The sequence below is a fragment of the Homarus americanus genome, unplaced genomic scaffold, assembly GCF_018991925.1.
Source record: "Homarus americanus isolate GMGI-L3 unplaced genomic scaffold, GMGI_Hamer_2.0 scaffold50924, whole genome shotgun sequence".
Taxonomy (NCBI): domain Eukaryota; kingdom Metazoa; phylum Arthropoda; class Malacostraca; order Decapoda; family Nephropidae; genus Homarus; species Homarus americanus.
The window spans coordinates 3918418-3990506 of NW_024718094.1; the positions used below are offsets into that span (position 1 = coordinate 3918418).

The window sequence follows — 72089 nt, forward strand, 5'->3', positions numbered from 1 at the left end:
TTGTTTTGAAGTGTAACTGTCAATCTAATAGAAAGTGTTCAATAAATAAAGAGCCATGAGTGTTATAAATTCCCCCCCCTCCCCCTTTGTATTTAGTGTTATGTAGTGATACGGTGAGCACTGAGTAACAACATAACTCACGTTTTTCCTGTTAAAGTTGTTTGTTCGCCCTATTCCCCAGTCTCCCCTCATATTGGTTACCCTCTGGTGGGGGGGGGGAGGGGGGGGCTGACCACAGGCAAACCCCCACCCCCCTCAACTACAAGCCTGCCTCTTCCCTCTCTCCCTCCTTCACTTGTTGAAAGAGTAAGAATAAGAAAAAAAAAAAAGAGAATAAAGAAAGAACAAAAGTAAGTAAATAAATAGAAATGAGGTAAAATAAAAAGGTTAAAAACTATTACACTCTAGCACCCGCCAGATGTTACATGGTGCGAAAAATTCTGCCACTCATCAATTAGAAATGAAATGTGACATCACCACAGCCACACCCCAATTAGAGGGACAGTTTACGGCATGTCTTAGACTTGGTCACTATGGATGCAACAATCATCCCTAACTTCTCAACTGAAGGAGTTTGATAGCTACTTGGCATGCCCAGGGGATGGAATGGAGCTACTGAAATCTTTCCCAACATTATGTGACTTATCTCTCAAGCTTAACACCCAACTTACCTGTATCTGCTGCTTGTAAGCATCTGTTTAGTCATGTTGGGCTTCTTTATTATACCCCAGGAGACAAGCCTAGTCACAAGACCATGCAGTCAGACACTAATACAGTAATGTACATTGGTAATCATGTCTTGCAGGACACCCTATGACTTGTGATGTCTTTTATGGCAGCCAAGGCAAGGCACTAAAACTGAATAATGTCAAAATATTTTGAACTCCGTTAATTTAGATTTTTCGGTAATTCAAGTGACCCAGAGCCTTTATGTTGAATTAACGAGGCTGTAGTGCATTTTTTACATTACAGTTGTCAAAGTGGATGATAGAGTAGAACAGGTCATTAAAGGAATTGGCAATTTTACATAACCTTAGTTTCCATATAATTTAACTGAAATTGCCACATATTTTAACTAAAATTGCCACAAGTAACTCATGCCAAATTAATATTGCACTGAAATAAACCTGACCACAACTAACACTCATCATTACTGTCAATCTGGGATACAAACTACAATACCATACAGTATATCCATACCTGACTAGTTGACTAATTCCCTCCAAGTGCATCAAAAGTGGCATTAACTCCTGATCATGAACAAGTGGTGGTGACTTAAATTGAGGAAAGACCATCATATGTATGCTCTGCATCTCCCTAACCTTGTGATCTGTTCAGTAAGAATTAAAATAAAACAAGCATCAAAATCTACATTAGGTTTATTAACATAAATCAATATGGTGTTGACATTTTCTTATACAAAGAGGCTTTATACAATGTGGGAAGAAGTGCAGATAATTTATACAACTGGATCAATCTTGGGTTCTGAAAAAAAAAAGGTATATTAGTTTCACACATTTTAATCATTTCTTACTTTAACCCTTTGGATGCACTGAACAAAATATAACAGTGTTTAAATTTCGTCCATGTTTTTTTAAAAAAAGGTGCCATTTGGCCAGCGCCGGATTTAGACCTATGGAGGCCCATGGGCAGCCTCTTTGTGGAGGCCCCCCTCATTATAACTACCCAAGAGGGTGGGGTGGCGAGTGAAGCGAGCCTAAACATCTGGGAGTTCCAGGGGGCGCTGTAAGCCCCCCGGGAAAATTTTGAAATTTGAACACTTCTTTGGAGAATTTTGAAGCCATATGCAGTTATATTAAAAATACTAAAATTATACGGTTCATAGGAAAACCAGGTATTCATGAATTTCAAGGAGTAGTTAGCCTAATTTCTATCACGCTTCATGCTGAACATAGTTTTACATGATGGAATAGATAAACATGAATTTTAAAGAATGAAAATAAAAATAATCCAAATGAATAAACAAATAAATAAAATATTGTAATATGTGAAGGCCCCTGGGCAGCTGCCCACTCCTGAATCCGGCCCTGTATCTTCATTATTACTTATTCAAATGACTTGCAAATGTAATTAAAATTTTCTAAAAGCCATTTGAACAAGTAATAATCCAGATATCAAATTTTGGTCAACAGATCCTTAATCAGCATGTTCAGGAGTACCTATACTGAGATTTTGAACAAAATCTATTTTTTGGAAAAAATCCTGTAAGGCATAAGACTTCCAATTTTGGTCATTTTCGGCCCAAAAAATTGATTTTGTTCAAAATCTGAATATAGGTACTCCTGAACATGCTGATTAAGGATCTGTTAACCAAAATTTGATATCTGCATTATTACTTACCGGGTATTCAAATGACTTGCAAACGTAATTACAATTTTCTAAAAGCCATTTGAACAAGTAATAATACAGATATCAAATTTTGGTCAACAGATCCTTAATCAGCATGTTCAGGAGTACCTATACTGAGATTTTGAACAAAATCTATTTTTTGGCCAAAAATCCTGTAAGGCATAAGACTTAAAATTTTTGTCATTTTCGGCCAAAAACATAGATTTTGTTCAAAATCTCAGTATAGGTACTGTACTCCTGAACATGCTGATTAAGGATCTGTTAACCAAAATTTGATATCTGCACAGTGCCGGATTTAGACCTGTGGAGGCCCATGGGCAGCCTCTTTGTGGAGGCCCCCCCCCCTCATTATAACTACCCAAGAGGGTGGGGTGGCGAGTGAAGCGAGCCTAAACATCTGGGAGTTCCGGGGGGCGCTGTATGGCCCCCGGGAAAATTTTGAAATTTGAACACTTCTTTGGAGAATTTTGAAGCCATATGCAGTTATATTAAAAATACTAAAATTATACGGTTCATAGGAAAACCAGGTATTCATGAATTTCAAGGAGTAGTTAGCCTAATTTCTATCACGCTTCTTGCTGAACATAGTTTTACATGATGGAATAGATAAACATGAATTTTAAAGAATGAAAATAAAAATAATCCAAATGAATAAACAAATAAATAAAATATTGTAATATGTGGAGGTCCCCAGATTGTGGAGGCCCCTGGGCAGCTGCCCACTTTGCCCACTCCTGAATCCGGCCCTGCACTTGGCTGAAGCACTCTTCTCCCGCCAACAGACAACATAGCCGGTTGCTTTTGCTATATTTTAGTTTTTTTTTACGGGAATTAGCCCACCTGGGCACAGGTCGAACGACCCACAACGGGGCCTAGGGGGCGAAAAAAAATAAGAACAGAAAGAAATTAAAAATAGAGAAGAAAATGATTATACTGTGTTAATCTACACCACAAAGATGCCGGAAAACCAGCTTTTTAAAGTGAGACAGATTGTATAAGTATGGAAACATGGAAGAAGGCAGAGCATTCCACAGTTTGGCTGTGTGAGGAAAGAAGGGTGAACTATAACGGGTTATTCTAGTGTGACCGACATCCACAGGGAAACGGTGGGCACTGGGGGCAAGACGTGTGTTACGAACCCACGGCCTTGCCGGTGGTACACAGGATGCCAAATCCACTGAACAGTGCCCGTTAAAGTACCTGTAAAGGAGAGAGAGTGAAGCAACATTGCGGTGAAGAGAAAGGGAAGAAAGATTATCAACTAAAGGAGGAGAATTAATAAGATGAAATGCCTTTCATTCCACCCTATCTAACAGTTGGACAGAAGAAGAGCCACCCTAGATATGAGAGCAGTACTCCAAGTTAGGACGAATGAATCCCTTATATACTTAAAGCAACTGCTCAGGAGTGAAGTAGCTACAGTATCTGTACAGTATTCCCAACTTTTGGGACTGCCACCACCCATAATGTGAGGCATTTATCTCTTCTCATTTTTGCTTTGTTCTATTATTTGGATACATTCAGTGGCGGCTCATCGGTAGGCACTGTGGAACTGCAGCACTCCCTATTTCACCCGATATACAGTGACCCCTCGTTTAACGAACGCCTCGGTTAACGAACTGCCTTCCATAAGGATCTTCAATTCGGTTAACGAATTTCTTACGAACAGACCTCAACATGTTTTCGCTTCCACTGACCCGGCAACCAGCTTTAGTATCAGTCCGCCAATACATTAATCGGTTCCAGGGCTTAAATTCCTTACTATTTTAGTAAATATCAAGAAGTTTATACTATTCAATAATTTTAAAAGTTTAATATTCAATTTTTTAATTTTAACAATTATTGAACATATTTGAAGGTAAAGAAACTAGTTTCTGGCGTGCCATCCAGCCTGTTAACACACCAGACAGGCGTTAGTCTCTCTCTCTTTTCACTGGAGGTAACATCTTGCTTGAGACTCTCTTCAATTAAACGCTTTTTTTCTGTGTTTCCAAGCAAATTATTGGTCATTTTGAAATTTAATTTACATATTGACAATATATAGCGCAGTGCAGTGTTATTTTAAAGAAAATATTCTATATTTACAGCTAGTTAAACTTTGAAAAACACGTGTTGACATTGTTTGAATCCAGCATGGGGCCTAAGAGATCAAGAAAATCTATTTCAATCCAAACCAAGCAGGAAATCATAAAAAAACATGAACAAGGCATTAAATCAAATGTGCTTAGCAAAGAATATGGCATGTCGGCATCAACTGTGTCGACAATTCTTGCACAGAAAGACAAATTTAAAGAAGTGAAAGTGAGAGACAAATCTACAAGAGTGTTTAAAAGTAGATCCCTAATCGTAGAAACTGAGAGGTTACTTATCATCTGGATTAGGGAAAAACAGATGAAAGGTGATTCAGTTTCTGGTGATTTCATTTGTGAAAGAGCCAGGGAGATTTATGAACATTTAAAGGCAGATCAACCTGGTTCTTCAGGCACAGAATTTGAAGATTTTCGGGCCAGCAAAGGCTGGTTCAAAAAATTTAAGAAAAGAAGTGACATTTTAAGTGTTGTTAGGCATGGTGAAGCTGCTAGTGCTGATAAAGCAGGGGCAGCAAAGTTTTTAGTTGAATTTAAAAAACTGATGGAAGAAGAAAATTATCTTCCACAGCAAGTGTTCAATGTGGACGAAACTGGGCTGTTCTGGAAAAAGATGCCCAAAAGAACATTCATCACCAAAGATGAAGCCTCTTTACCTGGGCATAAACCCATGAAAGACCGTCTCACTCTATTGCTTGGTGCCAATGCTTCAGGGGATTTCCGACTGAAGCCTATGCTTGTCTACCACTCTGAAAACCCCAGGGTGTTCAAGCAACAGAAAGTGGTAAGAACAAAACTTGGAGTTTATTGGAAGTCCAATGTAAGGCATGGGTGACAAGACAGCTCTTTAATGAATGGGCTGTTGATGTGTTTTGCCCTTCTGTCAAGAGCTACCAATAAACTCCCTTTAAAGGTTCTTCTCCTCATGGATAATGCTCCTGGTCATGACCCTGACCTTGCCAGCAATTTGGAGTATCAATTTGACTTTGTGAAAGTGTTGTTTTTGCATCCAAACACTACATCAATCATACAGCCAATGGACCAGAACGTGATCAGCAACTTCAAGAAGTTGTACATGAAGAAAATGTTTAGGTGGTGTCATCAGGCAACTTCAAATGATCCTGAACTAACACTGAAACAGTTCTGGAATACACAATTCAACATCCTGGAGGCTGTAAAATTGATTGTGTCATCATGGCACGAAGTCTCCACTAGATCCCTCAATTCTTAATGGAAAGCACTGTGGCCATCAGTAGTCCATGATTTTGAGGGATTTGAGGAAGAAACAGAGTTGGACAAGGAGATTGTGTCCATTGGTCAGTCATTGGGCCTTGAAGTGGAGGAGGAGGATGTGGAAGAGCTTGTGATGTCTCATGAAGAGGAACTTACTCCTGATGATTTGAAGCAACTGGATGAGATGTTACAGGTAGAGGCTGACAGTGGTGAGGAGGAAATTGAAAGTGATGACCATTTGTCAGCTAAACAGTTGAAAGATGTGATTTACTACTGGGAGAAGTTCAGGGAACTGGCTTCAAGGCACCCAGAAGTGGAAAAAACTGAACTAACTTTGTGTCATGTTGAGGACTCAGTGGTCTCCTTCTTTAAACATAAGTTAATGGTGAGGAGGACAGGTGCCCCACAGACCACAATTGACACTTTCTTCAGTAAAAGGCAGAGGGAACAAGATGCTATCCCTCAGCCTTCCACTTCAAGAAGGAGAGAGGATGTTAATGGTGGAGAATCTGTCAGTCCAGAGGTTCCTGACATTTTCATGGAAGGTGACTCACCTTCCAAGAGGCAGTAAAATGCTTCTCCTCCACCTCCACTTCCTTCTCTTCTCCCTTCTCCTCCTCCACCTCCCTCTTCAAATGCACATCATCATCATCATCCAGAAGCCTTCTACATACACACCTCAAAGTAAGTGAACTTTTCTTCCATTTTTGTTGAATTTAGGAAATTTTCGGTGAGCTGGAACCAATTACCCAAAAACCCATTGAAACAATGGTTTCGGTTAACGAACGACCTTCTGGAATGGATTGAGTTCGTTAACCGAGGGGTCACTGTATATGTATTATGTAATATAATACTGTATATCATATACAGTGGGGTATGCTATAACGAACGGATCCTACTACGAATATTCCTATAACGAACGGTTTTACCTATAAAATTGAGAATGCTATAACGAACGCAACTCCTACAACGAACGCGGATGAATACGGGACTATTTCGCCTGGCGCATGAATATTGTTGTCCCGCCACCCACAACAAGGGCGTCAGGCGCCACCTTTGTCTCATTGAGTAGCCAGTGCACCACTGTTATTGTTGAAATTTTGTCTTTTGATGTGGAAATAGAGTTATTTGTATAAATATTTTGTTATACAAGTGTACAATTTTGACAATGAATCGTCCAAAGCGAGTGAGAAAGCTCATAACTCTTGAAACTAAGAAAGAAATCATAAAGAAACGTGAGGATGGAACAAGCATTGCGAAACTTAGTGATGAGTATGGGATGGCTAAATCGACTACAGTTAACCCTCACTTTACGCGGTTAATGTAACCCGGAGGGTACCGCGGAAAGTGAGAAACGTGTAAAGTGAATAACATAACATATGGGATTAATTGAAATGGAGTCCGGGCCGATCCCCAAACTCCACTTTTTGACGACACACAACTATGTTGTAGTAAAAATATTATCTTAACTTTATGATGGTATGCACACACAATTAATAATTAAGAGAAATATCAATAATATTAGGTTTTTTAACACTTACATGAGTAGAAAAAATGGCTGGGCACACGGGGATGGGCGGTTGGTTCCGAGGCAGAGGGCAGATTATTGGCCCTCACCTGTGTCACTTGTATCAATTGTATCACTATCCACCACAGAGGCTTGCAGGGCCTCTTTGTCAAACTCCCCAAAGTCCATATAAGTCCATATCCTCACCATAATTATCACTATCACTGACTTGGGCCGGCTGTGGTGGGTGGCGGGTGAAGAACTGGAAATGTTTTGATGACTGGGCGACCTTGTGCGCACCATGTTCTCGCAGCTTACACAACATGGCGGATGGCGGGAGGTTTGGATCCAAAGATGGCGCGGCTCGCCAGCCGCTCTCCGCGTAAAGGGGTACACGCACCGCAGAATGTGAGCATCCTGGGTTCCGGCAGGGCACCGCGTAAACGTGGAAACGCGGAATGCGGGACCGCGTAAAGTGAGGGTTAACTGTATATGTACGATTTTAAAGAATAAAGAGGAGTTGAAAACTGTGCAAGTGGCTAAGGGAATCTCTAGACTTAGCAAAGCAAGGTGTAATGTGATTGAGGAGATGGAAAATTTACTCTTAGTGTGGATAAAGGAGAAAGAAATGGCAGGTGATAGCATTAGTGAAGCTATAATTTGTGAGAAGGCCAGACAATTGTTTGAGGACCTTAAAGCCAAGACTCCCAGTGCAAGTGATAGTGCTGTGCCAGTGTTTAGGGGTACCAAGGGGTGGTTTACTGGTTTCAGAAGGAGAAATAAAATACATAGTGTTGTGAGACATGGTGATGCTGCTAGTGCAGATAAGGAAGCAGCTAAGGAACACCATGACATTTTTTTGAATATTATTAAAGAGGGAGGCTTTGTTTCTCAGCAGGTATTCAACTGTGATGAAACTGGATTTTTTTGGAAAAAAAATGCCTTGCCATACATACATTACCAAAGAGGAAACTTCTGTCCCTGGCCATAAGCCAATGAAAGACAGGCTTACCCTCCTTCTTTGTGCTAATGCTTCTGGTGACTGCAAAATAAAGCCACTCCTTGTGTACCATGCAGAAAACCCCAGAGCTTTCAAAAAAATTAGGAAGACCCGTCTTGGTGTTATGTGGCGGTCAAACCCAAAGGCTTGGGTGACCAGGAATTTATTCTCGGAGTGGGTGATTGAGGTGTTTGGACCCAGTGTTCGGGAATACCTCAGGGAGAATAATCTTCCACTGAAAGCTTTGTTGGTGATGGACAATGCACCAGCCCACCCTCCTAATTTGATGGTTGAATTGCCAGAGGAGTTCAACTTCATCACTGTGCACTTCTTGCCACCCAACACAACACCTCTCATCCAGCCCATGGATCAACAGGTAATTTCTAACTTTAAGAAGCTGTACACAAAGGCACTGTTTAGAAAATGTTTTGCGTCCACTTCTTCCAGTGATGTTAGCTTGAAGGAATTTTGGAAGTCACTTCAATATAGCAGACGCTGTTTTTTTAATTACCTCAGCCTGGAAAGAGGTTACTGTGAGGTGTCTTTGTGCTGCTTGGAGGCCATTGTGGCCTGAATGTGTCCTTCAAAGAGACTTTGAAGGCTTCGAAGAGTTAGAAGAAGAGGCTGTTGTTCATGAAATTGTGTCTCTGGGCAATTCCATGGGCCTGGAAGTGGATGATGATGATGTTGAGGAGTTGGTGGAAGAGCACAGTAAGGAACTGTCCACTGAGGAGCTGCTTGAGCTTCACAAAGAGGAAAATGAGACACTGAAGCGGAGCTTAACTTCTGAGGAGTCAGGGGAGGAGGAGGACAAGGAGGAAAGCCGCATCATTCCAGCCAAAGATCTCAAGGATGCGTTCTTTTGCTGGAGCAAACTGTCCAAACTTGCTGAGGATTATCATCCTGATGTTGGTTCTGTGCAAAAGGCCATCAGTGTGTTTAATGACAATGTTATGAACTACTTTTGGAAGGTCCAGAAATCAAGGTTGAAGCAGCCAACCCTGGATTCCTTCTTTACAAAGGTAACAAAAGAACCTACAGACAAAGTGCCTATGAGACAGTCACCAAAGAGGGCTAGGAAGGATGACTCCTCTCCTTCCACCTCTTCTCCATAATGCTCTCCTCCCCCCCTCCTCTGCCTCCTGTCCTGCATGCTGAACAACACTAAGGTAAGATAAAGTACCGTATTTTTTACATTTTCCACAGAATTTTTTCAGTGTTAAGTGGTTGTATTTGGGGGCCTGGAATGGATTAATCCTATAACGAACGAATGCTATAACGAACGAGGTTCTGGAACCAATTAGATTCGTTATAGCATACCCCACTGTATGTTTATTTATTTATACTTGTGCAAGATATTTAAAACTATTATCAATAATCCTTAAACTTAGTGTCAATGGCCATCCTCTAATTCCGAGAAAACAACAAAAATCCCTGTATGTGGAACTGTCTTACTCAACAGTTCCAATAACGGGCGTTTGCTTTGTTGAGCGCATGTCCTGGAGGCAAGTAGCGTGGATTGTGTGCACATCAGTGCATCAGTGTGGGAGGTAGTGTTTACGCGCCGTCTGCTATATCATAGTATTTGAATGTGATAAATTGTAGATGATGTGATATCATACTGTATGATATCACATCATCTACAATTTATCACATTCAAATACTCTTGATATAGCAGACGGCGTGTAAGCACCACACAGGATGATGAGTATGATTCATACTCATAGAAACTACATTTTGTATTCATTGTTTTTTCCAGAAACTTTATTGCGTAGAAGAATTTGAATTAATTAAACATGGCCTCCTTGTTTTCCCAAGAAACAAGTTCTGTGACTGACAGTGAGTGAACTTCAACAACTTAAATTTTAACAGTTGTCTCTTCATGAGAAAGTTGCTATTAAGACAAGAGGCCGTCCCTCACCTGATATTCAAATATCTCAGCAGGAATAAGCAACAGTAAGAGGTATATTCGTCGCTTTCATTCAGAATGGTACCAAAGGAAAAATTGGCTCTGTGGTTGTGAAGTAAAAAATACATTATTTTGTTTTCCGTGTTTGCTGTTTGGAATTGGAAGTGATGTAACTTGGACAAAAGACGGCTTTAGAAATATGAACAAAATGAAAGAAAAAACTGAAAAACATGAAAAGTCAAAAAAACTGAAAAACATGAAAAGTCAAAGAAACATATTGAAAGCGTGGTTTCACTATCACTTTTAGGAAGCGTAAATATTAAAGAAAACTTAGTGAAGCCTATAGACTTATGATCAATGAGCATAACAGGAAGGTTACCAAGAACCGTGAAATTTTATCCAAGATAATAGACTGCATTTCATTTTGTGGAAACTTTGAAATTCCTTGACGTGGACATGATGAAAAAGATGATTCAGTAAGTCCAGGTGTATTTAAGGGATTAATAAATTTTGCATCTAAATTAGACCCAGATTTAAAGAACCATTTGAAAACAAGTAGTCTTCACAGGTGTTTCTAAGACTATTCAGAATGAGATACAGTCGGCCCTTCACATACGCGGGTTTAGCATTCACGGATTTGCAAATACGCGGAGTGCCCCGCCGGAGGAATATTCTGTACATTGAAGTAATTGAAGTACATTCAAATCGTGCGCCATTCAACTCGCGCGCAGCACCGAACACAGGACACCGCATGCTCCAGCAACCTCTCACACACACACACACACACGCATAGCTCTCCCTCACTCAGTCAGCCTCGCTGTAACCACGCTTGTGTTGACATCAGCATTGTAGTTGCAAAAATATTACATTTCCGTGAATGTAGTATATCAAGCACAGTATGAATATAATATCATTGTAATATAACAGTATTTTAACCGAAAACTATTAAAAAACGAGTAACATCTCTTGAACATTGGAAGGTTAGGTAAAGTCTTATTTTTGTCATGTATTTTATCCTATTTTACATTGAAATACATCACGTTTCAGCAAAACTACTATTTATTTCTGAGAATATATTCATTCAGGCACAGTTTAGGTAAAATATACATGTGCTGTAACATTTTTTTAATTGAAAACGATTCGAAAAACACGTACCCTCTAGCCCTGTTCAAGAAGAAGACTGGGAGGAGCTGTTTGGTGCTTAAGACGATGACAAGGAAAATGATTTTGATGGATTTTAATGAAAATATTCAGAAAGACCCTGGCACTGTCAAGGAAAGTGGCTGCTGAAGGCTTCCAGGACATGGCAGAGGACGAGATTAGGGAGCTAATTGAAGAGCACGACACTGAGCTGACCGAGGAGGATCTACAGGAGTTAGTAGACTCAGGCAAGGAAGAGGAAGCGAAAGGGAAAGAGGATGAGGAAGAGGAAGAGCACCAAGAAATAACGTTGGAGAAGTTGGGGGAGATGACCAGGAATATTGAGGCACTGAAAAACCTGGCCTATAGTATGGACCCCTCCATGGTGAGTGCCCTGAAATTCATGCGAGGGATGGATGACGTTTTCGCTCCACACAAAAACATCATGAAAGAAATGAATGAAAGAGACGACAACTCCCCATCACCATGTTCTTTGATCACCGAAGGAGAGATTTAACACCAATCACTAGCGGCAGTGAGGAAGCAGCTGAATCCACCGTTGCCCCCACTTCACCACCCGTTATGGAATTGAGTGACGATGAGCCCGATGACCCCCGTCCTGTCGCCGAGGATAGGAACTGTACAGTAAAGTGAAGTTTTTATCTCTTTTTTTTTAATAGCTTTTCTTGCCATGTTTATTGTTTGTAAAAATGTACAGCACAGTACAGTTCAGTACTGTACATAGGAAGTGGAGGTGCAGTTATTCACAAAACATTTGTGTTTGTTGTCGGCAGTAGTGACGGGGAGGAGGTAGAGGTGGAGGAGGGAGCGGAGGGAGCGAGTTGGGAGGAGTGGTGAGGTAACCTTGGACGCAGGAGCAGGGACGAGTGGAGATGCCAGCCAGTATATTTCGGGTGTATTAATTGTTTTGATAGCTATTTTTGCATTTTAATATTAAATACTGTACATTACGTTTCAACAAAACTACCATTTATTTCTGAGAACAAAGAAATGTAATATTTTTGCTGAAATGATGTACGTATTACAGTGGAAAGTGGGATAAAATTGTGACGCAAGCAATGACTCACTCTCTTTCGTTCAAAAGATGTTGCCGTAATCGCTTTTCGAAAGGTTTTCAGTTGTGGGATTATAAGGCTAATGATAGGATAGAATATTATTGTAATACAGTACGAGTACAGTACAACAGTTTTTTAACTGAAAACCATTTGAAAAGCGATTACGGTAAAATCTTTTGAACAACGAAAGAAAGCGAAAGTCATTGTTTTCATAATTTTATCCCACTTTCCACTGTACATTAATATGTACGTCATTTCAGCCAAAATATTACATTTCCATATTTATTTCTGAGAATATATTCATTCAGTCACAGTTAAGGTAAAATATACTTGTGATGTAATATTTTAATGAAAATACGGTTTCGTAGTTTTCTTTTGTATCAAATTTAATTAACAAAGATTGATGTTTCAAATGTAATGAACAAAAATTTATGTACAGTATCTATAAATAAATTTGAACAAATGAATACTTTGTTTTACATCGTCCTGTGTATACCATACCATGGATTTGGCTACTTTGGGCTCGCTATGATGACGCAAGAGACTGCCCTGGCGACTGTCCCGATACTCACAGCTAGTGGTGCGTTGGTGCGTCGTTTCCATTGTTTACTGGTAAATATTTTTCAACCTAACGAAACTATCACCCTTTTAGAGGTCGACCCCCAATTTTTTTGCAAAATAATTTGGTCTTAAAAACTCGAACTACGCACAGGTATATACGGTAAATAAGGACATGGGGGGCCAGGGTTTTTTTTTTGGGGGGGGGGGCAGCAAAAGTACACGGATTTTTAACATTCACGGGTATCTCTGTTACCTAACCCCCGCGTATGTTAAGGGCCGACTGTGCTTGACTGCCTGCTGCAGATATACCATGATGAGATAAAGAAAGAGATTAAAGAAGCTTCATTTGTAGCTGTCATGGCTGATGACACAACAGATGTTTCAGAACACACTCAAATGGTAATTGTTCTACGGTACGTGCTGAATGAAGAAATATATGAGTGTTTTGGGGGATTCTTTATTCCAGAAAATTAAACTGCAGATGGCATATCAAAATGTATTCTAGAGCAGTTAGATATAATCCTTCAAGGAAATAGACAAAAACTGATAGCTCGGACATTTGATGCTGCAAATGTCATGAAAGGCAAAAAGGGGGGCATTCAGGCAAAAATAAAAGCATTTATAATAATGCACATTTCATTCACTGTTATGCGCACCAACTGAATCTGATGAGAAATGCAGCAAGTATTACACGGGACTCAAGAATATTTTTCTCTAACGTTTTGGCTACACCAAAATTTTTCTCAAGATCACCACAACGTGTATCCATTCTCAATAAGCATATGAACATCAGCATTCCACGCTCATCCTCTACAAGGTGGAACTTTAACATATGAACCGTGAACAAAGTTCATGAAAATTTGCAACCTTTAAAAAGCTGCCTTGCTGAAATCCAGTCGACGGTAAATGCAGATCGAACCATTTCAGAAGCAACAGGAATTTTGCACTACCTGAATAATGAAAAATTCATGTTCTGGTTGGAGCTTTTTCATCAGATCATGCCTCATGTTGAAGTAATTTACAACCAAATGCAGTCTCGAGAAATTGATGTGTTTAAAGTTCATGAATATATAACAAATTTCAAAGTTGCTATTTTAGAAATAAGAAACTCGAAGTACTGAGAGAATCCTTCAAAGACACTCATGGCTGAAGCAAAAGAAGTATGTGACTGCATATGTGTTGATATAGTGGAGAGATATTCTTTCACTAAACAATTAGTAGCTGCTAAATTATTCAACAAGAAAAGTTTCAAAAGTTTTAAGAATAAACTGCCTACAGAAGAGATAGGATTGACCACTCAAGCATATCCCATGATTGACAAAGACAAATTTGTAACTGAACTCAAGAGTATTCTACAGTAGGTCCGATATGCATGAATATTGCAGGTTAATTAACCTGCTGAAATTTATCTTGGAAAATAATTTAGATGGTGTTCTTAGTGAGATTACGAAACTGATAAAAATCCTCTTGACAATTCCTATGGCTACATCAGAGCCTGAACGCTGCTTTTCAACATTAAAAAGAATAAAAACTTTTCTGAGGAGCACTATGAATCAGGAAAGGCTAAATGCACTTGCAATGATTTCAACGGAGAAAATTTTCTTTAACAGTCATCCAAACATCAATGAGAAAATTGTTGACCTTTTTGCTCAAAAGAAAACAAGAAGAATGGATTTTATTTTTAAATAAATTTGGATCAAGCTAGACTGGAGTATTTTATCTGTAAGTGTTAAATGTTTTTATTTTTTATTTTTACCATACTTTTAGTATTTTATTATTTTTATCATTATATATACAGTATATATACCTACTGTATTTCTGTGAGTGTGTGTCTTACACAATAGTAAAACAATTCTTAAAAATGTTTTGAAGCAGCACCCCCACGAATTAGTCACGAGCCGCCACTGGATACATTATGGATGTTATAATATCAAGGAATACTTTGTAAGTTGTGATATTTATCATAATGCATAAATAAGGTTACTTTATGATAATACACAATGTTTCTGACATTTGTTTGCAAGTTGGCAGGGTTGTGGCTGCAAAGCATACATTTAAACTGGTAATTTTTTTCTCACTAGTATTTTACTTCCCAATATTTTTCTTACATCATAGTAAAAATGTAATTGAGTATTTATACAGTTTAGTTTGCTTTACCCAAACTCAAAGAATATGGGATATGCCAGAGTATTTTATTTTCTATTTTACAACATTGTAGTGGACTTCTCCCCTACAACTGCGTATCCGCATTCCGATGCTACCGTATCCTAGCAACCAAACGAGCGGCGTCACCAGATGTTACCACCTTCCCTAGCAACGAACCAAAGACCGGTGACTTTCTCGGGTTTTCCCAACATGACTCATAGAGGACTCACGGCTGCTGGGTATATAAGCTCTGTCTCTCCATTGAGATTCATTCTGGTCTTTCTTCTTGAACAAGCAACACCTCCTCCAGCAAGCTCCACGCTGTCCAGCATTCATTCAACCAGGAGGCCAGCAACAGGCAACATCATCTCTAACGAAGCTCCTGCACATCTACCTCCTTCAACACGCTACTCACCGAACGTCTCTACTGAGCAGCCCCTCACCACACGGCAGCACCAGACTGTCTATCATATAACTTATATTATACAAGAAAACCACATTAGAGTTTCCATCCATCCTGAGTGCTAGACAACATTATATCTCGATACCCCTACAACTGGTGACTCCCGGAGATTAGCACTCACACAGGATGGAGGAGACACTGATCACGCTCCCAGTCTTCAAGCAGACACCGGCTCCTCTTCCTGCCCCAAGCACCACATCCTACCGACCCCAGAACACCCGTCCTGCCTCAGACGCCGACCCCGGCCCAGCAGTAACCCCTGCCGCCCCTGACGCGGCCTCTGTTCCTGAGTGCGGACCCACACACACACCCCTCTTTTCTCCCTCAGGTACTCCCTGCTAATGTCCTGCACCCTGCTGCTGTCGTGGACCCAGCTGCTGTCACGAGCCCTAATCCGCTTCTGCTGACGCAGCCCCTGCTCCTGACCCAGGCCCACACACACACCCCAGCAGGCGCATCTGACGACCCTGTACCTGTCGTGAGGGAAGCACAACATTCATCGCCTCCACACACCCTCTTTTCTCCCTCAGGTACTCCCTGCTAATGTCCTGCACCCTGCTGCTGTCGTGGACCCAGCTGCTGTCACGAGCCCTCATCCGCTTCTGCTGACGCAGTCCTTGCTCCTGACCCAGGCCCACACACACCCCAGCAGGCGCATCTGACTACCCTGTACCTGTCATGAGGGAAGCACAACATTCATTGCCTCCACACACCCTTTTTCTCCCTTCTCCCACAGATAGTGTGTATCTAGACAGTTGTATTTCAGCGATCGGCTCATTCACGCCATCGCCGTTGTCTCACATGAGGCATGCACCGCCCGGTCTGGCTCGCATGTGCTAAGCAACTCTACAGACAACAAGTCTCCTACACCGCCTGGAGGGAAGGGGGAGTATTATAGTGGACTTCTCCCCTACAACTGCGTATCCGCATTCCGATGCTACCGTATCCTAGCAACCAAACGAGCGGCGTCACCAGATGTTACCACCTTCCCTAGCAACGAACCAAAGACCGGCGACTTTCTCGGGTTTTCCCAACATGACTCATAGAGGACTCACGGCTGCTGGGTATATAAGCTCTGTCTCTCCATTGAGATTCATTCTGGTCTTTCTTCTTGAACAAGCAACACCTCCTCCAGCAAGCTCCACGCTGTCAGCATTCATTCAACCAGGAGGCCAGCAACAGGCAACATCTTCTCTAACGAAGCTCCTGCACATCTACCTCCTACAACACGCTACTCACCGAACGTCTCTACTGAGCAGCTCCTCACCACACGGCACCTCCAGCACCAGACTGTCTATCATATAACTTATATTATACAAGAAAACCACCTTAGAGTTTCCATCCATCCTGAGTGCTAGACAACATTATACCACGAATTCCTACAACATCCTTTATATTTTTGGCCAATTTGCATAACTAAAAATAAGGAATCCATTAATAATTATTTATTTTCTCCTGCTGTCAGATGATGTTTTTAAGAAATATCAATGCCAGATATATAAACTCTATGGTTTTGTCTTGATGAATTGGTAAAAAAAAATGATTATTTTCATATGCTGGAGAACTGACTCCTTTGGAATGTGACCTGGAAACTATATATGCATCCAAAGGGTTAATTTACACACAATTTTCCCTTGTTAAAACTAATGTTAATTTACACACAATTTTCCTTTGTTAAAACTAATGAACTGACTTTTAAAGGCATTTCTCCAGTGGCTGGCTTAACTGAACTACATAGCTACAAGAACACAAATCACCATATACTGTAATACACACTGCAAGTACCACTTCAAAAAGTATTGAACTGTATCTAAATAATACATGATCTTACCTTAGAGCCATCTTCAAACATAGCAAGCTTACAAATGAATAAATACAGTACTGTATGTATTCTTCAAACCCATAAAACTTACCTTCAAACTTGAATTCAGGGAATTTGGTCATATCTACCCCTGGACCACCACCATACTGACGAGCAACTTTATCTAGCTCCTGCTGTAGCTGCCTCTCAATATCTGGGGTTGCATCTACTAGTTTACCACCAGCAGCCCTGGAAAGGAATTATAAAATTGTCATGAGTCAAAGAACAAATTAATGTACTGTAGAACAGGGTATTTCAAAAATAAATAACAAAGCTAACAAAGAGAAAATGCAACTTTCAATCATCCAGACGATTTCAGATCCTCCACTACATACAGAACTCTCATGAACAAATGTCATTTGATTGAGGCCTTAATTAATCTTAAAAGAGGCCCTAATTTTAAAGTAACAAAGTCATTCTTGTACTGTAACATACTGTACATTCAATCCCTCTCCTTGCTAGACAAGAAAATTTTTTGGGTGGGTGGGGTTTTTTTTTTTTTTTTTTTTAATAAATAAATAAAGCTGAAATTTTGAGGGATTTGGTACTGAACAAAGTAATTCCTGTACATCCATCCACAATAAATTTAATCTAATCCTCCAAATCACACAATTAGCTCCAAGCCATGTGATTGATTGATGGAGGAGTGACCATCGGATTCTCTCTCCCTTACATTTTTTTTGCTATTATATCACGATGTGTTTCAGAGCATTCTCATGTTTCCTTAATATCCCATTATTTACAATGAATTCTTAATGCTTTAATCTAAATGTTGTGATACAAGTTGGGGTAAATTTCAGTTTTCACAATACAGTAGTAGTCTAAAGTATAGACACAAGCACATAAAAATATATGCTGTACAGGCATTCCCCGATTTATGAAATGGTTCCATTCCTGAAAACCCTTTCAAAATCAATCACATTTTCCCATAGTCTCCCATTATAAAATATGAGAAACACTTTTGGAAAAAGGTCTTAAAATGCTAAAATAAAAAAAACTTATGAAAAATTTTGGTCTACACAATGACTATAAAGCCAATTATAAACATACAAAGTAAAAGACATGTAGTGGAGTACACAGAAGTTACTGAAAAGCCACTGGTTGTGATGCAGTGTGAAGTTGTGGGGCCAAGACATGTAATTTTAATTTCGTAGTTATGCACCAACAGTAAGTCTAGTGCACTGTACAAACAGTATTGTACAGCGAAGATATTTTGGGAGATTAATTTTTTTACTGGACTTGATTTTTGAAGAGGTTTTATCTGAAGAAGAAATGCTAAATGTAACCATTTAACATTTTATTGTTTTCATAAACATCAGATCAAACTCTGGGAACAAAACACATCAATGTTCCCACAGTCAAAATATCCTGAGTGGGTGTCTTGCCACTGCTTCCAGTAGTAATCCTGTGTGAGCCATGATCACTATGGTAAAACACTACACGTACAGTACAGGTTGACGACCCTTTATCCGAAATTCCGAAAACCGAAATTTTTTTTGTAGAGCAATTTTTTTTTTGTGGGGGGTATTAGCCCACCCGGGCACATGTCACTGACCTACATCGGGGCCTGGGGGTGAAAATGTAATAGTAATAATAATTATAATAATACAGGTAATAATAATAATAAAGAAATACAAGAATGAAAAAAGATCAAAAGTGAGAAACATGACCTAGACCTATGAATTATTACAGTATTATTATTATTATTATTATAATTATTAATATAATTATATTTTAGCCCCCAGGCCCCAATGTGAGTCAGTGACCTGCTGTGCCCGGGTGGGCTGATCTCTGTATATAAAAAACATTCTGAAATCCGAAAAATTCCAAAAACCGAAATGCATCTGGTCCCAAGGATTTCGGATAAGGGATTGTCAACCTGTATTCTAATTTCAGCTTACTTAACCACTATTATTAATACAGCCAAGTATTTATTTTTAGCTTAAATGTCTTTATAAATTGACCAGGTCGAGCAAGTACAGGAAGCCCGAGATACTTGTATCAGCATCTGATGCCGAAAAGGGGTGGGTGGGTGGAGGGACTTCTTTTTTTTTTTTTATGATTTTTTCTATGTACAGTAAATCAAAACATAGGATGAAAGCTTGAAGCTTCAGACCTTCATAAACTGGGGACTGCCTATAATTTTCTTTATTTTTCCCCACCTGGGAAAAAACCCAGACCAGTTCACCAGAACTTTCATATGAAAGGACCTGTTTCTGCACAAATTGGTCCAGGCAGCAGAGGTATTATAGCAGAGGAATAAGGGAGCAAAACTTTAGTTGCATAAATTAATTTAATCAGTCACTACCAACCAAATGTCAAAGATAAAAGGGATGGGTAACAATTAACTTACGCCACTGCAAAAATGGCAAATCTTACAACCATGCCATACAAAATTGCAGAGTACAGTACAGCACAGTGCTAGCACCACAAGAATTATGTTGGAGGTAGCCTTTGTAACTTCTGGCAATGCTCCCAGGGAAGGAGCCAAAGAATTGTTCTTCCCCTAAATGGTCTCTTTGGCCACATTTCCAACTACTGCACGGTGATCCCTCAGTAAACGAACGCCTCGGTTAACGAATTGCCTTCCATAAGATTCTTCACTACGGTTAACGAAAAAATTTCGGTTAACGAATTCCTTACGAATTTTTCCCAACATGTTTTCGCCTGCTCACCAGCTGTAGTATTAGTCCGCCAATACAGTACAGTGGTCCCTCGGTTAACGAGCACAATCCGTTCCAGCAGGTTGCTCATTAACCGAAAAACTCGTTAACCGAAACCATTGTTTCAATGGGTTTTTGGGTAATTGGTTCCAGCTCACCGAAAATTGCCTAAATTCAACAAAAAAGGTAGAAAAGCACACTTACTTTGAGGTGTGTATGTAGAAGGCTCCTGGATGATGATGATGATGATGATGAGAATTAGAATAGGGGTGGAGGAGAAGGAAGAAGAGAAGGCATTGGGGTGGAAGAGAAGTCACCCCATGGCACCATTTCACCCATAAAATTTTAGTTCTCTTGGTGTATTTCAAGATTATTTTCTTTAAATCAACACTGCACTGCATTATATATTATCAGTATGTAAAATATATTTCAAAATGACCAATAATTTGCTTGGAAACACAGAAAAAAAGCGTTTAGTTGAAGAGAGTCTCAAGCAAGATGTTACCTCCACTGAAAACAGAGAGAGACTAACGCCTGTCTGGTGTGTAACAGGCTGGATGGCACGCCAGAAACTAGTTTCTTTACCTTCAATTATGTTCAATAATTGTTAAAATGACTAAAAAAGTTAATATTAAACTTTTAAAATTATTGAATAGTATAAACTTCTTGATATTTACTAAAATAGTAAGGAATTTAAGCCCTAAAACCGATTACTGTATTGGCAGACTAATACTACAGCTGGTGGACCGCCAAATGCAAGCGAAAACATGTTGAAGTCGGCTTGTAAATAACTCGTTAATCGAGTGATTACTCGTTAACCGAAGTTAAGAATCTTATGGAAGGTAAATAGTTAACCGAAATCTCGTTAACCGAGGCGCTCGTTAACAGAGGGACCACTGTAATGGGCTTTAGGGCTTAAATTGGTTACCATTTGAGTAAATGTCAAGAAGGTTGTACTACTCAATAATTTTCCAAGTCTTATATTAAAGTTTTTAGTCATTTTAACAATTATTTAACATAACTGAAGTACAGGGAACTATTTTTTTGCACGCCAAACAGCCACTCAACACACCCAAAATGAAGTCAGTGTGTGTGTCCCTGCTCAGTGGAGGAAGCTTCTTGCTTGAGACTCTCTTGAACATAAACTATTTTTACATTTTTACAGTACAATTATTGGTCATTCTGAAGTTTATTTTACATATTGACAATATATAATGCAGTGCAGTGTTCATTTAAAGAAAATAATCTTGAATTACACCAAGTGAACTAAAATTTTATGGTGAAATGGCAGGATGGGGGTGACTTCTCTTCCACCCCAATGCCTTCTCTTCTCCCTTCTCCTCCACCCCCATTCTAATTCCCATCATCATCAACCAGGAGCCTTCTACATGCACTCCTCAAAGTAAGTGTACTTTACTGCATTTGTTTTTAGTTTGTATGTAATTTTCGGTGAGCTGGAACCAATTACCCAAAATTCCATTTAAACAAGTTTCGGTTAACGAACGACCTTCTGGAACGAATTGTGTTCGTTAACCGAGGGACCACTGTACACTCCACTTCCTGAGACTATTGATTTTGAACTCCAACTGATAAAAATAACTTGCTCAATTCTGTATACTGTACTGTATTGTAATTTTTTCCCTTTTGTGCAACATTCAATACGTTTTCCTATCCTCCTATTCCTACTTTCTCCCATGTATAAATTTACTGGAAGAACCTTATTCTTTACACAAAAAATATTTTCTATACTGTACTTATGAAGACTACTGGGTAATTATGTATATGTTAGGCTCAAATAATGAATTCGCTCATTGAGTGAAAAGAAAAACGACCACAAAGCGTTGGGGACCCTAGATAACCCGAGTGCAAAATTTAGTGTCGTGGGTTATCCCCAACAGCCACAACGCTTTTTGGACATTCTTGAAATTAACCTGACCAATCCTGTAGCAAAAGTTTGCTCTCTGGTTAATTTTGTGTCAACAATGCGTTGTGGCTATTTTTCTTTTCACTCAATGAGCGAATTCATTCTTTGAGCCTAACACATACTGTACACCTGGAGCCGGATACTCAAAACACCTCATAAGTTACGTCTTTTAGCATAATACAGTACCATATATTGTCGAATCTTTACAGTACCGTAAATTTAGCATACTCAAAATTAAATTACAGTTCCGTAAGCCTTTCGTAAGTTTTCATAACTAGTGTTTACCCTGTAAATTAAGTTCTCTTGTCGGAAGGTAGATGTCAGTGCAGGAGCTAGTTGGCCAATCAGTGCTCAGTTAACAAAATCATCAACCAATCACAAGAGAAGGAGAAATCAGCTGAGAGCGACGCACATAATATTATTTTGTAAACATGGAAGGACCACCAGCAAAGAAGAGACGGCCTAATTTCAGCGAGGCTGAAGTATACGCAATTCTGGGCAAATTCAAATAAATTGGTTATTGATAGCATAGCCTTGCCAAACCTAAATGACAAATCACTTCTCTTAAATTACTCATTTAGCCTAGACCCTGGTGTTTTCCTTTCAATGTTGGGGACATTTGGTCTGAATTGTCTTCAAGTTCATACAAAAAACAACAATTTAAAACCTGAAAATATATCGGATTAGCCGTAAATTTTCTTAAATTAATACTCTACCTATGATAATGTTCAAGGAAAGTCTGGAACTAGGCCTAAGGTAGCTGCTAGACAAAGTGTCTCACTGATGGCCTGACACTCACCAAAAAACCATGTACAGTCGGCCCTTAACATACGCGGGTTTATAATACACGGATTTGCAAATACGCGGATTGCCCCGACGGAGGAATATTCTGTACATTGAAGTAATTGAAGTACATTCAAATCGCGCGCCATTCAACTCGCGCGCGGCACCGAACACGGGACACCGCCCGCTCCCGCAACCTCACACACACACACGCATAGCTCTCCCTCACTCAGTCAGTCTCGCTGTAACCACGCTTGTGTTGACATCAGCATTGTAGTTGCAAAAATATTACATTTCCATGAATGTATTATATCAAGCACAGTATGAATAGAATATCACTAATATAAGAGTATTTTAACCGAAAACTACTAAAAAAACGATTAACATATCTTGAACATCGGAAGGTTAGGTAAAGTCTTTTGTTTTCATGTAGTTTATCCAAATTTACATTGAAATGCAGTACGTTTCAGTAAAACTACTATTTATTTCTGAGAATGTGTTAATGTAATATTTTGCTGAAATGACGTACGTATTACAGTGGGAAGTGACGAAAGCAATGACTCGCTTACTTTCATTCAAAAGATGTTACCGTAATCGCTTTTCGAATGGTTTTCAGTTAAAAAACTGTTGTACAGTATTACAATAATATTCTATCCTAATTCACTTGTGATGCAACAGTTTTTTTAACTGAAAACCATTCGAAAAGCGATTACGGTAACATCTTTTGAACGAAAGAAAGCGAAAGTCATTGTTTTCATCACGATTTTATCCCACTTTCCACTGTAATACGTACGTCATTTCAGCAAAAATATTACATTTCCGTGAATGTAGTATATCAAGCACAGTATGAATATAATATCATTGTAATATAACAGTATTTTAACCGAAAACTATTAAAAAACGAGTAACATCTCTTGAACATTGGAAGGTTAGGTAAAGTCTTATTTTTGTCATGTATTTTATCCTATTTTACATTGAAATACATCACGTTTCAGCAAAACTACTATTTATTTCTGAGAATATATTCATTCAGGCACAGTTTAGGTAAAATATACATGTGCTGTAACATTTTTTTAATTGAAAACGATTCGAAAAACACGTACCCTCTAGCCCTGTTCAAGAAGAAGACTGGGAGGTGCTGTTTGGTGCTTAAGACGATGACAAGGAAAATGATTTTGATGGATTTTAATGAAAATATTCAGAAAGACCCTGGCACTGTCAAGGAAAGTGGCTGCTGAAGGCTTCCAGGACATGGCAGAGGACGAGATTAGGGAGCTAATTGAAGAGCAAGACACTGAGCTGACCGAGGAGGATCTACAGGAGTTAGTAGACTCAGGCAAGGAAGAGGAAGCGAAAGGGAAAGAGGATGAGGAAGAGGAAGAGCACCAAGAAATAACGTTGGAGAAGTTGGGGGAGATGACCAGGAATATTGAGGCACTGAAAAACCTGGGCTATAGTATGGACCCCTCCATGGTGCGTGCCCTGAAATTCATGCGAGGGATGGATGACGTTTTCGCTCCATACAAAAACATCATGGAAGAAATGAATGAAAAAGACGACAACTCCCCATCACCATGTTCTTTGATCACCGAAGGAGAGATTTAACACCATCAATCACTGGCGGCAGTGAGGAAGCAGCTGAATCCACCGTCGCCCCCACTTCACCACCCATTATGGAATTGAGTGACGATGAGCCCGAGGACCCCCGTCCTGTCGCCAAGGATAGGAACTGTACATTAAAGTGAAATTTGTATCTCTTTTTTTTTATTAGCTTTTCTTGCCATGTTTATTGTTTGTAAAAATGCACAGCACAGTACAGTTCAGTACTGTACATAGGAAGTGGAGGTGCAGTTATTCACAAAACATTTGTGTTTGTTGTCGGCAGTAGCGACGGTGAGGAGGTGGAGGAGGCAGAGGGAGCGAGTTGGGAGGAGTGGTGACCTTGGACGCGGGAGCAAGGACGAGATGCCAGCCAGTACATTACGGGTGTATTAATTGTTTTTATAGCTATTTTTGCATTTTAATATTAAATACTGTACATTACGTTTCAACAAAACTACCATTTATTTCTGAGAACATGGAAATGTAATATTTTTGCTGAAATGATGTACGTATTACAGTGGAAAGTGGGATAAAATTGTGACGAAAGCAATGACTTTCTTTCTTTCTTTCTTTTCAGTTGTGGGATTATAAGGCTAATGATAGGATAAAATATTATTGTAATACAGTACGAGTACAACAGTTTTTTAACTGAAAACCATTCGAAAAGCGATTACAGTAAAATCTTTTGAATAACGAAAGAAAGCGAAAGTCATTTGCTTTCGTCACAATTTTATCCCACTTTCCACTGTAATACGTACATCATTCCAGCAAAAATATTACATTTCTATATTTATTTCTGAGAATACGTATATTCATTCAGTCACAGTTAAGGTAAAATATACTTGTGATGTAATATTTTATTGAAAATACCGTATCGTAGTTTTCTTTTGTTTCAAATTTAATTAACAAAGATTGATGTTTCAAATGTAATGAAAAAAAATTTATGTCCAGTATCTATAAATAAACTTTAATAAATGAATACTTTGTTTTACATGGTCCTGTGCTACCATACCATGGATTTGGCTACTTTGGGCTTGCTATGATGACGCAAGAGATGTGCCCTGGCAACCAACTGTACCGACACTCACAGCTGGTGGTGCGTTGGTGCGTCGTTTCCATTGTTTACTGGTAGTTACTGGTAAATATTTTTCAACCTAACGAAACTATTACCCTTTTAGAGGTCGACCCCCAATTTTTGCCAAATAATTTGGTCTTAAAAACTCGAACTACACACAGGTATATACGGTAAATAAAGACATGGAAGCCAGGGTTTGGGGAGCACATATACGCGGATTTTTAACATCCACGGCTATCTCCGTTACGTAACCCCCGCATATGTTAGGGCCGACTGTACACATTCTCTAACCTAACATGCCATAACATGACCAAACCTATCTAACCTATAACCTATTGGTATAATTTCGTATTTAAATATTCCTCATGTTCTAACTAAATTAAGTAGGCCCCACGTTTAAACATTTATTTGCCTAAGACTGAAAAAGCAGTTATATAGGCACCTATTAATCAAGTTAATTGCAATCCATATTTACGCCTAATATCATTTAATTTTGGCTAGCCTATGGAAATTTATAGCCTTTCATGTTATCATAAGCCATATACATAAGAAAATATGCTAAGGCTATTGGTTGAATATTAGAAAAACATGGCGAAGTCTTGGCAGGAATGTTCACTTGACCTCATATTTGGCTTTCATTACTGAGGGATATTTATGGCTATACAACATTAATAAGTTCTCTCTGCAAGCTTACTCAGCCATAAAACATATTTTTACCCTAAGTGTGAACAATACAAACCTTCTGTTTTGGTAAGAAATACTTTATAATTTGTAAGAAGACAAAAGATGCGTCTCTTCCAAACTGAGACCAATACAAACACTCAAGCCTCTTATTATGGCAACAAAAAAGTTACGAAAAAGACAAAGTGAAATATTATATTTCAGTATGTTGATGTACAAAACATTTTCTTCATTATTCTATGATAAAACAAGTCTAACAAGCATTATTACAACATATATTATTATTATTTTTTATACAATAGGGAATTAGTCACTACTACATTCGGGTTGAGAGTGTTACACAACCTCAGGAGCTGGTGTAAGTTACGCGCTTTAACTTACGGAGTTCGATGACAAATATTTGTTTTGAGCATCTGTGTTTTGAGTATGCCAATCTGAGACTGTAAGTCCAGTTACGGGGTACACAACGACATACAGTCTCATAAATGTTTTTGAGTATCCGGCCCCTGTACTGTAAATACTTTTGCCGAATCAATGCCATGATGAAGTGGGGCAGACAGAGAGCCAATATTGTAATTATAGAAAACTTGCCCAGAACTTCATTGCTCTGAGTTATGGATAAAATGCAACAGATAAGATATATTATTTTCCATGCCCCCCCAAAACTCTTCAAACACTATCCACAATGGCCATCGGATAATATCTAGCTAGTAATCAAATTCAACTGATTACATACGAGCTTTTCTTGGTGTAATCTTGAATCTTGTCCAAAAAGAGCTGCTGGATGGGGTCAGAGGCTTTCTTTAGGAGTACAGCAGATGCTCCATAATTACGACGCACTGCTGTCTGAAGGGCCTTCACCTCGGGAATAAGCCTGGCCACAATCATCCTGTAGGTAAATCAAATATGTTTAGAATTCCAATACTGTAGAGACAGATACATACATACATCAAAAACACTGAGGTCTCTTAACCCTCTCAAATTCTGGTCTGTTGTAGAATAATAATACCCCATACATAAAGAATAATGTGATGTAAAACAATATAGATAAATGTAAAAATGTTTGAACCCTGCCCATACAAAACAACAATATCCCATACAGTAAATACAAGAATCCCCCATATTATAGAATGCCTGGTTACGGAATTTAGCCCTTATGGAATTTTGAAATTACCAAAATTTCGGGCCACAGAAGAAACTCGCCCTTAAGAATTTTTTTAAATTTTGTATAGTGATTTTTAACAATGCTTTTGGTCTGTTTGAATCTCCAGCCAATGTTCAGCTATTCCCCTCTTATCTGGACTGTATTACAGGTATTGTACTGTGCATTCTTATTCAATATGAGTGGAAAGAGGCCATCAAGTGTAAGTGCTAGGAGTGGTGGTAAGAGACCACAAAAGGGTATTACTGCAACTAGGAAACACTATTAGATATATTAACCCTCTCGCGCATGATGACGCAATTTGTGTCATATTCATAATAAGACCAACTTCACAAATCGAGTCAAAACTTCAAAAAATTGACCAAAAGTTAAGTTTTCAACAAAACTGTGTAAAATTTTGATGAATCATAGTAGCACGTAAGTTTTATCAAATAAAACTAATTGGCAACTCCCAAGGGCCATAGGAAGGGAAGGAACAAAATCATAATTGTGCAGTATTATCTCAGCAGTCAGGCTGTTAGCGAGAGCCTGTCCATTTAAATTTACGTAACTCCGTGCAGGCTGCCTCAACTCTTGCATTACAGTGCTTACTCTACTCCCTGAAATAATTAATTTTCAGTGTTAGAGAAGTGAAGTGATGGTTGTGTAATGTAATATTTTTTTTTCATATGTACAGGGAGTGTGTAGTTTTCAAAAGCCGTTACCGTATCAGGCTTTACAACCTGTCTCGAAAAGTCTCTGAAAGAGGATGATTTTTTAGACTTACATGAATTTTATCAGTACCATTCTCCTTGTTATAGTGTTGACTACAAGATGCAATATAATTTATACTCTGAAGATGTCTTGAATAAAGATGAATGCTAAGATGCTCCATTGTTTCCCCTTTCCTGTGTGATTTTATCGAGATTTATCCTGTCCACGTTTCCATTGTGGGTCTACATGAAATATTATAACAAATAAACTTTGAAATTTGTGAATCAAATTGCTCATATTTAAATCTTGACTGTTAATATCATTGTTGACCTCGATGTGGGCCGAGATTACCGAAATGGGCCAAGATCACTGCTGTAACTGGGCTGAGTTCACTGAGCCGAAGTCACCAAGGGCCGAATTCACTGGCACCCGTGATTTGCAGTAGAAATGAAGGTCAGAATTTTTTGAAACATCAAAAACCATAAGGTAATTATTGACAACTGACCCGTGGTAGACTTTTCATAGAAAATTATTTAAAAAATGCCTCAATTGTACTTTTTTATAGTGGACATTGTTGTAGTTTGTGCAAATGTGTTAAAAAATGGTTAATTCTAAATTAAACCTAACCTTTGTGGGTATGAGAAACAGACCACACCAACCTAACTGCCTTACTGGGGGTATCCCCCCCCCCCCGTATATTAAACAGAAAGAACTTACTTTGACATGGTGTAATTTTACGTTTTTTTGTGAATGCAAGAGCATCGGCTTTGATCCAGCCCGAGCAGCAGTGTGTTTTGAAATACATCATATATAACAGACTTTGCACACAAACCCACTTCAATTTCACAGTATTGCTGTGAAAAGTACTTTCTTAAAAAGAGGTTTATAAATAAAACTTCATTACTGGGTTTAATCTTGGCATTTTCATGCCAAGTTCCTTTATAAGCACTAGAACTGTAGCACAAGACTGGCAACAACCTTCACACAGCATGCTGAAAATAAAACTGGTGCAGGGATAAAAGGCGAGCGAGGCCGCATTACCACAGGGAAGACAAAGTAGTGCGCACCTAGGTGCTTAATTATCTACAAAACGAAGCATTTGCACAAGAAATGATTATCATATCAGAACTCAATGATGAAAATAAAGTAAGAAAATAAACCATAAAACAAATAACTTGTCCGCAGGTCAGTTGTCAATATTAACCAAACATAATTTCGACTTCCAAATAAGTGGATGACCGAAACGATAATTTTGGTAAATTTGCATTGTCACACCGTTCTGTTAGAAAGCCAAAAATATATTTTTCTAGTGTATTTGGGAGTGTTTAGACCGAATATGACCATCATTTCTGGCGGAAATTAGCTGGGGTTTTTTATCGAATTTTTTTTTTCGTTGGACGTTTTCCGAAAAAAAAAATCATGGCAAAATACACACAAAAAAACACTAGAAAAACAAAAGCCAAACCTAACCTAACCTATCTAACTCTCACCATATGATGGAATCACCTATTTTTTACCTTATTGGTCTTTGCAATATTTACATTGTCTTGCTCTTAGTATACTTTACTGAGGTTGGAAGAACACCATGCGATCGAAAAAATGCTATAGTTTCTTTTTTTCTTCCAAAAAAACTCGCAATCAGCTCCATATAATTTAAGTGACACCCATCGCAGACTTCCATGGTCGGAACTGAACTTGAAATTCGAAATATGACCCAAAATAAAACTCAAATTTGATTGGGCCAAATATACCGCAAATTAAACCGAAAATCATTTTGATTGATTGCAAAAACAAAAATGCTTTTGATTGGTGTGGAGCAACTTACCCCACACATCTGAGCAAAGACTACGCTCCCTTCCTTTAAATCATCTCTTAAAAAATATCTATTGTCGAAGTAATAATATTTCTTGTAACACTTGCTATATTTACAGTCCCTGCTTTTATTGTACCATCAAAACCGTTTTAGCGGAAATTATCATGTAAATAAATAAGTAATTACCATTGCGCTGTCCTCTTGTTCAACCTTATTACTGTACAACCCAGGTTGTACTGCTCCCCATTATACTTATGTTTTTCAGTTCCACTGTAAAATATATATATATATGTATATATGTATTTATATATATATATATATATATATATATATATATATATATATATATATATATATATATATATATATATATATATATATATATATATATATATATATATATATATATATATATAAAATAATAAATAAAATAAATAAATATTGAAGTGATAACCGTGGTAACATTATGAGATGTACTTATTACTACCATGCTACTGTGCTATTCCAGATGATACTAAATGTTACCTAATACTTCCTTGAGATAAATGTATAGTATATATCAGGTGCCTAAAAGAGAGCTCAGGTTCTCAACTGGCTCAGCCATGTTAATATTGTTATTATTATCCACTCTGTATCGGTATTTTTCTGGTTAAATAAACTGTTTCAATTCAATTCTGTTTCAATTTATGAAGGAGAAGCAGGAGACAAGCAGTGTTGGAGGTGAGGCAGACGATAATGGAGGAAGATTAATGGAAGAAAATAAGAGAAAATTTTGGATAAGCTATTACCGTTATTATACATTTCCCCCGGCAATGTAATAGATGAAAATTATCTTATAATTAGACGTCTTATTCGAAGATGATGATAGAACGGTGTGTAAACGCAATAATACCATAATTTTACCTATTGTAGTGTACGGTAAGCACGATGGTCCACACACACTGGTCCTACTAGATCCTTCTCCACAAGGATAATACGATGGTCCACACACACTGGCCCTACTAGATCCTTCTCCACAAGGATAATACGATGGTCCACACACACTGGTCCTACTAGATCCTTCTCCACAAGGATAATACGATGGTCCACACACTGGTCCTACTAGATCCTTCTCCACAAGGATAATACGATGGTCCACACACACTGGCCCTACTAGATCCTTCTCCACAAGGATAACGATGGTCCACACACACTGACTAGATCCTTCTCCACAAGGATAATACGATGGTCCACACACACTGGTCCTACTAGATCCTTCTCCACAAGGATAATCGATGGTCCACACACACTGGTCCTACTAGATCCTTCTCCACAAGGATAATACGATGGTCCACACACACTGGCCCTACTAGATCCTTCTCCACAAGGATAATACGATGGTCCACACACACTGGTCCTACTAGATCCTTCTCCACAAGGATAATACGATGGTCCACACACACTGGTCCTACTAGATCCTTCTCCACAAGGATAATACGATGGTCCACACACACTGGTCCTACTAGATCCTTCTCCACAAGGATAATACGATGGTCCACACACACTGGTCCTACTAGATCCTTCTCCACAAGGATAATACGATGGTCCACACACACTGGTCCTACTAGATCCTTCTCCACAAGGATAATACGATGGTCCACACACACTGGTCCTACTAGATCCTTCTCCACAAGGATAATACGATGGTCCACACACACTGGTCCTACTAGATCCTTCTCCACAAGGATAATACGATGGTCCACACACACTGGTCCTACTAGATCCTTCTCCACAAGGATAATACGATGGTCCACACACACTGGTCCTACTAGATCCTTCTCCACAAGGATAATACGATGGTCCACACACACTGGTCCTACTAGATCCTTCTCCACAAGGATAATACGATGGTCCACACACACACTGGTCCTACTAGATCCTTCTCCACAAGGATAATACGATGGTCCACACACACTGGTCCTACTAGATCCTTCTCCACAAGGATAATACGATGGTCCACACACACTGGTCCTACTAGATCCTTCTCCACAAGGATAATACAACACTGTAGTTAAACGTTACATAACGACATTTGGAGTAAATTTCACCGACACTTTTCAATCATTTAAAACCAGAAAATAATAGTCTATAGGATAATGTCATTCATTTTAGGTTCATAAGATAACCAGAGTGGATTTTTACACAATATTTTTTATTTACAGTTGTACACACAGATCAGCTGATTGACACAATACAATATTTTTCAACTACCCACAGACCATTTACCCTTTACCTATATTTTACACTCATTACATAGTCCCCACTGCATATCTACAGTGCATGAAATCGAACAAGAACAATAAAGTAAGATCTTCTCACCTGAAACGTTAGTGATGTTGCTGAGAGCCGTCAGGTATGGTCGCCGGTGGAGTGGTCTCGCTGGTGCTGCCTCCTCCCGGCACTCACAGGAGATGATAATTTTTCCCAGTACAGACAACACCATCACAACGTCAATATATCATGTTATTTGTTTTAATGCTTTAACAACTCGCAGAGATAATATGTTCAGTATTAATTTATATTTAATAGACGAGTTTATTTCATTTATTTATCAAAATATTGCTGAAGTTGACGAATAATTGAGGTTTATAAGTTCACTTGTTATACGTGGTGGGAGAAAAATCCATCTGCAATGAGGAGTTGCAAGGACAAACATTTTTGTTTTTTAAATAATCTTAAATTATCCACTTCAGTTAGCGGCCACTTGGGAGTAATCAATTAAAAAGAAAACATAGTTCAGAACGCCATGAATATACCACACAGTGATACTGATTCAATGAGGAATGTTGAAAAAAGATGCTGGAAACAATACAAACCGACCAAGAGGCACCATGGCCTATAACGTCATGATGCCCAAAATGGAGTTGTAGAACTGTTGTACAAGAACAGGAGAATAGACCAAGAGTTCAATATTACTGGATATGACTCATTTTACGAACCTTTCTCAAGAAACTTGCAAGAGGGGTGTGGTTATCTGTGCTAGGCAAGAACTAAGAGCCAGCCAGGCGAGGGTACGGGAGAGAATGTTTTTGAAGAGTCCAAGTGGTGTAAAATTAAATCAAAGGGAGGGGACTTACTTATTGTCCAGTGTATCTACAGATCCCCAAACTGTAGCCCACTAAATTAAAGTGACTTAAGAGCCTTAATAGACAACGCGGCGATGCTCAACCCTACCCTACCCACCTCCTTATCACGGGAGACTTTAACTTTGGCGCCATCGACTGGAGAAACAAGTTCACCCCAAATGACTTGAATAACCCTGCTACTCTTTTTGTAGAAACTCTGAGAGATAATTTTCTGTTCCAACCGTTAATGACCCGACACATTACAGAGGGGAGCAAACACCCAAGCCACTAGACCTCCTCATAACAAACGAGGAGGGTATGGTGGCCAAACTGGAACACCTAGCCCCAGTTGGCACCAGTCACCAAGTAGTGTTGTCATTCAGATTTAACTGTTACCGAGTTCATGATAAAGCCAGGCCAAGGTGCAAATATTACAAGGAAAATTACGATGGGATGAGGGAAGAGATGAGGGGTATCAACTAGCCTGACTCACTAAGGCGCAAGAGCACAGACACTACGCTGAATATCATAACTAGTAAAGTTATCCATTTGATCGATAAATATATACCCAAGACCAAACCCAGTGCTTCTAGGAATACGGGGGGATCCCTACACATAAACCAGGCGGCGGTCGACAAAGTTAAGAAGAAAACCCAGAAATTCAAGACGTGGGTTGGGTCAAACGATGAGCAAGACAGGAGGATGTATGCAAGAGCCAGAAACCAAGCGAAGATAGAGTGTAGAAGAGCTGAAAAGGAGTTCCAGAGGCTGGTTGCAAGCGAGGCCAAGTCAAACCCAAATGGCGTTTTACCGCTACGCAAATTCGAAATTAAAAACGCGAGTAGGAGTATCAGACCTGATGCTTGAAGATGGTAGTTACGCAGATTCTGACCAGGATGAAGCTGAGGTAATGAACAGCTTCTTTTCCTGGGTGTTCACAAGAGAGGATGCGATTAACCTTCCTGCGTTTGAGGACAGACGGTTCGACACAGCACTGACCCACATTGTGTTCACAGAAGAGGGTATTAGAAATAAACTGTCAAAGCAAAAGGTCCATAAGAGTTCCGGCCCTCACATGGTGCATCCTAGAGTGCTAACAGAGTTGAGCAACGAGCTTGCCGAGCCCCTGAAGATCCTGTTTTGTAAATGCCTGGATGAACAAAAGGTTCCCAGTGAATGGAAAGTGGCTTATGTGAGTCCTATCTTCAAGAAGGGCGATCGTCACTCCAAGAACAACTATAGACCGGTGAGCCTGACCAGCATAATATGTAAAGTACTTGAGAGCATAAACTTATAAATCGATTCTGTATATACATAATACCCATTCAGTATTCACATCCATAAATATCTTTGTACATACAGACTTTTTCATCAGTTATACATAAATTCATACACAGTTTTGCATACACATATTGGGCCAAGAGTATTCATATAAAATTTTATTAAACAATATTGTACACGCATATTAGTCTAAACTGGTCACACACACACACACACACACGTCAATATCTCCATGTCTTATAAAGGTTTAGAAGCTTAGAAACAAACCATTAAAAAATCTATTTAATTTAATATATTTGCCGCCCAACTCGACGTCTTTAAGGGATAACGATCGTTCTTCAGATATCCAAGATCCGGATTCTCAGAAACGTTCGTGAATTTCGTCAACACAAACAAGAGGTAAAACAAATCTCCCTATGGTTGAGTCTCTCTGTAATTTCGACGCCATTTTAACGTGATTAAGGCGTTATGTAATGTTGCCTTTCTTAAAGAGTATTGGTAATATTATTATTTTTTCTTAATGGAGATAATATGATGTAGACTCCTATTGGAAGAATGATAATGTAGTGGACGTCTCCCCTACAACTTCCTACAACTGCGTAGCCACAGCCACCACCTGCTACCGCCTCCCTAGCAACCAACCAGATGTTACCGTATCTTAGCAACGAAACTAGTCACCGGCGACTTTCTGGGTTTTCCCAACATGATTCATAGAGGACTGGCGGCTGCTGCTGGGTATATAAGCTCTGTCTCTCCATTGAGATTCATTCTGCCCATCTTCCTGAACAAGCAACACCTCCTCCAGCAAGCTCCACGCTGTTAACATTCATTCAACCAGGAGGCCAGCAACAGGCAACATCTTCTCTAACGAAGCTCCTGCACATCTACCTCCTTCAACAAGCTACTCACCGAATGTCTCTACTGAGCAGCTCCTCACCACACGGCACCTCCAGCACCAGACTGTCTATCATATAACTTATATTATATAAGAAAACCACATTAGAGTTTCCTTCCATCCTGAGTGCTAGACAACATTAATATCTCGATACCCCTACAATGGTGACTCCCGGAGATTAGCACTCACACAGGATGGAGGAGACACTGATCACGCTCCCAGTCTTCAAGCAGACACCGGCTCCTCTTCCTGCCCCAACCACCACATCCTACCGACCCCAGCACACCCGTCCTGCCTCAGACGCCGACCCCGGCCCAGCAGTAACCCCTGACGCGGCCTCTGTTCCTGAATCCGGACCCACACACACCCCTCTTTTCTCCCTCAGGTACTCCCTGCTAATGTCCTGCACCCTGCTGCTGTCGTGGACTCAGCTGCTGTCACGAGCCCTAATCCGCTTCTGCTGACACAGCCCTTGCTCCTGACCCAGGCCCACACACACCCCAGCAGGCGCATCTGACGACCCTGTACCTGTCGTGAGGGAAGCACAACATTCATCGCCTCCACACACCCTTTTTCTCCCTTCTCCCACAGATAGTGTGTATCTAGACAGTTGTATTTCAGCGATCGGCTCATTCACGCCATCGCCGTTGTCTCACATGAGGCATGCACCGCCCGGTCTGCCTCACATGTGCTAAGCAACTCTACAGACAACAAGTCTCCTACACTGCCTGGAGGGAAGGGGGAGTATTGTAGTGGACGTCTCCCCTACAACTTCCTACAACTGCGTAGCCACAGCCACCACCTGCTACCGCCTCCTTAGCAACCAACCAGATGTTACCGTATCTTAGCAACGAAACTAGTCACCGGCGACTTTCTGGGTTTTCCCAACATGATTCATAGAGGACTGGCGGCTGCTGGGTATATAAGCTCTGTCTCTCCATTGAGATTAATTCTGCCCATCTTCCTGAACAAGCAACACCTCCTCCAGCAAGCTCCACGCTGTTAACATTCATTCAACCAGGAGGCCAGCAACAGGCAACATCTTCTCTAACGAAGCTCCTGCACATCTACCTCCTACAACACGCTACTCACCGAACGTCTCTACTGAGCAGCTCCTCACCACACGGCACCTCCAGCACCAGACTGTCAATCATATAACTTATATTATATAAGAAAACCACATTAGAGTTTCCTTCCATCCTGAGTGCTAGACAACATTAATATCTCGATACCCCTACAATAATGCTAAGAATGGTGAGTGAGTGAGAGAGAGAGAGAGAGAGAGAGAGAGAGAGAGGGGATATCTATCTTTTCAGTTTTTCAGAAGACACAGAGTAACACACACACACACACACAATAACTTCCTCCACTGTACTTTTTCACTCCCGAGAGCAGAAAACTCCAGACCACGGGACCTATAATATTATTTTTCTTCCCTCTCGGTGGCTGAACCCACAACTACACAAAGACACAATAACCGGTGCCGGGGATCGAATACCACGCCCACGGACTTGTAAACTTTTCTTTGGTCAACACTCTTTCCTCCCAGCCTCCGGGGTTCGGTGGAGGGTGGGTTCGAGATTCGGTGGGATTTGGGGGGTTCGGGGTTGGGAGGGTTCCGAAGTTCTGGAATGGGTTCGAAAGTTAAAACCCCCCCCCTCCCCACTCCTGGATGATCACCCTACATTACCACTATACTTTTACAACCCATCTCTACAACTACGACTATACTAGTAACACTACTACACTTATCAATAGCACTACAACTACCTTCACTATCACCATCACTGTCCCCACATTCCACTGCTATTAACACTATCACCACCACGACTACTTCCATTATCACCACTATCACCGTTTCTACTACTATTACTACTACTACTCATATACCATTACCATCGTCACTGCCACTATCATTTCTTTCTATCACTATCTCAATACTGTTATCACATTCAACACGTAACACACACACACACACACACACACACACACACACTCACACTACAAAAGGACATAAAAACACAAAACTACAAATCTTATTTTATTTGGTATAATTCTTGTTTACATATGAAGCCAAAACGCGCTAGCATACTTTTCAATATACAAGATTATTAGTAATACGGTGTTTGTATACAGCAACCGAACAAGGCCATACAAGACTGGGGGCTTCTGTTGTATGCAAAAGAGATTAGCAAGTGATAAAGTGAAGATTAATATATGAATTGGAGATAAAAAAAAATGTGACAAATAAGAAAAAAAAAACAGAAACGAAAATGAAGGAAAAAATCTCAAAATTGGAAACTGGAATTTAAGGAAAAAATCTAAATGTGATTTTTTTTATTTCGATTTTTTTTCATAATATTTCAGATTTAAATTTTTTTGCTGTTGCTATAAATTGGCGTTTATATATTTTTTTATATCCTGTAGTAATGTTATATGTAAAAGATAATTACATAGGCATATCATCTAAAAGTTTGCGCATAATTTTTGTCTGCAATAATATATGCAAATGAGAAAATATCTGAATGCGGCATACTGTAGTAACGGCTTATTTAAATCTTTGCTGAATGTTTAAAGCTAACATTCTGTAAAAATTGTCATAGAAATATTGAACGTTAAATGTTGAGATACCATAAAATGTTATTAATAGAAGTAAGAGTTGATATTCACATTGGCAAAGTTCGCCTGAATAAATGTTTTATCATTGTATTAACTTAAAGACAAATTAAACCTCAGCATCAGGTAAGTATTGACAAAAGTGTTTGATATTATCGATATTATAGGGAAGGGAATATTTAGAAGTAAACTAGCAGTTAAAATATTGCCTAATTATGTGTTAAATAAAGGAAAAACTATGATATGATCCAGCAATTAGCGGCAATAACCACCCTTCTCTGTTCCAATTACTATCTACCTTACTGACTGATGAATAATAAATATGTGAAATTAATGTAATAAAAAAGAGATACATATTTTCCTGTGTGTGTGTGTGTGTGTGTGTGTGTGTGTGTGTGTGTGTGTGTGTGTGCTGTAAATGTTATAAAACACTAAAATAACTCCGTCAGTACAGGTGAGATGTCTTGTTTATAATAGAAAGAAATAGTTAATAAACACAAATAAATCAATAAACACTCACCTTCAGTACAACCAAGACACAGGATAATACAGCAATAATTATATCCCAACTTAAATAATACAATAAGCTATCAACAACAATACAAGAGAATACAGTGAATAAATCATTAATCTAGACTCTAGAGTATACAGCAGGAGGCAAAGTATACTGACTCTTGATACAGGAAGTCGTAAGTATTAGAATTACATAGTAGGAGTGAGTATGTTGACCTTTATATACGTAGACATACAGGGATCATAATTGTAATACTAATATTGTATTGAGTTTAAATACAGAATCATTAGACTTCCGGTACAAAATAAGAGTAAGAATATTGACCTCAAATACAGAAATATTAGACTTCTAGTACAAAACGAGGGTTAGAAATGTTGATTTATTGATACAGTGGTTCACAAGAGTACAAATTACAATACAAAATATAAAACTTACAGTAATTAAAGAAAGGTGGGTCACTCTGGACAACTTTTCTAGATCTGAACGCCATCTTCCCTAACAGTTTCTACCACTCTGAATGTCTGTTAAGGAATTAGATCACTTTCTACAACGATTCTCTTTTCTAAAATTCCTTCAGAAATATTTCCTCAACATATAACATTACCGATGATTCAAATTATGAATAAACACCTAAATCATGACCTGTTATTTTTAGTAAATTTCATAAGGTATTGGAAACCCTTTAAAACAAGACCTGACGCTGTGGTTACGTTTCAAGAAGCTTAAAACCTTTTAAGTCATGATCAGCCACCTTGGATATTTTTCTTCACAAGATTCAAACACTTAACTTATCTTAAAATATCGTCCATAAAGTATAAACACCTTACAAAATATAAGCGACCAGTTTAAATATATTTTAAGAGGTTGGATCCCTTCCCTAGCAGCCATCTGCTACTCTATATTTTCAAGGTATATGTATCTAAACATTTTCCAAAACATGATCTGCCACTTATGTTCAAAAGTATAAATTCTTCAAACAAGAGTTCTACCATTTCACATAAACACTTCAAATATCTTTTTTATTACAATCTGCCATGCCAGATACTTTTCAAGAAGTTCAAACACCTTCAAAAACAACATGTCCTACTCTGGGTATTTCACAAGAGCTTCAAACATCGTCCATAACAAGACCTGCCACTCGGAATACTTTACAACACCTTTCCCCCCAAAATCTTGCCATGCTTAATACTATCCTAAAGGAACTGAATACCTTTTCCATCAAGTTCTACAATACGGAATGCCGCTCGAAAAAGTTTTAACACCTTTCCGCTAGAGGGATCTGCCACATCAAGGGATCTAATGCCTTTCCGTGTCGGATTTAAGAATCTCGACACCTTTCTCGGGGTTACAAGTGGGTGTGTTGTTGTTTTTAGGACAACTATCGGCGACAGAAAGATCTCTACAGAATAACAATAAACAAAGATTATTTTTTCTTTAGTTTGCGGAAAAAGTTATAGAAATTTATTATATATATTACATTTGTTTTAGATATTTAAAAAAGCATCTTTTGTTGTCATTCTTGTATCGACAAAAGACCATATATACGATTCCTTCTATTTACACAATTTGATGCTAATGCAATGTAAATCATTTACATTTCATCTCCTGCTGTTTATAAATACAAGGACACGAGGAAGAAACTTCAGTATCATGTAAATTTCTTACATTTTAAATTGAAATTACATGATTATTAATTCCGTGTGCTTTATTTCTTACAGGTTTACAACTATGCTGGAGACATTAGAATTATTTTTTACACAATCTGGAGATATAATATAATTCATTTACACTTCCCCTCCTGCTGTGTACAAATGTAAGAAACTGTAAAACTGTAAAAAATACAATTGGATGTACAGTACCTTTACAGTAGCATCTCGTCAACTATGAGGTAAAAAATCTCGAACGTAAATCATTTACATTTTCTTACTGCTGTTTAAAGACCCAACAGGACGTAAACAAACTTCTGTGCAATAAATCATGGGAATCTTTTACATTATACATATATTTTTACACAACATAATGGGGAAGTAGTGCAGGTAAACTCACTCAACAAAAACTAACAATTCCTCTACTGTAAATATTTGTCTACACTTGCGACATAATCTAGAAAATTACTCCCAACCCGTCGATATAATGAACTACACAAGACGTATCTCTCGTTTACGACAGAATTACGAGCAAACAATTTACAAACCCTCATGTAAATATCTTTCTTTATTTCACACGAAGTAAAAAAAAAAATCTGACAAACGATTTGCAATCCACGTAATATAAAACGTAACTAAGGACCACATTTTATTACATGAAATAATTAAAAACAAACAGTTTACAATTCCCCTCCTGTAAATATTCTATATAATTTTTTTACACACGTGAGGTAAAAGTGTCTGGTAAATGATGTACAACCCAGGTATTTACAGTAAGCTAACTATACGACACAATATGCTATCAAACATACCAAGATATATAGTTCATAAGAACATACAGCATTAACGACCCCAACTATGGTCGTTACAACGCTAGTGTCGCTTTGGTTGAGTCTAACTGGGGGTGGGGGAGGGGGAGGGGACAGATAGTTGATAGTGAGGGGTGGAGGTGAGTGTGGGTGGGGGGTGGAGGGGTTGGGACACTTAGTTGATGTTTTATGTGGGGGTTATTGATGGTTGTAGAGGATGATGGTTGTAGAGGTTGATGGTTGTAGAGGTTGATGGTTGTAGAGGTTGATGGTTGTAGAGGTTGATGGTTGTAGAGGTTGATGGTTGTATGGTTGGAGGATGATGTTGTTTGATGGTTGAGGTTGATGGTGTAGAGGTTGATGGTTGTAGATGATGGTTGATGGTTGTAGATGGTTGATGGTGAGAGGTTGTATGATGGTTGTAGAGGATGTTGTAGAGGGATGGTTGTAGAGGTTGATGGTTGTAGAGGTTGATGGTTGTAGAGGTGATGGTTGAGAGGTTGATGGTTGTAGAGGTTGATGGTTGTAGAGGATGATGGTTGAAGAGGTTGATGGTTGTAGAGGTTGATGGTTGTAGAGGTTGATGGTTGTAGAGGTTGATGGTTGTAGAGGTTGATGGTTGTAGAGGATGATGGTTGTAGAGCAGTGGTTCTCAACCTTGTTTGCCCCATGCACCCCTTTCACCATATGTCAGAATGTCATTCCCCCCTCCTTTCCAAGATTGTCTGCCTCAAAAAGTGCATTCCAAATAATATGATATATTACTGAAAATCCTTTATTTTTTCCATATTAGTATCAGTTTCCCCTCCCCCCCTGAAAACCTGAGGGGGGAAATTCCCCCCTGGTTGAGAACCCCTGTTGTAGAGGTTGATGGTTGTAGAGGTTGATGGTTGTAGAGGTTGATGGTTGTAGAGGTTGATGGTTGTAGAGGTTGATGGTTGTAGAGGTTGATGGTTGTAGAGGTTGATGGTTGTAGAGGTTGATGGTTGTAGAGGATGATGGTTGTAGAGGTTGATGGTTGAAGAGGTTGATGGTTGTAGAGGTTGATGGTTGTAGAGGTTGATGGTTGTAGAGGTTGATGGTTGTAGAGGTTGATGGTTGTAGAGGTTGATGGTTGAAGAGGTTGATGGTTGTAGAGGTTGATGGGGTTATCTGTTGTTCAATTAGTGACCATGAGGCTGAGGAGCAAGAAGACGATTTATTGTTTACCTGGGAACACGTGTCTTTATTTACACCTAACAGCTGATCAACACAACACGATTTCCCTATTGGCCGACAGAGGGACGGCTAAGATCCAACCATCTGACAGAATCTATAAATGAGTTGGATATCTTAATTAATATTTATTAATTTATTCTGCATAGTAAAGAATAATGTATAGTAGAACTGTATCTATAATTACGGTTGGTCATGGTGCATGCAGTTATGATAAATCATGGCGGGTGTAATTATGCCAAGGTGAAGCTATGGTACGTGATGGTATTTGAAGCTACGTTTGGTTATGGTAATCGCTGACACAGTATTCAATGGTAACTGAAGGTATGGTAGGTTATGGTAGGTGGGTATACGATGATGGTTCACGGTAACTAAACGTAAGTAAGGTCAACGATACCTCAAATAAGGTCAAATTTTCCCCCTCAGATCAGGTCAATTCTTACCTTAAAACAACCACAACTACACTATAATGTTTCCGGTTATTGCATTTTTTTTTGGCTAGGATTAAATGCAAGTTAGGGATAAGGACGAGGGTGTTATAAGGTCATTAGGGTCATATACAAGGATCAGTGAGGTCAGGTCAGGTCAGGTCAGGTCAGGTCAGGACAGGTCAGGGTTCACACTGGGATTTGGGATGAGGTATAATAATTAAACTGTATTTCAGAACATACATACACTATATCCTGTATTCTGAAACAACACTTGTGGGCGAGGTTCAACTCAAGCGGCCGGGTCTATTGGATTAGATATTAGATTTTGAAAAAAAAGGAATTTAGAAACTTGGGGATAATTATTTTTTGGTGTTGCGAATATAGAATAGGCAACTACATGATAAGTAAACTGTATTGGTAAGTAAACTGTATAAATTGACTGTATGAAGAAGGTGTATAATTCGATGGACAAATAAACTGTTAAATTGACTGTATGAAGATGTTTAATTATTTAGTATGATTTCGAAAAATAAAAAAATATTAAAAAAACAATAATGATTACGTAGTTAAATAAAAATGAGAAGTAAAATGTAAAGACAGAAAGAAAGAAAGAATTACAGATAATGAAGAGGCAGATAACTAGAGATGATGACTGAGAAAGAAGAAGATTGAAAACAAATATAATAAAGAGAAAGAAGAAGATAAAGAAAGAAATAGGAATAAGTAAAGGGAGACAAATGTTGATTCGGGATACAAAAAATAAAATAAAATTAATAAATAAATAAATATGAATTCAAAATAAAAAAAAATAAAATAAGACTGAAATACGAGTATATGAATAAAGAAGATATACTAAATTACACCAACAAAGAATGAACAGTGAGGATACAACACTCTATACTAAGCCTTCACTTCCTCATCTGTAAACTTCGATACTCTGGGTTACTCTAAGTGTGAAACAACGATAAAATAAGATTGTATTTTTCATAGATAATTTTTCCTCCCCAATAAAATGACTAAATATATAAGAGTTACTTTAGAGCTAAATCTTTTCAAAATCCTGCCCTCAAGCAGTACCTGGCTGCCTGGTGTTCCTACCTTCGAGTGTTATCTTAGAATCCCGGGATAAGTTTCAACTTGAAAATTGAGCGTCATTACTCCCCTGTGATATTTTTTTTTACTAGCTACACAACATGACATCAATAGTTTAAGTAGTTGAATAAGATAAGCGAATACTCGAAGAGGTGAGCGATGACTTCTGAGTGGGTGAACGATGATCTCTGGGATGAATCGAATGTGCAATTACTTCATGTTATATCCAGGTTGGACTTTTGTATGTAGACGTGCGTTGGGGAGAATATTGGAACGTGTAATTTGAACCTGAATTCTGGATGGGTTTTTTTTGATGGATACTCTTATAAATGGTTGGTAATTGTCATATTTTGGATTTTATCTCATAAAATATGTTCAGGTAAGATTAAGAAGATTTAATACTGTAATGTTTTCTTGATCTTCAGCTGTTATGTCGTTCTTACAGGTTTTCTAACACCTGTTTAAATAACGTTATCTCAGGTGTTGTAACCAATACCTCCTGTCTAGTTGTCACTATCAGTAACACGCTACAATCTGGTGACGGTATAAGGTTACTGAAACATCACCACTATTAACGTCCAAACATTCAATTCTTTAACCCTAAGTGTTCCGCGTCATCTCAATTACAAAATAAAGAGAGAAATTTCCCCTTAAAGCCCCGAGGAAATTCAATTATCCTGCAAAACACCACGAAAACTTACTCCAAAGTCATTCGCCCCACGTCACCCACCAATCAAAACGAAGGAAAAGTTCCGGCGAGAGATTTAATTGGGTGGGCGTGTGTGGCAGGCGTCGTCAACACACGGGACGTGACAAGTGCTTGCTTCTTCAGACTGTAAATGCAAATTTCAGAATGTTTTTTTTTGGGGTGACGAATGTTGAGACTGTGAGTGAGTGTCGACAGGCTGACAGTGTGGTGCTTCTCCTGTCTCCCTTCATACTTATTGTTCCTATTCTCCTTTATTCTCATTCTTTCTCTCTCTCTCCCTTGATCATCCCTCTTTTCTCTCTCTGTATCCCCCCCTAAATAAAATCTCTCTCTTCTATACATCTTCTTTATTAGTTATCTCTTTTTAACACTTTGTTTTTCTCAATCCTCTTCTCCCTTTCCTCCATCACCATTTTCTTACTCTACATCTCACCGTTACTCTTACTGCTAATCTTTCTGTCTTTCTTTTTCTTCCTTATCATGTCCTTCTCCTAAACCCTCCTTCATCTTTTTGTATGTCTCCATTTTTCCTTTTCTCTCAAATTTTCACCTATCTCCTATCTCCACCTGATCATCTCTTTTCTCTCCTCCTTTCTCCTTTCCTCTCCTATATTATCCCCATTTCTTTATCTCTCCCTCCTTTTCCTTCCCTAAGCTTTCTCCATCCATTCCTTCCCTTCTCGCCTCCTAAACTTTCTCTCATTATCTCTCCCTCCTCTTTCTTCCTCCAAATTTTATCTATCTTTCCTTTTTCCTCCCTCCTCCTCTTCCTATCTCCCTCACTCGCCGCTCGTCAAAGAGAAAGCGAACGGCATCTCCCAAAAGCCCCGAATCAGTGTCTTGGAGAAGGTGGATCCTAAACCAGTCAATTTTATGCCCTTCCGTTTTCCTGTCTCCCCCCCTCCCCCCCTCCTCCTCCCTATCCCCTAGCCTTCCTCTCCCAGACAGCTGAGCAATTTTACACCAACCAGAAAATGTGTTTTGGATAGAGTTCTGGCAGGTACAGTTTGGCTGAGTCTGGCGTCGTGATGGTCAGGCAACTTTAAGGTTCAAACGGCGCTACTTCGTCCTGAGTTTTCGAAGCAAAGGGTTCGAAGACTGGTTTTACCTTTTTTCTTTCAAGATTTGTTGCGTCTTGAAGTTTGAGGGGTTCAAATTATTACTTTTTAAAAGGTTCTTGGTTTTAGATTACTTTTTTTAACTGAGAAAACCTAAGATTGTGAGAAGAGTCACTTTAGAGGTTCATTATGCTCGAAATATGTTGAGGGTTTATTGCTTTAGCAGTTTGGAGTTCATAAGGTTCTAAAGTTCAAACGCTAAGGAAGTTTAAGATTATTAGTAGAAGAGAAGATTTACTTTAGGGGTTCAAATATACGCGAACTTTTAAGGATTCGAAGACTGGGTGGACCAGGAGCTCAATGGTTCAGTGCTTCGAACATTTAGTAGTTCAGTGGTTCTCAGAGGCGAATGACTAAAACAGAGATAGTGATGAATAGATAGATAGAGAGAGAGAGCGAGTAACCGGTTCTCAGAGGCGGTATATTAGAGAGAGAGAGAGAGAGAGAGAGAGAGAGAGAGAGAGAGAGAGAGAGAGAGAGAGAGATATCGGCGTAGACAGCAAAATAAATAAATTTACTGATGACACTAAAATAGGGCGTGTAATTAAATCTGACGAGGACTCCACAAAACTACAGGAAGATCTAAACAAATATTTCGAATGGTCTGAAAAATGGCAGATGAAATTCAATGTGGAAAAATGTAAAATACTCATTATAGGAGATATAAACAGGGAAACCAGATACTAGATGACCAACAATGTTATTGAGAAATCTGACTGAGAGAAAGATTTAGGAGTAATGATAAGTAGGAACCTTAAGCCAAGTAAACAAAGTGTTTTTGCTCGTAACAAGGCTAATAAAGTACTTGGGTTCATACAAAGGAGTGTTAGTTACAAGACTAGCGAGGTCATCCTAAAACTATATCTTGCGCTTGTGAGACCTCACTTGGATTACGCAGTTCAATTCTGGTCACCGTATTACAGGATGGATATAGAATCCTTGGAAAGAATTCAGAGGAAAATGACAAGACTAATCCCGGGCATTAGGAACCTTGAGTATAGAGACAGGTTAAAGCATCTTAATTTGCACTCCCTCGAGAGACGTAGAGTGAGGGGCGATATGATAGAGGTGTATAAATGGAAGTCAGGGCTGAACAAAGGGGACATTACAAAGGTACTCAACTATCCAACCAGGAGCGAACTCGTAACAATGGTTCTAAATTGGAAAAATTTAGATTTAGGCGCGAAATAGGTAAATATTGGTTTGGAAATAGAGTAGTGGACGAGTGGAACAAGTTACCAAATACCATCATTAACTCGAATACGCTGGATAGCTATAAACATAGGTTGGATGGATATATGAGCAATAGGGAGGGGTTGGGTGTAAATGGGACTGCCCAGTATGGGCCAATAGGCTCGCTGCAGTTTCCTCCATTCTTATGTTCTTATGTTCGAACCATTCTGTGGTTCTCAGAGGCGGTATATGAGAGAGAGAGAGAGAGAGAGAGAGAGAGAGAGAGAGAGAGAGAGAGAGAGAGAGACTCCTTTTCATTACTACACTCACTTAAAAACAAAACAAAAACACAAATATAAACATCATTTACACTTTTAATAAACACAATAACAGCAGCTCTCACAATTACCTGTTATTATTATAAGTATCAAAGGCTAAAGGTATTTTTAATTCAATTTCTAGATATTAAATGTTTAATTTCATCCAGTCGGTGCGAAAATCTGGTTTGAAAATCGAGAAATGAAACCGACTCGAATAATAACCAAATCAGTGACGCGTTTTGGTGAGAATGAGATGTGGGTTTTGTCCGAATCACTAATGCGATTATGTTCGATGTAGTGTTGTGGTTCTCGTCCGAATCAATCATGCGCATTTGTCCGATTAATTATTACGGTATTATCTGAATCGGTATTTTTTTTGTCCGATTCAGTAATACGTTTCTCATTCGAACCAGTTTTTTTTCCGAATCAGTAATAATTTTTTTTCCTAATCATTAAAGTATTTATGGTCCGAATCAGTGACGATTTTTTCCCGAATCTCTAATACTTTTCCTACTGTATCTTAATTAATTATGTAACCGTAATTTCAGGTTTGAATAAGCAATGCAAATTTAATTAAATATTTTTGCTATTTAATCGGGTGATATTATGTAACAGATACAGTTTCTTTTTTGTAGTTTTAATTTACATAATGTCCCGTGTACGTGTTTTTTTCTTACGTTGGGATTTTGTGTTCGTGATTCTGTTATGTAGTGTCTTTGTGTTCGTGATTCTGTTATGTAGTGCCTTTGTGTTCATGATTCTGTTATGTAGTGTCTTTGTGTTCGTGATTCTGTTATGTAGTGCCTTTGTGTTCGTGATTCTGTTATGTAGTCCCTTTGTGTTCGTGATTCTGTTATGTAGTGTCTTTGTGTTCGTGATTGTGTTATGTAGTGTCTTTGTGTTCGTGATTCTGTTATGTAGTGCCTTTGTGTTCGTGATTCTGTTATGTAGTCCCTTTGTGTTCGTGATTGTGTTATGTAGTGTCTTTGTGTTCGTGATTGTGTTATGTAGTGTCTTTGTGTTCGTGATTCTGTTATGTAGTGTCTTTGTGTTCGTGATTCTGTTATGTAGTGCCTTTGTGTTCGTGATTCTGTTATGTAGTAGTGCTATGTATTCTACGTGTTTATATTTAAGATGCTATTTTGTCTTTGTCCTTGTTTTTTGTTTTTCTGATGTAATTTTGTGTACGTGTTTTATATACTGCTTTTATGTAGTCGTTATATGTAATGATGTTGTGTAGAACTTTTGTTTATATAGCTTTTATGTACATAGTTTGTATATATTACATTTTTGTACTTGATTTTGTGTGGATTTGTACGTGATCCCTCATACGCGTGTTTTATGTAGTACATGTACTTATGTGTACGTATTAGTATAATTACTTTCATGTATTTAGTTTTTGTGTGTCTGTGTGTGTGTACATATTCTTTATATAGTAGTTGTGTGTGTGTTCTTATGGTGTTTGTGTGTACGTATTTATATAGTGATTGTATATATATGCGTGTGTGTGTGTGTGTGTGTTCACTCATCATCCAGAAACAAACAATCAAACAATTGCTTTCTATCTTTCTCTAACACCGGTTGTTTTGTTTGTACTTGCTTACATACTTTGCAAACATTACTTATCTCTGCTATCTTTATCGTACTTACTTACTGATTTATTTTATCAGCCTATTTTCTTTACTTTGATTACTTTACTTTCTAACTTGCTTTAAAATGTTCCCCCACTTAATCAACTTTACTTTTCTTAATGTACCTTACTTCTATTTTACTTAATCAACTCACTTTACTTTGCTTACTTTACTTTATCCACTTACTTTAAATACTTACTCATTCACAGTATTTACCTATTTTATCTACTTTAACTTTGTAACGAAATCGGTTGTTCACTTTTATATATATATATATATATATATATATATATATATATATATATATATATATATATATATATATATATAGATAGATATTTTTTTTTTAGCTGTTTTTCTTTACCTTTTAAACAAATCTTTTATTTGTACTACGAATCTTTTATTTTCCCTTATTTTGGGGGTTATTCTTTTATTTTATGAATCATTATTTTATTTTCATAAATTATCCTTTTGTTTTCATTAATTATTATGATTTTATTTTCATGATTCCTCTATTTTCATTAATTATTCTTTTACTTTCATAATTATTATTTCCATCCAGTCTTCTAATTTTTCAACGTTTTTTGAGCGATTCTTCTCATTTTTGAACGATACATTTATTTTCTTTAATAATTCTTCCATTTCTTTAACCATCTATTTTTAGCTATATGACTCATCAGTTTCCTTATACCATCAAGGTTTAAAAATTTTTTTACTAATATTTTTTTTTTATATTTACGTATTTTACCAGAATTCAGATCCAAAATACACAACACAATGTTTAACTTATGCATGTTTCTTTTTTTACTAAAGTTTGCCAAATAATAGGACTATTTTATGTTAAACTCAAAATTTAACTTGGAAAAATAAGAAACTCAACATTATTGTCTGAAAATATGTTACATAACCTGGAACTCTGGAAATAATATTACATAACCCGGAAATTCTGGGAAAATAAGTTACATAACCCGGAAATATGCGGGGAAACAATACAAACAAGGATAGAAACCAATTTAACAAATTATCTTGACAATTAAACACGTTAACTTGATAATCTAAAAAATCTAAAAAGTTTATATTAAGTTGCAAAACCCTTGGCTAATGTGCGAGTGTTAATATGTCCCCAGAGGGAAGTTAACAGTTTGGGACCAAAGTTCAACAATGTTAAAATCCCCAAATGAATGTTAAATATTTTCTAAATCCTCTTAAAACACGATACATATTCGAATTAAACCACTAGATTACTCGTTTCTTCTGAATTTTTATCTTTATGCTGTAGAGAGAACTGCGACTTATTAGCTTTGATTTTTTCTTTTTACTTTAATACTTCGTCCCATACTGATAATCCTTCCTCTGGTGACCATATTGCTAGTAATAAAAAAAAAAAAATAATAATAATAATATTAGTGTAATAATAGTTTTTTTTTTAATACAGCGGACATATCTGAATCGCTTTGAGCTTAACGATATTATTGATTCACCCATTGAGTAAGCTTTGCCACCCATTTTTGGCGTCCTTAGCAACTGTCACAGTTCGTGATGCCACATTGGTGAATTCACTGTCTCTTTTTCTTTTCAGTGTTATTTCACCATAATGAAATAAAAACAGCGAATTCACCGATGTGGCATCACGACTCAATAACCAGCAGCCAGTCATCTTCTATAAGGTGTGATGTTGGTAAGGACGCCATAAGTTGAGAGAGCAAAGTCAACAGGTCAATTATTACTGGAAATATATTGCAGAACTGATGAGGAAATATGGCTGGAGATAAAAAGAATAATAAACTGAGTATCCGGATGGTGGATATATACAGGAAAGTGTCATCTTAATCCTAAGTTTTTAATCCATTAGTGAGATATTTTTTATATACATCCATACATGATACAAAAAACATACAACTTTATTAACTATTCACCGATTATGTATAGAAGCACTGAGATGTATGGGTGAATGTGAAGATATGCACATATATGTATATCTATATGTGTTGTATGTGCATAGAGGTATATGTCTCTTATTTGCATTTTTCTGCACACGTGTATATCTATAAGAGTGTTATACTTAACGACAAAGGCTTTCTTTGCATTTTAAGACATTTTCATTTTTTTTACATTTTTTAATGTCTACTTTTCATACTATCCTGATTACATGTCAAAAATAAATTATGAAATTATTGCACAAAGGTTTACTTGGTGGATGTTGCTCAGACATGGGCGACCCACACTAAGTAAACACACACTGCGGTGTTCACTAACATACAAAAATAACGCCAGTTTTTTTAGAGCAGCGGGACGGGGATGACCTTCCCTCCAGCGATACTGTTGTCTGTAACTATATTCCTCGACGTCTTTTCTTGCCACATCAAGACTTGAGGGATGATGGTTTACAAACGTTTCCAGCCACCGACCATCGACACACATTTACTAAGCATCTTATGTCCCCTTGAGATAGCCTTCATAAACTTACTAAGTCTTTGCCTACACTCTCGGTAATGACCAAGACGCCTGCACTCGTGAGATGATAAAGAATAACTAAGGCCTTTCTTACAATTATATCAAAGACACTTGAAAGGAAAAAAGTCGATATTACAGAAACAACGTAAATATTTAGTAAGTCTCTTTACACTTTCAATAAACGCTGTAAAATGTGGATCTATGAGAAAAAAAAACAAGTGTGCTCACATCCTCTCATCAAATGTAAACAATGTATTGGCGAATCTTATAAATGGCGCCTCTAGTATATGTCAACATAAACAACATCGCTGGACGAGAATCCACCCTCCAAATGCGTATTACTATATTAGGAATACAAGAGAAATATAGGCATACAACAGGAATACAATACAATACAATAAGTGAACGACAGTTGAAGAAACCGAAGCTTATGAGACATAATGAAAGAATTACACAAATCGCCCTCTTATATATATATATATATATATATATATATAATGCGTGTATATGCATTAATGGCTTGGAAATACAATACGATTTTTTCTCTTAAGTAAGCATGTTAGAAATGCTATTCATAGGATGATCAAAGGGTAGATAAAGCATTAAGTGACAAGTGACAAAACTCGACCTTGTTATTCGTCATCGTTGTGCGACACCTGGGACGACTCTCTCACCTAACATTACCAGGGAGGTGACGGAGCCTGGCTGTGACCAGTGAGAGTGTGTCTACCAGTGGTATGACACAACATACTTCTCCCTTAGTGGTATGACCTCACGACACAACATACTTCTCCCTTAGTGGTATGACCTAACGACACAAGATACGTCTCCCTTAGTGGTATGACCTCATGACACAACCTTCTCATTGGTATGACCTCCCGACATATACATCTCCCATAGTGAACAACCTAACAACACAACATATTTACCATGGTGACCTCGCGGCACAACGCCGTCTCTCCCTTAGTGAACGGCCCTGTATAGTGTTATGACCTCACATCACAGTCATGTCAGTACACTCATCTGTGTGGTGTGCCCTAGGCGGTGACTGCCACTCAAGGTAATATCTTAGTTTGCCTCTCATTTATCGTCGTTTTCTTTTAAATCTTCCCCTCATTTACCGTCGTTTTCTTTCATAGTCTTCCCCTCACCAGTCATTGTTTTTTCATAGTTTCTCCTTTGTTATTTTCTTTAGATCTCCATTAATCTGTCATTCATTTTCTTTGAGGTCCTTATATCACCCATTACAATTTTCTTTAGTCCTTCCTCGTCTGACTTTTTTCATTTCAATCTTTCTGTAGCTTGTCTTCGTTTCCCTTAAATTTCTCCACCTTGTCTGCCATCATTTGTCTTTCTGTTGTCTGCCATCATTTGTCTTTCTGTTGTCTGCCACCACTTGCTTTGTAAATCCTCCCCTGACAGCCATCGTTTTCTTTAAGGTCTTCCCGTCATCTGCCAACGTGTTAATGGTCAGGCATTTATAGTGGGACAACAGCTCACCTTCACCGATTGGGACCTCTAGATCAAGCCAAGGACACCTGAGGTCACCCAAATGACACCCGAGAATACCTTAGGACACCATACGCTGTGAATCGGAAAGCCAGGGTATCGGGACATCAGACCTGACATAAAACAGGCATTTGCAACAAACAGTTAATCACACGTTATAAATCCCTCTATAGGCTCTTTATATAACCTGTTAAGACATATATTCACGTATCACTGAAGGAGATATTCTTAAGCTATAATTTATTCTACTAGAAGCAGTCGATATGATTGATAAGAAACAGACCCTCACTATAAAAAACACAAAAGAACATATAATATTGACCAAGTTAAAAGTCATATAGTGCATTCTGTATATCATGTATGTTGATGATTCTTCGTGTTGTATCAAATTATTTATTGCTATAGGTTTTCGTTATATGCTTGATATGCACCACAAAAAATACACCATTGTAAAAAAGAAAGAAAAAAAATATATTTGTCGTGTTGTTTTTATATGTGGTGTCGTGAGATTAAACCACTGGTAGTTATAAAAGATAAAACTGGATGAGATAGATGATTATAATTCACTTGTTTACGGGATCACAAACAAATGAACGTCGTTTAATATTGGCGGGAGTTGGTGGCTGGACGATGATCTTTAAAGTTATTATGGAGACATGTTGAAGTTATTAAAGTAATTATTGAGACATGCTGAAGTTATTAAAGTCATTACGGAGACATCTTAGGGTTATTATAGTCATTATGGAGACATCTTGAAGTTACTTAAAGTCATTATGGAGATATCTTGAAGTTACTTTAAGTCATTATTGAGACATCTTGAGGCTATTTAAAGTCATTATGGAGACATCTTGAAGTTACTTAAAGTCATTATTGAGACATGTTAAAGTTATTAAAGTCATTATTAAGATGTGTTAAAGTTATTAAAGTCATCATTGAGACATGTTACAGTTATTAAAGTCATTATTAAGATGTGTTAAAGTTATTAAAGTCATCATTGAGACATGTTAAAGTTATTAAAGTCATCATTGAGACATGTTAAAGTTATTAGTCATCATTGAGACATCTTGAGTTCACTATCATTTCTTCCCCCCTTGCCTTCAGTGTCATATAAGTATTGGGTTCCTTTGAGGAGCTGTGAACGTCTTACTGGTGGGAGAGTCTCAGTATTATTCCAACGTCATGCAGTGGTTCCCAAACGGAGGGGGGGGGGGTAATAAATTAACAATATCTTTTTTAATAGGAAATTTTCAATCAAACTGTACAACAATAATATTTCTTCTTAGTATATTTTAATCTTCCCCCCAAAAACACGAGATACTTGGATACAATAATTACGAGTTAGTTGATCGTTAAAGTAAATAAAACAAGGTGTAGAATTTATTAAAAGTTGATTAAATTGTTTTCAAGTAATGAGGGGGGGTGGGGGGAGGGGGGGGGGCGTCAAGTTTGGGATCCATTGCCATACTGGTCGTTGTCGTTGTGCCATGGGCGGTGTGAGGTGAGTTTTATTTCTCTAGTAAACTATCAAGGGAAACATTCTGACTGACGAGACTTCTTTGGGAATCTGAGAGAGAGAGAGAGAGAGAGAGAGTTATTAAAAGGCGTTCAAAGGGAGGGAGGGAGGGACGGAGAAGGAAATAGGTAGATAGGATGGGAAGAGGTGTATAGAGAGGGAAGAAGGTAGAGGGAATGTATAGATGGAGGAAGGTTCAGGTTAAAGATCGAAGAGGGAGAGAGAAAAAGAGTTAGGGAGGTAGATAGATGGATGAGTTTAGGGAAGGAGACAGAGGCGATGGATTGATGGCAAGAAGGATGGGGAAGGATAAAAAGCTGGTGGGTTGATAGATGGATAAAGAGAAGAATGAAAGGAAGCAGAAGGGGGTGGGTGGATATATGAGTAGAGAGATGAGAATGAAGAAAGGAAGGCAAAAGAGATGATAGAGGGAGGTAGCGGGGATAGATGGACGAAGGAAGGAAGGTAAAGAGGATAAATGAATAGAGATAGAGAGAGGGAAAAGACCACCTAGTAAGATTTTAATGATAAATATTTTTACGTAAATTTTCAATCACGTTTTGATAACTTTTAAAAATTTTAGGAGATTTTCAAAAAACCTAAAATAATAATTTAGTGAGTTAATAAGATGAATTAATAAAGAATTTAAGGAGATTACAGGCTGTGTGGAGGAGTACGTAAAGAGGATTAACAGGGGTTTAAGGAGGATTTTAAAGTACATGGATTTTAGTCTGAAATACCTGTGTGGGAGGATTGACGCTGAAGGTGAAAATCGTGTCCACTAAATCAGATTTATCCTGATAATTGAATTATTAAAGTTTATTGTCAATTAAACAATTATTAAAGAGATTACCAAAGAATAATCCCGATTTTTTAAGATTAATTAGGAACATGATGCCGATTAATACAATTTTTTTATGATTTTGTCGAATAAACTTAATTATTCAGGGGAGTTTAAATGTACAAACAAATGATAATATTCGACGAGATTAAATTCCTTTCGTGGTAATATTCGACATATCTTAAATCGTTTTTCTCTCTACAGTATACTCAAAATATTCTCTCATCTCACTCCATAAAATTCTCAAGAAGCTTAATTCAGCCCAAAGCTTTATTTTGATCGTCTGAATACTCGTTAAGCTTTAGTTATTGTTATATTTCAGTAGATATTTATAAAGTCATTGTTTTTGTCACGTTGAAATACTGTACACATATAAGCTTGAATTCTGTTATGACGAATTACCCAAAATAAGCTTTAGTTTTTGTTAAGTTTAGGTATACATATAAAAGCATCAGTTATGGTAATATTTAGACCATATAAAAGATCTTGGTGTTCGTCAAGTTAAATACACATAAAAGGTTTAGTTTATGTCACTTTTGATTACATACAAAAGCCTTAGTTTATGTCTAGTTGGAGTACACATAAGACCCTTTTAGTCACCAAGTGTAAAAATACCAATAAAAAAGTCACTAATGTTGTTTCAGTGAAAGAAAAAGGTTTTATACCGTAATAGTTTTCAGTAATTTGTGGTCACGCTGAAGTAAATTGTAAATGGTTAAAAAAGACATTATTTTAGTTTACTACAGAGAAATTGGAAGCACTTTTTTTTCCATCATGGCTAAAATATTCCCAAAAGCTGATTTCTTATTTTATTGCAGAGAGGTTTTTAAAATTAACTTTCATCAGGTTAAAATGTTTCAAGGAGACGCACTTGTTCATCACTTGAATATGTGAAAAGGTTCATGTTGTTCAAAGTTAAGAATTAAAAAAAACCCAATATTGATCAAGTTCAGCAAATCAGAAAACCCAATATTGATCAAGTTTAAAGAATACCAAAAAATCTATAATTATTAGATATGAATATTTGAAGAAAAAATTGAATAAACTCAAATTTCGATTTTTGGGGATAATAAAAATAATAATAATAATAATAATAATAAAATAATAATAATAATAATAATAATAATAATAATAATAATAATAATAATAATTAATATAACAGCAATAGTAATAAGTCGTGGGAAGAAATACGAATAAGGAAAAAAAAGAAGGTTTATTTGATACTTATTCAGACTGAACACCTGAAAAATAAAAGAAAATAAGAAGACATTGATGTTTTGATGTTTATGACGTCAGAAGCCATAATATCTTGACAATGACGTATTTTGATCATGTTTAAAAGGCTTGTATAATTAAGACATCTCCTATAGTCTTGATTTTAAGACTTAATTAAAACAAGACATTTATACGTCTTTATTTTGTTATATAATGAGATGGTACCACGTTTTATCACCATTTAAATAGTGTGTCGAAATGTTGGTTAATTTTCCCTATTTTCATCGTATGTTTCATTATATTTGCGAACAATCTGCCAATTTTAGTCTTCGTGTGCCTATTATCTTCCTATTTATTATCTTACCTATTTTTTGCTATTTCCTATTTATGTAGCTCGTGTTTCATCTTCCTATTTTATATTATCTCCCTGTTTATTATTCTACCTCCCTATTTTAGAGTCTTATAGATTGGTATTATCTCCCAATTTTACGCTTGAATTCTTTAGTAGCTATTTCAAATTGGTTACCCATGTGAGTGTCTCGTCCCTATTTTTTTCGTGTATAGATTCCCCATTTTTGTTTCCCTTTTACGAGTTGTTTCTCCTGTCTCCCTATTTCGTGTTTTCAGTTTCTCCCTATTTATTTTTTTACCTGTGTTCCCCTATTTCAAGTTTTTCCTGTGTCTCCCTATTTCGTGAGTTTTCCGTTTGTCTTTCTATTCCTTAAATATTTTACTGTGTGTGTGTTTGCCAATTTTGATGGTTTCCTTGTGTATCCCCCTATTTCCCTATTTCACATATTTTCCTGTATGCCTCCCAATTTCGCAAATTTTCCCGTGTGTTTCCCAATTTCGTTACGTGTCTTTCTATCTTGTGAGTTTTACCCTTAAGTGCTTCTCTATTTTGTGATGCTGAACTTGTTTGGAATCTTATTTTGAGTTCTGTATATCCCTATTTCGAGAGTTTTCTATGTATCACTATTTCTATTTTTTTCCTGTTTCTCTATTTCACGATTTTCCCGTATTTAATGAGTTTCCCCAACATGTCTCCACATTTCATCAGTTTTCCCCTACATATCTCCCTATTTAACCAGTTTTCCCCTACATATCTCCCTATTTCACCAGTTTTCCCCTACATATCTCCCTATTTCACCAGTTTTCCCCTACATATCTCCCTATTTCATCAGTTTTCCCTACATATCTCCCTATTTCACCAGTTTTCCCCTACATATCTCCCTATTTCACCAGTTTTCCCCTACATATCTCCCTATTTCATCAGTTTTCCCCTACATATCTCCCTATTTCACCAGTTTTCCTCTACATATCTCCCTATTTCATCACATTTCCCTTATATGTCTCCCTAGTTTCTTTTCTTTTCTTATTTATGTATATTGTCTCATTTTGTTTCATATCTCCATTTTTGTTATTGGTTTCATCTCCACGTTTATCATGGCATTTCCTCTTTTCCATACGTAATATCTCCCTTTTAACCCTTATTTATGTATTAATGCATCACAATATTAGATAAGTCGACATAGATAAAAACAATAATAATGATAATAATAATAATAATAATAATAATAATAATAATAATAATAATAATAATAATAATCCCGATGTTTTTGTGGTCAGTTTAGAAGATATTAACGTGAGTCACCGACCACCCTAATGACTCCCTGGCACCTGCTGACCCCTCCCTGGCACCTGCTGACCCTCCCTGGCACTCCTGTCCTTCCCTGGCACCTGCTGACTGTCCTGGCACCTGACCCTCCCTGGCCTGCTGACCTCCTGGCACCTGCTGACCCTCCCTGGCACCTGCTGACCCACCCTGGCACCTGCTGATCCTCTCTGGCACCTGCAGTCTCTCCCTGCACCTGCTGACCTCTCCCTAGCACCTGCTGACCTCCTGGCACCTGACCTCTTCCTGGCACCTGCTGACCCTCCGAGGCACCTCGTGTCTCTCCCTGGCACCTGCTGACCCTTCCTGGCACCTGCTGACCCTCCGAGGCACCTGCAGTCTCTCCCTGGCACCTGCTGACCCTTCCTGGTATCTGCTAACTCTTCCTGGTACCTTCTGACCCTACCCAATAAAGCCCTATTTTAATTACCTTCATCATCGAAAAAAAGGTGAAACAGCCCCAAATTTATTGCTCATTAATGACACGTGAACGTAACATTATGGTATATTGTCACTATGGTAGCGTTTGAGTATAAAATTATGGTTTCATCATGGGAGGGGGGGGGAGGGGAGGAGGGGGGGGAGGCAGAGGGATGTTTTATAATTTTTCGTATCTAAATGTAAGGACATGGTAAGTTAGTCCTCTTATTAGATGTGGCACCATCGCTTCCTTCTTGAGTCATATGAGACGTGGCATCAGTGCTAATTTTTCACGCGTTTACGCTTAAAAACAACAATAGATCTGGCAACACTGCTCACTCTCTGTTCAGAAGTGTGTTTCAATGTGAGATACTTCCTTATGAGCTTTAAATCTCCCATAACACAAGAGGCACTCTCCTCCTCACAGACAGGAGACGTGGTAAGGCGCTGCTACTCAAGAGGTATGACAACAGTACGATATCCTTCCCTAAGTCCTTATTTACCCTTGTAACACCCCGAAAAGCACTAGATATGGCAACAGTGCTCTCCCTCCACTGCTAAGAGACGTGGTGGCAGGGCTACTGTTAACCCTCTTATAATAGATATGGCAATAGGGCGACATCCTTGCGTGTATGCTAATGTGTATACACCCCAAACACACTAGATATGGCAATAGCGCTCTCCCTCCGCTCTTAGGAGACGTGACAAGAGCGCTTGTGATTTACCCTTTTAACACCCCAAAAATTACCCTAGATATGGCAACAGTGCGATAGTCTTTACACACATCATTGTTTACACCACACTAAAAAAGACCCGATGTGGCACAGTGCGCTCCCTTCACTGGTAAAAGATATGGCACTATCGCTTTTGTTTATCCTTTAACACAAAACAAAAGTACATGTGGCAAAAGCGCTATTGTTTATCCTTTAGACAAGTGCCACAATAAAACAAACTTCTAGGGATGGTACCATCACACTTTCCTCAAAGAGATGAAAGCAAAGAACTATTGTCTATCCCACGATAAAAAATAAATAAAAAAAAAGATATGGCAAGAGCACTCATCTTCAGCCCATGAGAAACGTGGCTTACTGCTATTGTTTACTCCGATAAAAGACAAACTAGACATGGCACCAGCGCTCTCCCAACGCTTCTAAGAGACGCTTGGCAACAGCGCAATTGTTTACCCCCTCGACAACGACGAAGAAGAAGATGAAGAAAAAACACTAGATATGGCAATAACGCTCTCCCTCCGCTCATAAGAGACGTGGCAGAAGGGCGAGGAGGAGCAGAAGGAGGCAGGAGGCGGAGACGGCGTGGTAGGCGGCAGAGGAGCGCGGAGTAGGCCAGCAGTCGGTGGTGAGGAGACACAACTGGCGGGCCCCTCTGTTCTTCTGGTGGTACTCAGGGACGCTGTTGTCTGGATCATCAGGGTGCCAAGCCCAGAGGACCCACGTTGGCCAGTTCTGCGAAGAAGGGGTGGGAGGGTTAGTAACTACGGCTAGTGGGGGTTAGTTCTATGGCTAGTAGTGGGGTTAGTTCTATGGCTAGTAGTGGGGGTTAGTTCTGTGGCTAGTATAGGGTTAGTACTATGGCTAGTGGTTATTAGTAGGATTAGTTGTTAAGAGTAGTGGGATTAGTTCAAAGGCTAGTGGCTATTACTGGGATAAGCTGTTCAGACTTGTTGGTTTAGTTCTTAAGGGTAGTGGCTAGTAGCGAGATTAGTTCTATGACTAGTGGCTAGTATAATAAAGTGGAAGGATGGTTACTTCTGGGGTGGATAGAGGGGGAGGAAGTGGTTAGAAGTTGATAATTGTTAGTGGTTGTTTATGGTTAGTAAGGATAGGAGGAGGTTGATTAATCATGGTAGTGGTATATAAACAGTTAACAAATAATTGCCCTTAGACACAAAGATTGTTAAATATCACCACTAGCTGACAGCAGCATTCAGGCTCACTATGTCAACTATGCCACACTAATATTCTCACACCAAGGTCCTGATAGACACAAGTTACCACCATGAAGATTCCTCATAAGGGGAGATGTAAAGACTTATTCTAAAAAAAAAAAAAAAAAAAAATCGTTTAATCAAAAGTAAAAATTCCAGGATGATAGACTTACTCAGGTGTTGTTATTCTTGTAAGTACTCCTCATTAATCTGTTTCTTAGTCTCTTTGAGTTGGTTTCATGCATTTATTCCAAACATTTTACGACATATATTTAACAGTGTTTTCATTTGTTGTTTTATTATCGTCTACAGTGGGATTTCAGCAGCAGTCTATGTCTACGAACATTTGGGGAGACATTGTACAACAGTAGAGCAGCACAGTAAAGTTTAAAACGTTCAATTAAGCACAAAGTTGTAGAAAATACAGTTGTAGGTATGATAATACAGTTAAATGTTACAGGGAGCATTGTTGTAGTTATTTATCATGCTAATAGTGTTTACAGGGACGCTATTCATAGTAGTACGAAAACGCTCCCAGGTGAGTGAATAAAGAAAAATTATAAACATATACAGTGAAACCTCTATTAAACGGGATAAAGGGTGATGGAAGTACGTTATATTGAGGGTTCGTTAAATGTGAACCCCATCCAATTAAAGAACAATATGGAGAGAGAGAGATCCGTTATATGGAAGAGTCACACACACACACACCGCCGGACACGGAGGGATCATTGGGGGGGTTGGCAGCTGGTGTTATCGTCTACACCAGACACAAGTTAACATCACAGGGAATCACTCCATACACAGCTCTCTAGGGTTGAGTTCCATCATTTCTGAGGTATCTAGTCACAGACAGACACAGCAGCGATGCAGGTCCTAGTGGAGGAAATCAGTGACCCCAAAACTGACAGATAGACAGACATGCATGGTTCTGGACGGTAGAGGCATAAGAAATATTATTCCTAAAAAGAGCAGTATTCCACAAAAATCACATTTCTCTCAAAATAATAATAATAATAATAATAATAATAATAATAATAATAATAATAATAAGTTGTGAAGTAAAAGGTTTGCAAAATCAGAACAGAAAAAATACCCCAAAATAAGAAAGAAAACGAATGTGTTTGCTTCTTGTAATGGGAAAAGAAAAACAAATTCATTTTTTTAATATCAAATTTGACATTTTCCTCAAAGCAAGATCTTTTCACTGGACAACACTCGTTTGACTTCCAGCTGTGATCTTGCCCTGTGATAATTGTGAAATAAGGGTAACTGCGAAATTGGGATGATAACGAAATAGGGATAATTAACAGGACATATATGATTAACTTTTATCCAATAATTTAAACTATTATGTCAACAGGGATGATAATGAAGATAATTATATCACATATACATGACTATCATCGTTGCTGCCTTAATCTAACCTAACCTATCCTAACCTAACCTAGCCTAGCCTAGCCTAACCTATCCTATCCTAACCTAACCTAGCCTAGCCTAACCTAACCTAACCTAACCTAGCCTAATTAAACATTACCTACACTTTACTAATTTAACTTAACCTACCCTAACCTAAGCTAACCTACCTTACATCCCTAACCTAAACTAACTTAACCTAACTTTACTTAATTCAAACTAATTTAGCCAATTTTAAAATAAATTAACCTCACCTAACTTAACCCAACTTACCCTGACTAAACTAACCTAGCCCTAATTTAACCCAACTTAACTGAATCTAAAAAGCTATCCTAACATTAATCTAAATTAAACTAACCTCAATTAACCTTCCTTAACAAACTTAACTTAACTGAAAAAATCTTAACTTCACCTACCCTAACCTAACCTAACCTAACCTAACCTAACCTAACCTAACCTAACCTAACCTAACCAGACCTAACCTAACCTAACCTAATTTACATATAGTTTGGTTATATAATTACCTTTTAAACGTCATTACTATCAATTATTTCTCTTAAATCCATAAACGTAACAGATAAATCATTTCTCTTCCCCAATAACTTTTTACTGAAGTTCTGGAACACAAACTTAAGCCTCGTATCCTCTTCCTTCCCTGACGACACACACACACACACACACACACACACACACACACACACACACACACACACACACACACAACACACACAGAACAAAGAGAGCTGAACAAAACAAACCTAAGTCAATCATGAACAAACATTTGGTACTTAAAATTGCAGACGTTCTTTGAGAGAGAGAGAGAGAGAGAGAGAGAGAGCAGAGAGAGAGAATTTATACAAGCGCAGCAGGAGGAACGATGGAAAATTCCCACGGGTAGGAGCTTCTCTCTCTCTCTCTCTCTCTCTCTCTCTCTCTATCTATCAATCTCCAATATTTACTCATAAAAAGATGGGACACACACACACACACACAGTGTTTGTCTCAGCAGTTGTTCCCAGCTCTCAGGTTTGCTCCTTCCTGGCCCTGAGAAAACTATCCTGAGAGCACACATATTATGAGTTGCCTCAGCCTCCAAACTTTGCCTGAGATTGGGAATTTATTCTGACAAGGAGGAGGAGGAGGAGGAGGAGAGAGGAGGAGGAGGAGGAGGAGGAGGAGGTAAGAGGAGGAGGAGGAGGAGGAGGAGGAGGAGGAGGAGGAGGAGGAGGAGGAGGAGGGAGGGGAGGAGGAGGAGGAGGAGGGAGGAGTGGAAGAGGAGGAGGAGGAGGAGGAGCGAAGAGGAGGAGGAGGAGGAGGAGGAGTACGAAGAGGAGGAGGAGGAGGAGAGAGAAGAGAGGAGGAGGAGGAGGAGTACGAAGAGGAGGGAGAAAGAAGATGGGAAGAAAGTAAAAGTAGTGAAAGGGGGGGGTGACAGGGGGAAAGTAGGAGGGAAGCAGAGGAAGGAAGAAAAGGCGGAGGAGGTGAAGGAAGGGAGGAGGAGGAGGAGGAGGAGGAACAGGAGGAAAAAAAGGAGGAGTAAGGAGAGGGAGGAAAAGGAGGAGGAGGACAGTGATGGGGGAAAGAAGAAGGGGGGAGGGTAAGGAAGATGTACTAAGTAGAAGTGAATGAGAGGGAGAGAGAAGGAAACAGGAAGAGGAAGGGAGGGTGATAAAAGAGGGGAGGAGGATGAGGGAGACAGAGAGATAAAATTACGTATTGAGAAATCGAGAAGATTGAGTTGTGAGAAAATAACAGAAGACGTGGAATAATTACATCAAGGTCTTAACAGATAATTGGGAAGAATAACGAGGATGGTCGGCCTAAGGGCCACCTAGGTGTGAATTTGTTTAAGGTGTAGAAGCTGTCGCCAACACAACAACCACACCCTGAGTTAACGAGCTGCATGACCCAGTGTCCGGGAATAGACCGAGAAGACCGGACAACTCACCAACTGCACTGGCTAACCATTACCCCGAAATACGATCAGCAAATACATCCAGATCCTCAATTACTGCTGGGTAGACAGAGGCAAATGGCGTAAAGAAATTGCCCATAGTTTCACCCTGCCGGGGTCGCCACAAAGAAAAAAAAAAAAAAATATATATATATAACTAAGACTAAAGAGATTAAACAAAATGCGATAAAAATAAAATTGCCACATTATTTTTTTTAATAATACACGAATCACGACACGAATAATGTTAAAATAAACTAGAAAACATGAAATTTGGCAAAAGAAAACGAAGCATAATAATGTTACACCAAAAGAAAACGGAGACAGACAGGAGGGTATACTCACGAAAACATTGAGGTCGTCTTCAGTGTTGGGCGTGATGGGACGACGGACCCTGATCATGGTGTGCGTGTCATTCTGTCGACCCGCCAGCAACTTCCAGTCCTGTGATATGTCCAGTATGGGCTGTTCGTTCTTAGCTGCCCAGAAGTCCTGCGGGAAATATAGATAAACGTCAGAGAAAGTCAGACAAACATGATACGAAGGTGGAATGAGTCAGATGTGTGATGAAGAGGGAAATAATGTAGTGGGTGTTAATGTTTACACCGTGAAGGAATAAAATATACTGATATTTTTATTTTTGTTAAGGATTACTATATAACATGAACAAGGCTGCTTCAATGACTACCACTTCCCAACACTGGCTCCTCCCACACACCTGTTCTCTACATGACCAGTCAAACGGGTGGCGGCAGCAGGTGGACGTATTTTCGGGGTCACACGTAATTAACAGTCAAGGTTTGGTGGGAAAAATGGACCAAACATGCAGGTGGTGAATGGTACAGTAATCAGTAGTGACGTCAACTCAGGCTTGAGTGAAGTCCTCCCTGATGAAGTCATTATCTTGACAAGTGTTACCTGATTTACCTGAAATTTTACTTATATCCGCAGAGAACTTGAATGATCTAGTGAAATAATGTATCAATTGTTTGTTGTTAACGGTATGTGGTGTTAAAAGAGGTCCTCGAATGGTCGACAGCAACTCTCTGACTCCTTTTAAGTATTACAGAATAACTACTCAACAACTCAGGCAAATATTTACCAAAAAATCATGACCAGGATGCGTGTGGGTCAATGATCGTCACTTTCAAGCCCTTCCTAAACACACACACACACAAGGACCATTATCTCGTGTTTACATCTCACCAACACAAGTCAACTTATACAATACCACCAGACTGTGAGGCTCAAGAGGACGATGACTGTACAGTACACCACACGCCTCACTACTGGTTCACGCCTCACACCTCACCTCACCACACAGCGAAAAATGTTATACAAATTATTCTTTCAGAGTTCACGATATTAACCCCCCCCTAAAGTATATATATATATATAAATTGTTTAATCCAATTTGTTAATGATTAGAATGAAATAATGAACCAGACGCTAATACTAAAACAGTAAATATTGTTTATAGTTATCCAGACGTAATAAATAGTACATTAGTTAAACAATAGAGAAGAGATACAGGTGTGTAGAGAAGAGATACAGGTGTGGACATCATTACCTGCAGTAGTACACACCTGCTAGAAGATACACCGCAACTAACAGGAACACATCATCACAATATTGTCTTTGATAATTTGCATACCAGTTTATAAATCTAATGAATACATCAACTGAAGGATTGTAGAGTTAAACGGATTTACAGCTAGATAGATAGATAGACAGGCAGAGAGAGAGAGAGAGAGAGAGAGAGAGAGAGAGAGAGAGAGAGAGAGAGAGAGAGAGAGAGAGAGAGAGAGAGAGAGAGAGAGGTACACAAATATAGACAAATGAGAAAGAATAAAAGAGTAAAGCGAGATAGAGATGTATGGGGGGAGTCAACAAGACAAATAGAGACGAAGGGAAGAAAGGGAGAGAGAATAAAGAAAATACAGACAGACAGACAGATAGATAGATAGATAGATAGATAGATAGATAGATAGATAGATAGATAAATAGATAGATAGATAGATAGGTAGATAGATAGATAGATAGATAGATAGATAGACAGACAGATAGATAGATAGATAGATAGATAGATAGATAGACAGACAGATAGATAGATAGATAGATAGATAGATAGATAGATAGACAGACAGATAGATAGATAGATAGATAGATAGATAGATAGATAGATAAATAGATAGATAGATAGATAGGTAGATAGATAGATAGATAGATAGATAGATAGATAGATAGATAGATAGATAGATAGATAGACAGACAGAGACATATTCCCATGAAAAAGAACAACTAAGAAATTAGCATAAAATAAGTTAACATATTACCATAAAAAAATGTATATATATATATATATATATATATATATATATATATATATTCGCATAAAAACAACTCGAGAGTTATTTACAAATATATTAAAAAGTGAATATTTGTGTTAATTTATTTTCTGCTGTTGTAATGTTGATCTGGGTATTCGATGGTTGTGTTTGGATCTATGTCTCTCTCTGCCCTCTCTCTGTCTCTCTCTGTCTCTCTCTCTCTCTCTCTCTCAACACGTCTCTCACCGTCTCACTCAAACAAGAATAAGAGAAAAAAATACAAATTCCCAGAACTTCACAATTTAATATTTTTCTCGTAATGAAAACAAGAGAACCTTTCTGATTGGCTCGATTAAGATGGACTTTAAAAATGGCGTCTATATTTCTCCGAGCCTCTACTACTACTATTACCCTACGAATTTGTTCATTTAAGTTATAGATAAAAATATTAACTTGAGAATCTCGGTGAATCTAACACTTGGGTTTGTATGTAACTTGTCGATTGTTATGATATTTTACACGTTATTTTTACACCTTTAACAGAGGGATAACGGTGTCTAGTTACAGTATAGAGTCTCAGTGTTAATTTGTAGCTATATTTTTGTTGTTGTTTAGTAAAGTTTGGTTGTAGATTTGGTTCAGGGGAAGAGAAAAATAATATTGATGTTTTCGTCTTTAAGAAGAATTTGAATGTGTGTGTCGTGGGTTGTGTGACCTAGTTGTTTATTAGTAATGTTATTGTTATTATTATCATCATCATCATCATCATCATCATCATCATCATCATCATCATCATTATTATTATTATTATTATTATTATTATTATTATTATTATTATTATTATTATTATTAGTAGTAGTAGTAGTAGTAGTAGTAGTAGTAGTAGTAGTAGTAGTAGTAGTATTTTTTAAACTTCTAATTCTTTTGCTAATTTTATACTGAAGATTATTAATTTATCTGTGTGTGTGTCTGTCTCTGGGACCATCATCACTCGCAGCTCCTCGTCACCGCCGCCCCCCCCCCCCCACACTCGCCTCCCCTCCACACGATATATCGCGTTCTCGTGTTGACTCATCTCGGGGAGCCTCTGGGACGGTGAGGGATCGTCGGGCGGATGTACCCATTATCGTTCATGGTTGGCTGTCTGGCTGTGTTGTATATATCACGGGGAGATCTGCAGGTCAACCACATCCAGCCAAGTCATCGTCTAACAGAAAATTGACAGAAGGTATACAGGAGTAATCTTTATAGGACAGTCATCCATTATACTCGAACGTGACCCTGGCAATTGACGGCAGCCATATTGACCCTCCTCCCTCACCCTCCCCCCCCCGCCATCAAACGCTTGGCAGGGAAAGTTAGCATCATTTTTCAGCCATTAATCTGGTGTATTCGTGATGTCATGATAGTGTTAATGACGTCATAGTTGTGGTAATGCTCCCATGGTAGTGTTAATGACGTCATAGTTGTGGTAATGCTGTCTTGGTACTGTTAATGACGTCATAGTTGTGGTAATGCTGTCATGGTAGTGTTAATGACGTCATAGTTGTGGTAATGGTGACATGGTGGAGGTAATGACGTCATAGTTGTGGTAATGATGTCATGGTAGTGTTAATGACGTCATAGTTGTGGTTATGCTGTCATGGTTGTGGTAATGACGTCTTAGTTGTAGTAATGCTGTCATGGTTGTGGTAATGACGTCTTAGTTGTAGTAATGCTGTCATGGTGGTGGTAATGGCGACATGGTGGTGGTAATGCTGTCATGGTGGTGGTAATGATGTCATGGTGGTAATGCTGTCATGGTGGTGGTAATGGCGACATGGTGGTGGTAATGCTGTCATGGTGGTGGTAATGATGTCATGGTGGTAATGCTGTCATGGTGGTGGTAATGACGTCACAGCGGTAATTCAATTATCTTTTGCTTTCACTCTTAGATGAAATTTGCTTGCACTGTCAATCTTTAATCCCATTACGTATTATAGTATTCTAGGAATCTAAGTTGATTTTCCTTTTACATACAGCTCGTGGATAAACTGTTATCAACGCTGTGCAGACGCTGGTCGACCAATACCTATGACACCACATTTCAGTAAACTTGCCAGGAATGTTGCGATTATTCTCCCACATTCAGTTTATTCATTCATCATTCAATATACTCATTTATCATTCATACTATGCATGTTGCAAAGTGGTCGCTGGTAGTCGTGTCCACTCATGCTGAAGTATACAAGTTTTACTCTACATGTAAAGCAACATCAGTTTACACAGCTTGTTAATATACCTCCAGGGATATGACCAGTGTAATTTACCTTGTGTTCTGTTGTATAATATATCTGGGGTACAACTTATGACCATTTAAGTAATTATTATATAGAAAAATAATAATATCTCAGGTATAAAATAAATTAAGATTGATTATATATGTTGAAAAGTGATAATAATTATAACAGGTCTTTTTGTGTTGCTGGGTTGTGTTGAGAGAGTGTTTGTGGCAGTTAGCTGTGGTCATCTAGCCTCACCCAGCTGATCGCTATAAAGTGTATCTGAAGTGAGTTGTTTAATCGTTACTCAAGGACTTCCTACTGTCACTACCCTGGTAACACAAACACTTAGTAACTCACGGCTGTATAACGTAACTCAGATTATTATTATTATTATTATTATTATTATTATTATTATTATTATTTTTGCTATCGTTCCGAGTCGGTATCAAAAATGTCACTCAAATTATCCTTATTTACATTAGTATTTAGTGCCAGTATTCACAAACAACTAACTGAACTATTACCCTCACAACACACCACAGGATATAGTTGTCAACAGAAGGAAAACAACCACAACAACAACAACAACATCCTGTTTACATGGACCATAAAGGGACCTAACGAACAATAACAATATAAATACAATATGATTTAACTATTCGCCTGTCTATATTTCCCAAATTGGCTACAGTATCATTAACTATTCGCCTGTCTATATTTCCCAAATTGGCTACAGTATCATTAACTATTCGCCTGTCTATATTTCCCAAATTGGCTACAGTATCATTAACTATTCGCCTGTCTATACTTCCCAAATTGGCTACAGTATCATTAACTATTCGCCTGTCTATACTTCCCAAATTGGCTACAGTATCATTAACTATTCGCCTGTCTATATTTCCCAAATTGGCTACAGTATCATTAACTATTCGCCTGTCTATATTTCCCAAATTGGCTACAGTATCATTAACTATTCGCCTGTCTATATTTCCCAAATTGGCTATATCATTAACTATCGCCTGTCTATATTTCCCCAAATTGGCTACAGTATCATTAACTATTCGCCTGTCTATATTTCCCAAATTGGCTACTGATCATAAACTATTCGCCTGTCTATACTTCCCAAATTGCCAGTATCATTAACTATTCGCCTGTCTATATTCCCAAATTGGCTACAGTATTATTAACTATTCGCCTGTCTATATTTCCCAAATTGGCTACAGTATCATTAACTATTCGCTTGTCTATACTTCCCAAATTGGCTACAGTATCATTAACTATTCGCCTGTCTATATTTCCCAAATTGGCTACAGTATCATTAACTATTCGCCTGTCTATACTTCCCAAATTGGCTACAGTATCATTAACTATTCGCCTGTCTATATTTCCCAAATTCTACAGTATCATTAACTATTCGCTTGTCTACTTCCCAAATTGGCTACAGTATCATTAACTATTCGCCTGTCTATACTTCCCAAATTGGCCAAGTATCATTAACTATTCGCCTGTCTATATTTCCCAAATTACACTATCATTAACTATTCGCCTGTCTATATTTCCCAAATTGGCCAGTATCATTAACTATTGTTTGTCTATATTTCCCAAATTGCTACAGTATCATTAACTATTCGCCTGTCTATTTCCCAAATTGCTACATTCACTTCCCAAATTGGCTCAGTATCATAAACTATTCGCCTGTCTATACTTCCCAAATTGGCTCATATCATTAATTATTTGTCATATTTCCCAAAATTGCTACAGTATCATTAACTATTCGCCTGTCTATACTTCCCAAATTGGCTACAGTATCATTAACTATTCGCCTGTCTATACTTCCCCAAATTGGCTACAGTATCATTAACTATTCGCCTGTCTATATTTCCCAAATTGGCTACAGTATCATTAACTATTCGCCTGTCTATATTTCCCAAATTGGCTACAGTATCATTAACTATTCGCCTGTCTATATTTCCCAAATTGCTACTATCATTAACTATTCGCCTGTCTATACTCCCAAATTGGCTACAGTATCATTAACTATTCGCCTGTCTATATTTCCCAAATTGGCTACAGTATCATTAACTATTCGCCCATCTATATTCCCAACAAATTAACTATCGCCGTCTATTTTCAAATTACAGTATCATTAACTATTCCTGTCTATATTTCAAATTGGCTACAGTATCATTAACTATTCGCCTGTCTATATTCCCAAATTGGCTATATCATTAACTATTCGCCTGTCTATATTTCCCAAATTGGCTACAGTATCATTAACTATTCGCCCGTCTATACTTCCCAAATTGGCTACATATCATTAACTATTCGCCTGTCTATATTTCCAAATTGCTGCAGTATCATTAACTATTCGCCTGTCTATATTTCCCAAATTGGCGAAGTATCATTAACTATTCGCCCGTCTATATTTCCCAAATTGGCTACAGTATCATTAACTATTCGCCTGTCTATATTTCAAATTGGCAACAGTATCATTAACTATTCGCCTGTCTATATTTCCCAAATTGGCTACAGTATCATTAACTATTCGCCTGTCTATATTTCCCAAATTGGCTATATCATTAACTATTCACCTGTCTATATTTCCCAAATTGGCTACACTATCATTAACTATTCACCTGTCTATATTTCCAACAATTAACTATTCCTCCCCAAATTGGCTACAGTATCATTAACTATTCACCTGTCTATATTTCCAAATTGCTACACTATCATTAACTATTCACCTGTCTATATTTCCCAAATTGGCTACAGTATCATTAACTATTCGCCTGTCTATATTTCCCAAATTGGCTACAGTATCATTAACTATTCACCCTCTCTCATATTCCCCAAATTGGCTACACTATCATTAACTATTCACCTGTCTATATTTCCAAATTGGCTACACTATCATTAACTATTCGCCTGTCTATATTTCCCAAATTGGCGACAGTATCATTAACTTTCGCCTGTCTATTTCCCAAATTGGCTACACTATCATTAACTATTCGCCTGTCTATATTTCCCATACACTATCATTAACTATTCGCCTGTCTATATTTCAAAATTGGCCAACTATCATTAACTATTCGCCTGTCTATATTTCCAAATTGGCTACAGTATCATTAACTATTCGCCTGTCTATATTTCCCTAATTGGCTACAGTATCATTAACTATTCACCTGTCTATACTTCCCAAATTGGCTACACTATCATTAACTATTCGCTCGTCTATACCCCCCCCGCCAACTTGGCTATATTTTGCTATATATTTCGACGATATTAAACTGGCCCCTGAAATATATGGTGTTGTGTAATATTTCTAACTTACGGCTCAAGTTGAACTAAGTTAGGTTCTTTATGTGTTGTGTTGTAGAGTTAGTGCCAAGACCACTACGACAGGAGGAAGAATACAACAGTAAGGATAATACAATAGGAGGAAAAGTATAATAGGAAGGATAATACAATAGGAGGAAGAATACAATAGGAAGACGAATACATTAGAAGGAAAACTACAATAACAAGAACAATGACAAAAACAGAATAAGAAGAAAACTATAATAACGAGAAAAATACAACAAAAAACTACAAAATAAGAAATACAACAGAAAGAAAACTTGAGAGTGACGTGAAGAAGAGACCAACTGAGGTGTCAGATCCTGGCGGCCACCTAGAGCAGTGAGTCACGGCAACTCCACCATACATACAGTACATATAATGATAACAATAATAATAATAATAATAATAATAATAATAATAATAATAATAATAATAATATAATAATACAATTATAATAGTAAAAATAATAATAATAGTAATAATAATAATAATAGTAATAATAATAATAATAATAGTAATAATAATAATAATAAGCCTGAATTAGTTTAAGGTGTAGAAGCTGTCGACAACACAACAATCATACCCTGAGTTAACCAGCTGCATGACCTAGTGTCAAGGAACAGTCAGAGAAGACCGGACAATTCGCCAACTGCACTGGCTCACCATTACCCCAGATTACGATCCGCAAATTGATTAACATGCAGGTCCCCAATTACCGCTGGGTAGACAGAGGCAAATGGCGTAAAGAAACTTGTCCATAGTTTCACCCTACCTGGGGATCGAACCCGGGTTCGCTCGCTTGCGAGGCGAGGATGCTGACCATTACACCACAGGTCGCCACACATTCATACATCCGCGTAACCAAACAAAAAACGGGACCGACATGTTACCATTACTTCAGACAATAATGAC

General features: G+C 38.1%; 1 protein-coding gene across 1 annotated transcript; it reads right to left on the bottom strand.

The window, feature by feature from the left end:
• Positions 1-1363: 1363 nt before the first annotated feature.
• On the bottom strand, positions 1364-32230 carry LOC121859132 (ATP synthase-coupling factor 6, mitochondrial-like). Its single transcript, XM_042355849.1, has 4 exons — positions 32107-32230; positions 26817-26969; positions 17405-17541; positions 1364-1485 (listed from the first exon to the last, which is right to left on the bottom strand). The coding sequence occupies exons 2-4, from the start codon at positions 26966-26968 to the stop codon at positions 1460-1462; spliced, it is 315 nt and encodes a 104-aa protein (XP_042211783.1). The 5' UTR covers position 26969; positions 32107-32230; the 3' UTR covers positions 1364-1459.
• Positions 32231-72089: the final 39859 nt, after the last annotated feature.

Excerpts from the sequence above, each read along its gene's own strand:
- LOC121859132 (XM_042355849.1), bottom strand. The coding sequence starts at position 26,968 with ATGATTGTGGCCAGGCTTATTCCCGAGGTGAAGGCCCTTCAGACAGCA. Across the intron at positions 17,542-26,816 it reads GATTACACCAAGAAAAGCTC|GGCTGCTGGTGGTAAACTAG; the intron begins GTATGTAATCAG and ends ATTCCTTTCCAG. Across the intron at positions 1,486-17,404 it reads CCCTGAATTCAAGTTTGAAG|AACCCAAGATTGATCCAGTT; the intron begins GTAAGTTTTATG and ends TTTTTTTTTCAG.